Raw genomic sequence first — 62,920 nt, 5'->3', positions numbered from 1 at the left:
GCGCAATTGGCTGCCGCGTTCGCCCACAAATATACAGTCAATTCACTTTACAGTGTGTTCTGTGAAGCGCTTTGGGACGTCCTCCCGACGTGAAAAGCGCTATATCAAATGCAAGGATTATTATTATTATTATTAAGTTGTTGTTGTTGTTATCGCTCCTTACAGACTACATGTGACACTCAGACAGTTACAGTCTGCAGTGCGGGATTGACACCTGCTGGCGTGTTACAGTGATGCAGTCTGAGATTAATTTTGCAACTCGATGCTGTTCATGCCAGTTGTCCACCGGGTGGCAATGAGAGTCAGTATACGCTGCCAAGTCCTTAATTTACCTCACGCCATTGACCTGATTTCAACCTTTCACCACTGAGACTTTCTCGGTTAAGTGGTTATTTCCACTTCCTTGAGAAATCTGAGCCCATTTTCACGTCACCTTCGCCTTGAGCTTTGTCAACCGCCTTCAAGTAAGATTGTAAAATCCAAGGGAAGAGAGTGTTGTGGCCAGAGCAGGGAATACTCGATTGTCAACTGCAAATAACACCAGACGGCACCTACTTGAGCACTGATATGCATCTGTGATTCCAAGGCTGAATTCCTGACCACAGTCATGCTGATTCGGAGAGAAACTAAACGGAGACGGCTCGCTTCCCACAGTGACGGCATGAAAATGGGACAGAAAGTCCCTCTTCCAGCCTTTACCTAGTGCCTTTCCAACCTGTAAATGATAATAATAATCCTTGTATTTGATATAGCGCTTTTCACGTCTTCAAGATGTCTCAAAGCGCTTCACAGAATATACTGTAAAGTGAATTGACTGTATATTTGTGGGTGAAACGATGTTCAGGAGATCACATTTCTCCAGCTAGCGGATGCCTCTCAGCTCTTCATTCATTCTATCCATGAATAGAATAGTGATCCACTCTCTATCTGTGTTTACGGAGGGAATAACAGGTCAGACATACGGTGGAGCAGGAAGATCTGTGGAGGACAAGGATCGTGGAGGACAAGGATCTTGGATTGTATCGGTCCTGGATCGCATGGTAGAGGCAAAGAGATAATGGATGTGATCCGCACACATGTGGAAGTGGAGCTCGAATCCTGCAGATGATGTGACCTTCAATATTGCCTTCTCTTTAATTCACAGATATTCCTTTATTATTAACTTATGTTTAATTTATATATTATATACACATACATTACCTGCAATTTACATAAGATATATCCCTCCCTGGCCGCCCTCCACTTCAAAGCCCACCTTTAGACCCATCTTTTCGAACATTCTTTTGCCTTCAGAAGAGATAGTTCACACTTCAGACTTTTTGAGGTAAATCACAAACTCAGAAGCAGGGTGTTGTGCCCTAACTCGACTTCTGAATAGTCTTTGATAAAGTTGCACGCAAAAGACTCATTTACAAACTGTAGTCACCGAGTACCAAAGATGAGATGCTACAATATGAGCAAATTTATTTGCCATGCGCTTGGCACTTTGTGTCTTTTGTTGGTCCCTTTGCCAAGTTGACTGGTCAGGGCAGTCACTAACCTGACTCTCTTCAGCTGCTGTGTGTGTGCTGGGCTCTTTGCTGGACTGACCCCGTTCAAAAGCCTTCCTTTCAGCTTTCTGTTAAATTTACCAAACCAGTCTCCTTCCAATCATTATGCCAGGAGACTATGGGAAGTTATCTAAAATTGAATCCTAACCCTATTGAAAGAAATTCAAATTACAAAACATCCTTTCCCTACAAAACATCCTCTTCCCCCCAAAACACTCAACACTAACTGTTTCACAGGGTGTCAGTCTGGCTCAGTTGGTCTCCTCTAGACTGAGTCCAAGCCTCACATCAGGACTTTGAATGCACAGTCTAGGTGGAAACTCCAACATAGTGCTGGGGGAGCCCAACATTGTTGGAGATGCCGTCCTTCAGCTGAGACAATGAACTGAGGGCCATTCTGCTTGCTCAGATGGATGTTAAAGATGCAATGGCACTGTTTGAAAAGAGAAGGGAATTTCTTTCAGTTTCCAGAAAGGAGAGGGTGACCATTGGGCTGAATGCAAGATTGTACTGAAAGAGGTTAAAAAGATTCTGGGAGGCAAGAGAGAACTGGAAAGGGGCACAGCAACAACAACCATCTGCATTTATATAGCACCCTTCATGTGGAGTAACATCCCGGAGCGCTTGATAGTGCCAGAGTCTGACTCTGAGCCAGAGGAAGCGAGAGATAGGAGGTGACCGTGAACACAATCGAAAAGGAAGGTCTTTAGGTGGGATTTGAAAGTGGGGAAGGAGGGGACAAGATGGAGGGATTGAGTCAGAGAGTTCCAGAGTTTCAGAGCATATTGGCTGAATGCACGGCCACCAATGGTGGGACAGAGGGGACGAGGGACAAACAGGAGCGAAGGCAGTGGGTGGTGGAGTGGGGGTAAGCAGGTTAGATAGATAGGGAGGTGCAAGGGCATGAAGCTATTTGAAAACGAGTGTGAGGATCTTGAAATTGATCCGTTCGCTAATTGGGAGCCAGTGGAGCCTGGCAAGGACTGGTGTGATGGGGGGTATGGAATTTTGTACAGGTGAGTATCCAGGTGGTGGAGTTTTTAATCAGTTGAATTTTGTGTATGGTGAAGCTGGAGAGACCAGCGAGGAGGGCATTGAAATAGTCCAGCTGGGAGGTGACAAAAGGCGTGGACGAGGGTTTCGCCTGCGTTAGTTGTGAAGTATGGACAGACATAGGGAATGTGACAGAGGTTGCAAAAAAGCAGTCCTGGTCAGGGAGCCAGTGGAACTGGACAAGAATGGGGTAAGAGGGTCGTGGAGCCTGTTGTGGGAGAGGATACGGGTCGCAGAGATCTGGATGATCTAGAGCCTGTGGAGGGAGGAGTTGGGGAGGCCGACAAGCAGGGAGTTTACATAGTTGAGCCTGGATGTATGAGGGTCTCGGCGGCCTACTGTGGCGGAGCCAGGCAAGGTTGCAGAGTTGGGGAAAGGCGAGCAGATCACGGAATGGATGTAGGGGGATGAGGACAGTTGGTGGTAGATCAGGACGCTAAGGATGACAGTGGTTTTGAGGGGGAGTGGGACGGAGCATGAGGAGAGACTGGTTGATTATGTCAGCCGGCAGTGGAAGGGGATTTGGGCAACCAGAAGATCCTCAAGCCACAGCAAATGTAAAACACAATCCAGCTAAAAAAAATCTTTCAATATTACAGTAAGAGGGAAGTCAGGAAAAACTTGAAAACAAAACAAAAAAACTTGTCCGCAGGACACGCAGGAACTGTCTGTATGAATTACAAATCTAAGCTGTGCAAACAATGCAACATTTGCCACTCAATCCCCACCCCCACCTCTCCAATTGCCTGCTGTCATGTCAGGAGGACATCCCAAGATGCTGGACAATCAAGGGTTTGCACCAGAACTGCCAACCACTACAACTTATAACAAAACCATAATCACAGCCAACAGCCTACATTGCTAACCAAAATTTGGCCTCATATATGCATTCTGTTGCCAGGAAATCTGAGTTTTCTGTGAATATTGTTTTATCAACTCCGGGTATGGAAAGGTACAAGAGAGAGTTAAGCGAGAATAAAAACATATTACCTTCAGTTGTCATCTGTCACCGTAAGGTTTCCACTAGAACTCAATAATCTTAACGAGAATGGTCTCAGTTGGTTGAATATCTTGATTTGCAGTGTATAGCCAAACATATTTGACTGGCATATTTGACCACTTAACTCAATTGAACCCTTCTATACCCGAGGTGCGTCAAGCATCTTTGTCCGACAAGATAGCGGCCTTAAGGGTAAAAAAGGTACAAGTTTGTAAAGAAAAAAAACTTGCACATTTTTGATATTTTCCTTCCATTTTGCAAACATCTGTTAAGTTATGATTTTCAACTGTATGAAGGGATTGTCCATCTGAAATTCTCTCTGTAAACATTGGAGAACTATTTCCCTTTCCATTTTGACCTACAGAGAAGAAACAAATGGATTCACGATCCATTCTCATCTCTTGAAATTGAAATATCCTCATTGTTGGTGAAGACAAGCTTCTAGAACTGTGAAGTGATGAGGGTCTGAAGTTAGTTTCACCACATGTTCTTACCTACACCCTGGATTAATGTCCCGGAGTGAAATGGATATGGGTGCTCGCCTCGCAAGCTAAAGGACACAGGTTCAATTCCCGAGCAGGATGAAACCTTAGGTAAGTTTTCTTGGGAAGCTAGGCAATTTTCCTAGCAGTAAGTAGGAATCCGGTTATTAGTCGATCGTCAGATCGCTTTCCAGGGGTACTAATTTCTCCAAAGAAAAATAATAATAATTTGGTCACTCAAACCATAACTGGTTTGTGCGACAATGCTGTGTGAAGTTGGTTGCCACATTTCACAAAATACACAATGAATTCACTTTACAATATATTCTGTGAAGTGCTTTAAGATTTCTCAACGATGTGATAACGCACTATATCAAAATCAAGTATTATTATTATTACATTATTATAAGTCAGTGGGCAGAATTCAATGAATTCATCACTTAAACCTTTACTTCCCTTCTCTCCATCATGTCTGCAAAACTGGAGTTTCAGCAATGACATATCACAAACATAAAACATTTGCAACAGGTTGAATGTTGGAAAGAGTGTGTCCTTGTCAAATATCCTTCCAAGCTTTGGAAAAAAATAATAGTCCTTGTATTCAATATTGCGCCTTATCATGGCTTTGTGATGTTTCAAAGCGCTTCACGGAATATACTGTAAAGTGAGATGACTATATTTTGTGGGCGAATCGCAGCAGCCAATTGCGCGCAGAAGTGTCCCACAAACAATCGTGGATTGAGTGACCATATTATTATTATTGTTTTTTGAAGGGATTATTATCCCGGAAAAGAGATCTGGAAATCGACTAGCAATCAGGTTCCTACTTACCTTCAGGTAAACAGAGGCATGTGGAGAAGGAAACTTGCCTAATGTTCCGCCCTGCCTGGTATCGAACCCAGATTCACTTGCGAGGCAGGTGCTCTAACCACTTAGCTAGAGCACTCCATTTCCCCAAAATGTGTCTGCATAAGGTAGGCCAGCCATCTTGTCAAAAGTCTAGAGAGATTCTAAAAAGTCTAAAAAATTGATTAAACGCTGCACTAGAGTTCAATGTTGTTTAAAGAAGTCTCGGAGCGCATACCAGAAAAGGACAGCAACAGTCCAATTCCTCAAGGTCTCACACCAGTAAGTTGCTTTATCCCCCTCTCTAACGTTGCTGGTTAGTGCCCTCACTTGAGGATGCGCCAGACATAGGAGGAAAAATATGAGCAATGGTAAACGAGTTAAAGAAAAGTTAAAGATTCTCGGTCTGAATCATGTACTGAAGCTGAATTGTGATTCCATCTTTAACTCTCAATTTCCGGGTAATCCCCCTACTCCGCTGGTTCATTCCCCTCTTTTGAACACCTTACCCTCTGCCATCCCTTCAATCTGTCACAAAAAATTCTCCCAATTTATCGCCCCCCCAAAATCCTCCCCCACTTTCATCTCTGATATCTCCACCCTTCTAGCTTCCCTCTGCCTCTGCTCCGATCGCCTCATCATCCTAGGCGACTTCAACCTCCACTTCACCCCCTCTTGCTCCACCTTCTCATACTTCTCCTTGCTCCTCTCCTCTCTCAACCTCTTCCTCCACATCCACTCTGCTACCCACGTTCACGGTCACCTATTCGACTTGGTGATCACCCGGAGCCTCAGCATCTCGGATGTCAGCATCACCAACAAGGCCATCTCTGACCACCATTTAATCTCCCTCAACTCCTATATCCCTCTCCCCATTGCCTCCAAACCTATCACAATCTACTACCGCTTGTGGAAGAAGATCTCCTCGCAATCCCTCTTCACTGCCCTGGAGTCCTCTGAACTCTTCCCCCTCTGGCCAACCTCCTGCACCAACCCATCCTCTGCGTTTACTCTCCTCCACAGCACCCTCTCCACCACCTCGACACCCTTGCCCCCCTCACCTCCCGAACTGCCTCCTATTCCTGATCCTCACCCTGGTTCACCAGCCACCTCCAGTCGCTCAAGGGCCAGGTGCGGGCTGCTGAATGCACTTGGCTCAAATCTGGCCTACAACAAAACAACAACAACAAGATTGCATTTATAGAGCGCCTTTCAAGTCGAGAGGACATCCCAAGGCGCTGGACAGTTGGGTCAGGACCTGAGCAGGGGGGAAATGGTCAGGGTGAGGGGAGGGAAGGGAGGGATCGAGGAGGGGGTAGAGAGTTGAGAGGGGAGCTGAAGGCATGGTTGAAGAGAAAGGTCTTGAGACCGGCCTTGAAGGAGGAAAGGGAGGAGGCAAGGCGAAGGCACTGGGGGATGGAGTTCCAGAGCCTAGGGGCTGAGAGGCTGAAGGCCCGGCCACCGATGGTAGAGCGGTTAGGGCGGGGGATGTGGAGCAGACCGGAGCCAGAGGAGGCGAGCGAGGGTGGGAGTGATGTGGTCCCGAAGCCTGGTGCGGGACAGTACACGAGCTGCAGAGTTCTGAATGACCTGCAGCTTGTGGAGGGAGGTGCCGGGAAGGCCGGTGAAGAGAGAGTTCCCATAGTCCAGCCTTTAGGTGATAAAGGTGGCCTAATGGTCCACCGGCACATCTGGCTGGACACATGAAAATCTACCGCTCCGCTCTCGCCTCGGCCTAATTGTCCTTAATACTCCAGGTTAATCCTGGAGCCGAAGGGAAACCCCAGGCTCCTGTTCTCTACCACCAACCAGCTCCTCCGCTCTCCCCGCCACGCCTTGCAGGTTCTTTCCTCCAACTCCCACTGCGAGGAAATGCTGGACTTCCCCGAGTCCAAAATCGAGGGAATCCGCTCACCTGCCACGGCCGTCCCAACTTCCACCCCCTTCCTACCCCCTATCCCCCCACACTCCAAGCACTATCCATCCCTCCTTACACACCTTTGAACCTGTCATCCCTCCTCTGTCATAACCACCATACTCTCTATGAAGCTCACCACCTGCTCCCTGGACACCATCCCCACCCCTCTCCTTAAATCCCAGCTCCACCTACTTGCCCCACTACTCGCTGACATCATCAACCTCTCCCTGTAATCTAGCACTATTCCTAGCCCCCTCAAAACAGCCACCATCATCCCCACCTTGAAGAAACCTTCCCTTGACCCATCACAGCTATCCAGCTACCGGCCCATCTCTCACCACCCTTTTCTATCTAAGGTCCTTGAGAGAGCCGTCGCCTCCCAGCTTCGCTCTTTCCTCTCCTCGCACTCCCTCCATGAGCCCCTCTAATCGGGTTTCCATGCTGCCCACAGCACAGAAACTGCTCTGGACAAGGACACAAACAACATCCTGACTATGTGCGACCAGGGCTCCCACTGCGTCCTCATTCATCTCGACCTCTCCGCTGCCTTTGATACTGTGGGCCACTCAATCCTCCTCCACCGCCTCTCCTCCTACCTCAACCTTCAAGGTTCTGTCCTTAACTGGTTCCGATCCTACCTTTTACACCGCCTCCACTTCGTCTCTGCAAGCGGCTTCTCCTCCAGCCCCTGCACCATCTCATGCGGCTTTCCTCAGGGCTCTGTCCTCGGTCCCCTCCTCTTCACCTTCTACATGCTCCCCCTTGGTGACATCATCCACAGACATGGGGTAAATTTCCACATGTATGCGGATGACACCCAACTATCTCTCTGCCTCAACCCTGAACTCCAGGACTACTGGCGTTCTGACCGACTGCCTGTCCGACATCAAGTCCTGGATGAGTGACAACTTTCTCCAACTCAACATAAGCAAGACCGAGGCCCTCCTGATTGGCTCGCGCCAGCACCTCCGCACCTCAGGCGCTGGCAGCATCAGCCTCCAGGGCTGCACACTCAATCTCACAAAGCCAGTCAGGAACCTGGGTGTCTTGCATGACCCTGAACTGTCCTTTCTCCCCTTCATCCGCGCCATGACCGGCACTGCCTACCACCACCTCTACAACATTGCCAGACTCCGCCACTGCCTCACCTCTCTGCCGAAACCCTCACCCACACATTCGTCACATCAAGGCTCAATTATGGAAATTCCCTCCTCATCGGCCTTCCCAACTCTTCCCTTCACAAGCTGCAGATCATCCAAAACTCTGCAACTCGTGTACTCTCGCGCACCAGACTCCGTGACCCCACGGCTCCCACCCTCGCCCATCCATGGCCTTACCCCCTCCTACCTCTCTGACCTGCTGACTCCCTACCAACCTGCCCACTCCCTCCGTTCAGCGGGCTCTGGCCTGCTCCATGTCTCCTGCCCGACCCGCCCTACCATCGGTGGCCGGATTCAGCCTCTCTGCCTCCACACTCTGGAACTCCATCCGCAGTTCCTTCGTCTCGCTTCCTCCCTTGCTTCCTTCAAGACCCTCCTCTTCGATCGCCCTCCCACCTCTCTGCCTTCCCTCATCCCTACCCCACCCCTCCCCCATGCTCGGGTCCTGACCACTGACTGTCCAGCATCTTGGGACGTTCTCCCAATGTGAAAGGCACTCCATAAATGTAATTTTAGAGGCTTAGTGAGGTTAATCGGGGAGAATACTGAGGTCATACAAATGAGGCAGAGATGAGATGAGAAGGGAAATTAACTGAGATGGGGCATTGAAAGAGGTAGAGGAACCCAGGTCAGAAAACAGCTTACATGTCGACAATATTTTACCACATACCTCACTCTTCCATGTTATATTCTCTTCCATGTTATATAGTTGGGTGGAGGAGCCTCATCTACATGCTCCCTCTCGGCAATGTCATCCGCAGACTTGGGATTAACTTCCACATGTGTGCGAGTGACACCCAGATCTACTTCTCCTCCTCTAGCTGCAACATTGTTGATGTTCTGTCGGCTTGTTTCCTACAGCTGAATGTCAGCAAGACCGAAGCCATACTCTTTGGCTCCCGTCAACATCTTCTCTCCTGCGAGTTTGAACTTCTCAACCTCCTCGGGCTCTCCCTCAAACTCTTCGAACCTGTGTGCAACTTAGGCGTCTAGTTGATCCCCAGCTTTCCTTTCTACTACACATCCGTTCCTTAATCAGGAACACTTTTTCCCACCTCCACCACATTGCCCACCTCCGTCCATACCTCACACCCAAAGTAGCCGAAACCCTTGTCCACTCCTTCGTCACTTCCTGGCTGAATTATTCCAAAGACCTCTTCGCCAGTCTACCCAGCTCCACCATACACAAAACCCAATTAATTAAAAACTCTGCCACCCAGATACTCACCCCACCAAACTCCATATCCCCATCACACCAGTCCTTGTCAGGCTCCACTGGCTCCCAATCACCAACGGACTGACTTCAAGATCCTCTCACTTGTTTTCAAATCACTTAATTGGCTCATACCTTCCTGCTTATCCAACCTGCTTACCCCTCACTCCACCTCCGTTCAGCCTCCCAATTGTCCCCAGTAACCCCGCTCTACCATCAGTGGCCTTGTCTTCAACCACTACACCCCGAAACTCTGGAACTCTCTCTCTCTCAACCCCTCCACCTTGCCCCCTCCCTCCCCACCTTCAAACCCCGCATAAAGACCTTCCTTTTTGATCGTGCTTACAGTCACCTCCACCCCCTCCCCTCTCCCCTTGGCTCTTTGTCAGACTCTGCCACTGTGAAGCACGCCGGGACACTACCCTGCATGAAGGGCGCTATATAAATGCAAGTCGCTGTTGTTGGGTGGGTGGAGGATACGAGTCTTGGGGCAAAACTCCTTTCAGAAACTCTTTTTGAAAGTGCGTTTGGTCAACTTCCTCACCCGCCCCATTCCTTTCTCCCCACTCAGCTCGGTCTTCCACGTAGCCCGCGAGAAGCGCTCGGGGCGTTAACCTGCGGTGATAGGCACTTCGCTGGGGCAAGTTGTTGATGTGGAGACATTAAGACTGTGAAGGAATTTGGATCCCACAGCAAAAAAAAGATGGTCAGTCATCAGCAAAAGTAGGCGGAGTCCGTGTGGGGAAATCCTATCTCCTGATTGGCTGGAGGAGGCCTGACAGCTGGTGATTGGCGGGGATTCCCTCTCTGGGGGCGTCACTTTCTTGGACCGAACTTCAGAGAGAGTTTAGCATTAAAGTTGGGGAGAAGTGGGGGGAGAGAGAGGGGGGAGAGAGAGGGGGGAAAAGGCTCTGAACAACCCACAGGGGACAGAAGGCACAGGGTCCGGGGTGGGGGGGGGTGTGGGTTGTGGGGGAGGAAGAGAATGACTGGGAAGCTGACGCCACTCACAATACGTTGCAGCTCCACTCGAGAGAAAAAAGATTGAAAGGTAACCAGGCAGAGACCAAGGGGGTCAGCAGTGGTGCCTGAGAGAGGAGAGGGCAGGGCAGGGCAGGGCAGGGTAGGGCAGGGTAGGGCAGGGCAGGGCAGGGCAGGGTAGGGCAGGGCAGGGCAGGCAGGGCAAGGCAGGGCAGGGCAGGGTAGGGTAGGGCAGGGCAGGGCAGGGCAGGGTAGAGCAGGGTAGGGTAGGGTAGGGTAGGGCAGAGCAGAGCAGGGCAGGGCAGGGTAGGGCAGAGCAGGGTAGGGTAGGGTAGGGCAGGGTAGAGCAGGGCAGGGCAGGGTAGGGTAGGGTAGGGTAGGGTAGGGCAGGGTAGGGTAGGGTAGGGTAGGGCAGAGCAGGGCAGGGTAGGGTAGGGCAGGGTAGAGTAGGGCAGGGTAGGGTAGGGCAGGGTAGAGCAGGGCAGGGCAGGGTAGGGTAGGGTAGGGCAGGGTAGGGTAGGGTAGGGCAGAGCAGGGCAGGGTAGGGTAGGGCAGGGTAGAGTAGGGCAGGGCAGAGCAGGGTAGGGCAGGGTAGAGCAGGGCAGGGCAGAGCAGGGCAGGGCAGGGTAGGGTAGGGCAGGGTAGGGTAGGGTAGGGCAGAGCAGGGCAGGGTAGGGTAGGGCAGGGTAGAGTAGGGCAGGGCAGAGCAGAGCAGGGTAGGGCAGGGTAGAGCAGGGCAGGGCAGAGCAGGGCAGGGTAGGGTAGGGCAGGGTAGAGCAGGGCAGGGCAGAGCAGGGCAGAGCAGGGTAGGGCAGGGTAGAGCAGGGCAGGGCAGAGCAGGGCAGGGTAGGGTAGGGCAGGGTAGGGAGAGCAGGGCAGGGCAGAGCAGGGCAGGGCAGAGCAGAGCAGGGCAGGGCAGAGCAGGGCAGGGCAGAGCAGGGCAGGGCAGAGCAGGGCAGGGTAGGGTAGGGTAGGGCAGGGCAGGGCAGGGTAGGGCAGGGCAGGGCAGGGCAGGGCAGGGTAGGGTAGGGCAGGGCAGGGTAGGGTAGGGCAGGGCAGCCGCTGGACTGAGACTGAAACGGACCCTGTTAACCTGCGCTGAACAAATCAACGCACTGGAACACCCGACCCTGTGCTGGACAACACAACACAACACAGCGCATCGCAACGCAACGCATCGCGCACCGGATTTATTGGAGACTCGAATCAGACCCTCTCACAGCGTTCGGTCTCAGGCTCCAGACACTCGAGGAAACCCGAGGAGAGTTGGGTGTCGAGGGTCAAACATCCCTGACCTGAGGCTCCATTCAACTAACAAACCTAAAGCCACAAGGAAAGACCTTCCAGATTAAGAGGGTCTCCCCATCTCTCTCTCTCTCTCTCTCTACCTCTCTCTCTCTCACTCTCTCTTTCTCAAGAACTGGACTCCAGATCTCCTGCGCTCCTCCAGGGGTTTTTACTCCCATGAGAAGGCGCACCACCACCGGACTCCGTGAAGGTTTCTCAGCAAACGGGACGCGAGAAGTACAACATGGGATCGTTGAGGAACATCTGGAGAGCTCGGAAGTTGCTGCTGGTCATCCTGATCCCTCTGCTGTTGCTTCCCTTACCTCTGCTCTACCCGGACAACGTAAGTGCAGAAGGCAGAAAGCTTTCTCCTCAGTGGTTAGAAAGCTTTCTCTCAGTAGTTAATTGTGTTTTAATAACCCTGAACCGCTCTTCCACCCAGCAGTTATTGCCCTTCAAAATACTTTACCGAGTTGCCCATCAGGAGACTGGAGTGAAGCAGTGATACAACAATAACAGCTTGGATTTATATAGCACCCTCCACGCCGGACGGCGTCTCAGAGCGCTTCACAGTAATGGATCCCAGGGCCGAGCCCAGGGTGAGGGGGAGGAAGGTGAACCAAAGGTGCGATCGAAAAGAAAGGTGATGGGTGGGAAACTCACCATTGAATAGCATAGGTAGTCCAGGTATTTCATCAGATGCCTCAGAGAAATGAGGGAACCCAGAGTAAACTGATAATAATAATAATAATAATAATAATAATAATCCTTGTATTTGATATAGCATCTTGTCACTTTCTTGAGCCATCTCAAAGCGCTTCACCAATTATATTGTATATATTGTGTGGTTAATCAGGGAGAATAATGAGGTTATACAAATGAGGAGAGTTGAGATGAAACAGGGAAATGAACCGAGATGGGGTATGAAAAGAGGTAGAGGAAGGCAGGTCAGAACACAGCTTACAAGTATAAGAATCTCCCGCATACATCACTCTTCCACGTTCCACAGATCAATGTGAAAGGTGCTATATCATTTTTTATTGTATTTATAATCAGAATCTCATCTTGGTGCCAACTGACCATTACTTCTTGATCATCTTGTTGCCTCTCCTTCTCTTTCACCTTGTCTTGTGCCATGAGTCTTGATCCTTTTCAAGTTGCTCAAATTAAAAGTACAGTGAGTACCTTCTATAATTGGGAAGAAATGGAACTGAATTTTATCTGAGTTGGGATTAAGTATCAGTGAAACCTGATCCTGTCCTCTCCTGACATGAATACATCTGTCATTTTCAAGAAAGGATTACTATATCTTCATCAGGATTTTTTTTTTCGGTCAGCCAGGTATCAGCCATTGCCGTGTTTAAGATTATCCAAACCAAACTGAGAGTTCCATGCATTCCCAACTATTGTAAATTCCAGCTAAAACCACATATCTTTTCATTAAACTGCCTGGCTGGCAAGTTTTCCCACTGCTTGCCCAGCTCGGATCACCCTACCTGTTAGGACAAGGCTTACAAAGTTAACAGGTACTGAATTGGGAAAAAAAATCCCTGCCCCCAGTGACTGTCTACCCAGCCAAGTCTCGCTGATGAACTTTCCAAGTCTTGCTGAGTCATCACCAGCACCCTGGAGTACTGTAGGCCCTCCTGGCTCAGCATCAGGACTACTGAGAACACCCATGATAATCAGGATGGAGATATTCCTTCGTTGTGGGTGGAGATATTCCTTCCTGCCCCAGGAACTTTGTTCAGTTGTCACACACTCATTTCCACCTCATCCAAGATCAGAAAGCTCAGCAAAGGCTAGGTTCTACCTTGTAACTTACTGAAAGACTATACAAATGTAATTTGTTGTTGTTGTTGATCTGCCTCATTTTCTACTGCCGCTAATGGTGCATTTATCCACACATGCAATAGGTATAAGCCTCAACCATGCTTGTGAAATCTTTTGCCTTGCTGAATCCAACTTCTACTCCTGGTGGTTTCAAAAGCAGCCATATCTGCTATCACCACCCACAACCAAACTCCAAAAAATTGATGATATTGAGTTTCCTGGATGAGATGGATCCAATCTCCCCAATGGCCTCCTCCTAATCCTCAAAAGATGGTCTGGTTTTAGTAGAAAAGGGTGCTATTGCAGTTTCTGGTGCATTATTGGATTGATTTTGCAATAATGTAATAATATAACATTTGATATAGATGATGTCAACACATGATCAATATGTCTCAAAGCACTTCACAAGATTTACTGTAAAGTAAATTTACTGTAAATTTATTGTGCACATGTAGGCAAACGAGGCAGCCAAAATGCGCAAGCAATGACCCACAAATATCCCCAAAGTGAATGGCATATTTTACCTGGGGGATTATTGGCCGGGACAGCAGAAGCAACTCCCCTCTCTTTTCAAATAGAGTTCCTGGGATCTTTACAACAGATGGGACCTCAATTTAAGGCAATGGATGCAATGAAATGAATGATGTTGATGTTCAGACATTGCAAAATGGGGCACATTGAGGCACAGAACATCATTTTGAAATGTAAAATAAAAAATAATTAGATTTGAGATACAGTAAAACTGATATAGTCTGTTCAGCATAAATCATATAATCACCTAAGTCGTAATCTACCCAAGTCCCATTCAAGAGTTTATATTCTATGCAAGTTTGGCATAACTCATACTTTGCATAAATAATAATAATAATCCTTGCATTTGATATAGCGCTTTTTGTGGGCGAACGCGGCAACAAATTGCACACAGCAGTGTCCCACAAACGGTCATGGATTGAGTGACCAAATTGTTGTTATTTTTTTGAAGGAATTATTAATCCCGCAAAGAGATCTGCCAACTAACAATCAGGTTCCTATGTACGGTCCCAACTGATATGACTTATTTGGTATGATATATGGTTTACTATATTTCCAGTGGGAGAGTGACAGTGTTCTGGAAAATCTGGTTTCTCTGGTAAATGAATGAGTCCAAGCAGCTTGAACGTGGTCTGTACTATACTTGGTTCCTGATTTTCAGAACACAGTGCTAGGAAACCAAAGATTGAGTAGTTTTATCATTCGGTCTGATGTCAAACACTCACCTTACACTGTTATAATGGGACTTTAAACAAGGAGTATTATCTTTAGGTCTCCTCTTAAATCAAATGGTTACCAATGTAATCATGATTAACTTTGATATCATTAAGTTACAAAGACACAGATGGTACTAAAGAAAGTGCTGATGGAGGAATAAACAGCATCAACAGCAGTGAAACAGACATCTGATCTAATTGTGCAATGTTGATCGGGGTCACTTCTCAGTGTGCTTCATATACTCAGCCTGTCTGAGGATTACATTCAGAAAAACAGAGATAACATGAGATAGGTTTCTTCTGCTGAGAGAATCTACGTCTATTAAAAAAGTAAATGAGTAAAGACCAAGTAAAGGATTTGGCAGTAATCTGAGTCAGGTGTACTCTTGAGTCTCTTATAATGCTTCGTGTTCAAAACCGTATCAATGGGAATTCCTACAATTTGTAGAAAAGATTTACCAGCAGACAACGTCCTGGTGTCCCAGTAATAACCGAGATGACAGTACATGTGAAACTGGACAGGCGAGGTGTGACGTGTGACAAAGAGAGTGGAGTAATAAACAACAAAAACTTACATTTAAATAGCACCCTCCATGCCGGGCAGCACCTCCAAGCTCTTAATAATGGCAGACCCCAAGGCCGAGCCAGGTGAAGGGGGAAGGTGACCGTAGGCGCGATCAAAGAGGAAGGTCTTCAGGCATGACCTGAAGATGGGGAAGGAGGGGGCGAAGTGAAGGGGTTGAGGTAGGGAGTTCCGAAGTTTCGGGGCATAGTGGTTGAAAGCCGCCGATGGTGGATTGAACGATTCGGAGGACACGGAGGAGGCTGGACCCAGTAGAGCGGAGGCAGCAGGTACTGCTGTGGAGAGAGAAGAGATTAGAACGATGGGGGGGTGCCAAGGAATGGAGGGAGTTAAAAACTAGAGTGAGGATCTTGAAGTTGATCCGCTCTGTGAGAGGGAGCCAATGGAGTTTGGCAAGCTCTGGAGTAATCGGGGTACAAAGTTTGGTGCGGGTGAGAGTAAGGCTGGCGGAGTTTTGAATGAACTGAATTTTTTGAGTATTGGAGGAGGGGAGACTGACGAGGACGGCATTAGGGTAGTCCAGCCGAGAGGTGAAAAAGGCGTAGACGAGGGTTTCGGCAGCTTTGAGGGTGAGGTATTGTCGGAGGTGGGCAGTGAAGGTGGAAGGAAGTGGTTCTGGTCCGGGAACAGATGTGGGGGAGGAAGAAGAACTGGGGATCGAATCTGATGCCTAAGTTGCGCATGGGTTCAGAGAGTTTTAAGGACAGGTTGGGTAGGTTGAGGAAGTCGGAACCATGGCGGTACGTGTGAAGATGCTTGAGCCACAGCTGGTGGTGAACCGTGAGGCTGGTTTTCTGCCACCTAGAGCAGCTGGGTTTGGGACTTTAGAGAGCGGAGATGGCTGTTGTACCAGGGGGCGTAAGTGATTCATGAGAATACATTGGACCAGAAAAGACCATTATGAATCGTCTGAGAGAGTACCATTTTTCCAAAATGCCATTTCATTACTCCACTGTTATCATCTACCTATCAATTCCCACTGTTATCACATACCTATCTGAATTCCCTCTTGAAATGCTCGCACTATCTGCTGCCTTGGGCAATCTGTATCACATATTCAAAACCTTCTGTATAAAGCGTTTAAATTTAAGTATCTGCTCATTTACGCCTTTTCTTCTTGAGAATATAAATCTTCAGATTGACTTCTTGATCCTATCAAACATATTATTGGAGTTGAACTTATTATATCCTTTCTGATCCAGAAAACCTCAATCAGATCATCCTTTGATCTTCTCATCTCGTCAAAACATCCATAGTTTCTTCATCCCCCCTCGAAGCTCAGACGCCTAGTTCCATATATCAGTTTGGGTGTGGATTCGCTATAACTTTTCCAATGACAGGAGGACCCTGCTATAATAAAGACACATAATATCCCAACTTCCACAGGGTATCTAACAAGTCCTCTTACCCCCTGTCACAAGACAGCAATATGAGACTATGGAAGAGTTGAAACAAGGTGTCAAATATGCATTCCGCCTCTTCACTCCACCATGTTACGGAAGCTGTCGCACTGAACATGGCAACAGATCATTATCTGCCATGAAAATGATGGTGCTCACACCGATTCTCTGGATGTCTGAGCATCTAAATACAGTTAAACATGTACTGAATACATTTAAGTACTTCTAAATACAATTAACACTGCAGTTAATTTTCCCATATGTTTCAATTGGTGGTCAGTACACTGTAGAAAAAACATATGGGGTAATAGATCTTTTTGGACTCTCTGTACCTTACTTTGATATCCTCACTCTTACTTCCTGCAGTTTATTTTGTCTTGATGCTGTCACCTAGTATTGATGGTGTTAATGAGTGGTGATGGCACCTTTAGAATATTTTGCGCATTCTGCTGTTCAAGAAACATTACTTTTGCAGATTAGCTGCCACGTGTCTGCACAGTAAGACTCTTTATTATATAACTTTTTTTTTCCAGATGGTCATCACATTGTTTGATTGTTATTAATTTTATGTTCCATCGCCATTTGGTTTAGCTCGATGTAAAAAGACCTTCCTGCTGTTGTTATTTCAAAGGTCATTTTTTTCTCTTGACTAGTCTGGTTTATATTCCCTTCATAATTGCAAAGCCTCACCAATATTAGATTAATTGGCTGCTCAATCTATTGTTGGTTACAGGACTTTGCTGTCTCTGATTAACTGTCGTGTTTGCCTGCATACCGTTCACATCATAGCTAATTGCTTCTAATTCATTCCTTTGAGAAGTGTATTTTTCATGAAAGTCACTATTTCAATGCAAGCTATTAATTTTTAACACCCTCTTGAAACTCACTCCACTGATGGCAAAGGTGCTGATATCAACTGTGGTGTCTTTACCTCTTCCCTGCCTAAAATCAACTGACTTAGCACAGACTGAGGATTGAACCTGGGAGCTTTCCGGCTCAGCTTTTTACTGGTTTAAACTCAATAAGCCACTGAGGGAGCTTTTATTAACAACGGGATTGTCGTTACCCAGCTCTCAGGTGCTGCTCCAGTGTTTGCGTAACTCTTAATAAATACTTACTGGATCCTTGTATTTTTTTGAGCATTTGAGACTAAATCAATTGGTTTGGCTGACTTGCAGACATTTGCTTCTTTGATATTCTTCAAAACGTTTGCCTGACTTGTGTTCACGATTCCAGAGCAAAACCGTTAGAACTGGAATTTGATCAGTTTTTGTTCGTGAAAACTGATGGAAATAAATTTAGTATGTATGACCTTGTGATCTTTGTGAGAATGCTACTACTGAACCAAGATGACAGACTAAAGGGATTTTAAGGGATTGTTCACATGCCATCACTGGGTGTAAATCTCCGCTCTGCATTGGAATCAGATCTGACCAGGTACAAGCCCAGCTCAGTTGGTAACACCCTTTTGGGTTTAAGCCCAATATTGGAACTCTGAGCTCATACTCTCATGCAGTGGTTAGAGCACTTGCTTTGCAAGCGAGAGACCTGAGTTCAATTCCAGGCAGGGCGAAACCTTGGGCAAGTTTCCTTACTCCACACCCCTAATAATAATCCCTCCAAAAACTAAAAACAATATAATAAAATTGGTCATTTTCAATCTACGACTGTTTGTGGGACATTGCTGTGCGCAATTGGCTGCCGCGTTCGCCCTCAAATATACAGTCAATTCACGTTACAGTATATTCTGTGAAGCGCTTTGGGACGTCCTCCCGACGTGAAAAGCGCTATATCAAATGCAAGGATTATTATTATTATTATTCTCAGACGAGCCACCCTTCAAATGTTTATCAAGTGCCGGCCTGCCTATCCTGGCTGACCCTTTAGAACCACACTCTGATCCCAGTTTTGAATTCTGTTAAGTCAGCATCTCAGCAGTGTTCTGGGGGGTGGGGGGTGTTGGGGGTTGGTCAATGGGTCCGATTCCTTTGCCAAGTCCTTCAATTTGGACCCCATTAGTGAGATTTTCTGTTTAACTTGTGCTGCACGTTTGACAAAAAAAAAGGGTCTCCTGGAGCAAATAATTTCTGTAAATTATTGAAAGTTCACTTTACTAATGGGATAATTTTGCCATCAAATTACATATAACTCAGCATAAAATACCATGCAGCTGCGATTCCTGAGCAGGCTTTACAAGTGACTTCTCTCCATTCTCCCACCAGAGCCAGTGGGCTGGAGATTGCATCGGTTTAAAGGTTCAACCATCCATTCCCCAGCATGGTGGAGTGTTCTGTTGACTGGAGACTACCCTCTCACCAAACCCCAACCCCCACCACAGCGCCCACCCCCTCCCACGAACATGCTGCCCCTGTCAAACATAATATCTGCTGTAGCACATTGTAGCAAACATGATGTTTATGTGGCACAATTTTCTGTATGCTTGGCTCCTGCCAATGATGCACTCTAGTCCTGGTTAGTTATACATTTGCATTGATAGAAGCAAGTTATAGAGAAACAGAAGCTCTTCGCTTTAGGCTTGGTCTAGCAGAATTCAAGTGACCTCCCTGACGCTGAATCCATTGCAATAATTGAGCTCAGTAATTTCCTAGCTTGCAGAGGAGGCTTTGGGAAGTCCATCTGCAAACAAGGGATGACTATCCCCAGAGTATATCACAGCAGAAGGAGTTTATTTCACTTGCCTTATGTCCATATGGAGATATAGGGAAAATAGACTCATGCATCCTATTGGATTACAAGGAGAATGGATTCCCACCAAAGATTTGGGAAGACTGGTCTTTTACATACTGCCCAAACATCACAGATAATAATAACAATTACATTTGGTATAGCATCTTTCACGTTGGGATGATGTCCCAGAGCGCTTCATGGAATTTACTGTGAAGTGGAGTGACTATGTAATAATAATAATAATCCTTGCATTTGATATAGTGCTTTCCACATCTTCTAGAAGTCTCAAAGTGCTTCACAGAATATATTATAAAGTGAATTTACTGTATATTTGTGGGCGAAATGCATCAGCCAATTTTGCACAGCAGTGTCCCACAAACAGTCGTGGTTGAGTGACCACATTTTTTTTGGAGGGATTATTATCCCTGGAAAAGCGATCTGCCAATCAACTAACAACTGGGTTCCTACTTACTGCTAGGTAAACAGGGGCATGTGGAGCATGGAAACATGCCCAACATTTTACCCTGCCAGGAATCGAACTGAGGTCTCTTGCTTGCAAGGCGAGTGCTCTAACCACTGAGCTACAGGACTCCAAAGTTCTGTACAGAGCAACAGTACTTCAATGTAGGTGAAAAGTGGCAGCCCATTGTGTGCAGCAACGTCCCACGAACTGCCTTGAAATGAATGACCAACGTTTTCATTCACATGAATGGAGCATGGACTTGGGTAGCCCACCAGATAACCAGGGATGTTGAACGAGTGGCTCAATAGGGAGGAAGGGAAAGTCAACCTGGGAGTTTCTTTATCATAAAATGATTGGAGTAAGAGCATCAGAGGCAGTGGTTTTGGGATCACACTGACCTACCCACTGCCTGGGCCAGGAGTTGACCACTAAGAAATGTAGGAACAGGAGGAAGAATAGGAGCATTGATAAGATTCGATGGATTCAAGGATGAATGTGATGTACACCCCAGGTGTTGGCTGATGTGATAAATCATGAACAGCAGTGTCTTCATAATATATTCTATTTATACCATGCGTTAAAGATTAATCGGACAATGACGTAAAACAAGATGGGTTCATGGTACAGTGAAGCAGGAGGCAGTGGGATTGCTGAGCAGGTCATTGTTGTAGGGACATGAACTCTGAATGGTAATTAGACTGTACGATTTCATGGAATCGATGCCCTTACATGTGGTCTCAGTAGCTGGTGGAATCTCACAATTATTATCTCTTGAGGGTTAACAGTTATGAACCTGTGAAGCTTTATTTTTAGTTCCATTCAGTTCACAGAGCTATTCACTAATCACATTACGGGAAACTCCTTAATTCTGGTTTGACCCCAATTACAGCTGATCCCAGTTGGAAGGCCCAGGAACCGTGTTACATTTTCTTGTGTTACAAATTCTTCCTACACAAGTGGGGGCTCCACTTGAATCTATCATGCAATCAGCATTGTGTGCAGAGTGAATTCCTGCTTGGGGGGAGGGGAGATGGGAATGAGGATCCATTGTACTCATTATAGTTGATTTTTCCTTTCTCTTCCCATCCCAGATAGTGACATTAAAGCAATAATAATAATCCTTACATTTCATATAGCGCCTTATCACGTCTTCGAGACGTCTCAAAGCACTTCACCGAATATACTGTAAAGTGAATTAACTGTATATTTTTGTGGGCAAACAAGGCAGCCAATTGGGCACAGCAGCGTCCCACAAACAGTCGTGGATTAAGTGACCAAATTATTATTATTTTCATTTTTCATTTTTGAAGGGATTATTACCCCCGGAAAAGCGTACTAGATTACTATACATAGCATTCTGTTATTCAACACTAGTGCGTGGATGTTCTGTCAGGAAAAGTTGAAGTCCTGATCTATTATAGGTTTATGTGGCCTCATGTTTTTGGGTTGAACCATTGTGCTGAATGCTCAATCAGGTTTGTGACTGTATGCGAGAGACCATGATCTGTGTTCAGCTGTATTCATAATATGATTGTTCACATTTTCTCATATAATATATGTTTTATGAGGTAATGTGCCTAAGGTCAGTGTTTGTTCATTTGTGAGAGACCCAGTCACCAGATTAGTGTTTGCCTATATGTGCGAGGTCCTGGCCCCAAGGCAGTGGTTGCTGTGTGTGATCCTGTCTGATAGGCAGTATGTCCATAAATGCCAGACATCATACACAATCTACCAGTGTAGCACACTCAATGCTGTACACACAATGCCATGGTCCGTGTGTCATAGAGGCAGGTGGTTGGGCATTTACCTAACGAATGCCACCTTGTGGCTCACACAGGGACATTCCGAACACCCTGGCAGTCTTCCTCTCAAGAGCTGAATAAATCAGATTGCAGAGAGGGGGAGAGATGAGAAAGCATGCAATGCATTTAGCTACTCTTTCACTCCCCAGTGTCTTAGTTAGGACATGACTTCTGGACATCTGTGCTCCGTTCCTGGTGTAAAATTCCCATCATGCAACTCAGAGATGCTTTCCATTTCTAAAATCCGATTAGTGTTGTGTTTGATCCAAGATTTCCTCACAGCTGCAATTAGCAAAAACTTCTGGATATTTTTGACAAGGAGATTAGCTCTGTTCTCTGGGCTGTAGCATATCCGGTGTCTGCTAACAGCAGTGTTTAGCTATTCCTTTTGAAGCACAAAACTCTTGTTAACGGTATAAAGCTGGAGTTGGCAGTGAAGAGATTACATTTCAAATACGGTGGCCTTTAGAGACCCTTGACTTCCCTGAACTGCGAGTTTGCAGATGCTCTCTGATGCTCATGCAGTCCTTTCCATTTGTGTCTCACTCAGCTAAGTCTTTAGCTAAAGACAAACTAGACACAATGCATCAAAATGCCCTTGAAGAACTAACTTTTGGTCTTCAACGGTAAAGAGCATCTTACCTGTGAGGATGAAGCACTGGTCAAATCTAATTTAAAGTAAAATTATATCTCATAGTCATCAGTTTATTTTCTTTCTGGTGAACTCCTATATAATATGATTTTTCATATTTTCTAACCAATACCAAAAAGCAGTTTTGGTTAGATACAACACAGTTAAAGCTTCCAGTATTAGATTCAGAGTTAAGTTTCCTCCACTAACTCGTCCAACATTCTCAGGGCAAATACATATGAACATAAGAAATAGGAGCAGTAGGCAATTCAGCCCCTCGAGCCTGCCCCGCCATTTAATAAGATCATGGCTGATCTACTAATCTAATTCAATTTACCTGCCCTATCCCATATCCCTTAATCCCTTTACTTTTTAAAAATCTTATCAATCTCAGTCTTGAATATGTTAAATGACTGAGTATCTACAGCCTTTTGGGGTAGAGAATTCCATAAATTTACTACCCTCTGAGTGAAGAAATGTTTTCTAAACTCAGTTCTAAAGGGCTCACCTTTAATCCTGAGACTATGACCCCTAGTTTTAGATTCTCCAACCAGGGGAAACAGTCTCACACTATCTACCTTGTCAAGACCCTTAAGAATATTATAGGTTTGTATAAGATCACCTCTAATTCTTCTATATTCTAGAGAATATAGGTCTATCTACTCAACCTCTCCTCATAGGTCAACCCCCTCATCCCAGGAACCAACCTAGTGAACCTACATTGCACCCCTTCTAAGGCGAGTATATCCTTTCTTAGATAAGGAGACTAAAACTGCACCAGGTGTGGTCTCACCAAAGCCCTATACAATTGCAGTAAGATTTCCCTACTCTTGTACTCTAACCCCTTTGCAATAAACGCTAACAGGCTATTAGCCTTCCTAATTGCTTGCTACATGCTAACTTTCTGTGATTGGTGAACAAGGACACCTAAATCCCTCTGAATACGAACACTATCTAGTCTCTCCCCCTCTAGAAAATAATCTGCTTTTCTATTTTTCCTACCTAGGTGAATAATTTCACACTTTCCCACATTATATTCCATCTGCCACCTTCTTGCCCACTCATTTACCTGTTTATATCCCTCTGCATCCTCCTTGTGTGGAGAGTAAAGTTCACTCTACAGTGATCCGTCCAATAATCTTGGGTAAGATCAGGTCAAATACAGCAATGGTCAGATGGAGTCAAATTCTCTGTTAGATTCAGAATGAAGTTCCCCTTCATAGTGTTTACATCAAACACTGTAAGGTCAGATATTGCCCAGGTTAGATACAGAGTAAAGCTTCCTCTGCACAAACTCATCAAGCATTCCCAAGGCCAGGTATAGCGCCGGTGAGATCCATTATCAGGTTGCTGGAAGTTCTGAATACCGCTTTTCATTTTTCCAGGCACTCACTGCTCATTATCTGTGTTTTCTCTTTTTGTCTTTCAGCCAGAGGCATCATGTGCCTACGTTGTGATAGTGACTGCTGTATATTGGGTGTCTGAGGCAGTACCACTTGGTGCAGCAGCGATGGTACCAGCATTCCTTTTCCCGCTGTTTGGTGTTCTGAAGGCCAGTGAAGTAAGCAGATAATAAATCTCGATACAACACATACATATGACACTCCATTCGATTTCTGTGCCCGGTACCATGGTGGATATTGCATTGTTGAGTTTCACAGTCAAAGATAGCTATGACCAATGTAGGGTGGATTCCAGTGAGGGGTTCATCCTTGATGTGAACGGGTGGGCATTTTCAACTTGTGTCAATGAAATAGCGATCAGAAGCACACATCTTTGCTGACATTTTTGCTTTCTATGCCAGGAGCGTTAGGACAATTAAAGAATCCCTTTGGCTTCCTGGGTGAGATAGGCTAACTAAACCAGCCTGGCTCAGTTGATAGCGCTCTCATCTCTGAGTCAGAGTTCAACATTGGGACTTTGAGCTCACAGTCAGGCTGAGTCTCCAATGCATTGTTGGGGAATGCTGCATTAGGGGAGGTATTGTCCCCTGGATGAGACGTTAAACTAAGCTGTCTGTCTGGATACTAAAGATCTCATAGCACTACTCTATTCAAAAAGAGAAGGGATATTCTCCCAGCGTCCTAGCCACCAGTCCCCCTGCTAAAATAATGTTGGCCATTCACTTCATTGCTGTTTGTGGGACATTACTGTGCACAAATTGACTGCTGGGTCAACGTCCACATGTACGCAGATGACACCCAACTCTATCTCTCTGCCTCAACTCTCGATTCCAGGACAACTGATGTCCTGACAGACTGTCTGTCAGACATCAAGTCCTGGATGAGAGCTAGCTTTCTACAGCTGAATATCAGCAAAACTGAGGCCCTTCCGATTCGTTTGCATCAGCGTTTCCGCACCTTAGGCACTGGCAGCATCAGCATCCATGGATGCACACTCCACCTCACCAAGCCAGTCAGGAACCTGGGTGTCTTGGTTGACCCTCAACTGTCCTTTCTCCCCCAAATCCGTGCCATGACCCTCTCTGCCTTTCCCCATCTCTGTAACATTGCAGACTCTGCCACTGCTTCACCACTCAGGCCGCCAAAACCTTCATACACCCATTTGTCACCTTGAGGCTCGACTACAGAAATTCCCTCCTTGTCAGTCTCCTCAACTCCTCCCTCCACAAGCTGCAGATCATCCAGAGCTCTGCAGCTCGTGTCCTCTCCCGCACCAGGCTCCATGACCCCATCACCCCCCACCCTCGAATCCTCGTCCTCACTTTCAAGGTCCTTCATATCCTTGCCCCCTCCTACCTCTCTGACCTGCTGACCCCCTATAAACCTGTCCACTCCCTCTGTTCAGCAGGCTCCGGCCTGCTCCATGTCTCCTGCCCGACCCGCCCTACCATCAGTGACCGGGCTTTCAGCCTCTCTGCTCCCACTCTTTGGAACTCCATCTCACAATCCTTTAGCCTTGCTCCCTCCCTTGCCTTCTTCAAGGCACGGCTCAAGACAATCTTTTTCGACCGTGCCCTCCTATCTCTCTATCCTCCCTCATCCCAACCCTACCCCCAGGTCCTGATTCCTGACTGTTCAACGCCTTGGGACTTCCTCCCCATGTGAAAGATGCTTTATGAATGTAATTTTGTGCTTGATAATGTTGTGAAGGAAGCAGTTTGAGAGATCTCCCGATGTGAAAGGCACTACATCAAATAATAATAAGAATCCTTAATAATAATATTTGATATAGCATCTTATCACCTTGTTGAGATGTTTTAAAGCCTTCACAGGATATATTGTAAAGTGGATTGATTGTGTATTTTGTGAGCGAAATGCAGCAGCTGATTATACCACCAATGTCCCACAAACAGCCATGGGGTGAATGACCAATTTTTGGCCAGGATACCAGGAGAAACTCCCTTCTCTTTTCAAGTCTTGCCGGGATTTGTAACGTCCACCTGAACAGGCAGATGGGATCTTGGTTTAATGTCTCATCTGAAGGACAAATGCAAGGACTATTAATATTATGTACACCTGCAATTATCTGTTGGATATAGCTTAGTTGGGCATAGCTTGGGATGTTCTCCCTACGTGAAGGTGCCATATAAAATGTCAATTCGTTGTTTTTTTTGTTGTTGTTAGTGCTGCAGTGGGTGATTTCTTTATCCATTGGGGAAGTCATTGATGAAAAGCCCAATGGCAGATGGCTTCCAATGCAAATAAATGAATGGTAATATACATTGGAAAAGCAAACATGAAATAATAAAAGAACAGTATTTGGAATTGATTATTGATCATCCATTGGAAGTCCTCAGTCACAAGTTGAAGATGTTAAGTAGAGTAATGTAAATGCATCAAAAGAGTATTTGAGTAACATGTGGAATGTTTTTTCTTGCCTTGAGGCTGTACTTCCAATATCTTAGGATCTAATTTATGGTATTTTTTAACGGGATTCTTTAGTCGGGACTACGGGTTACATAAACGGGGACTCCTTCCTGTGGAAAATAAGTGATATAATGATAGCTGGTATGGAGAACAGGTAAATGGCACAGTGAATGCAGCAATTGGTGCTTCTGTTGAGTAATGTGCCTTATGTCAAAAATTAACTGTGTTTTGAGCTTTTGGCTTCTCACCCGGATAGGATTAAGTAGGTTCACTGAGCAATATTCTGTGTGTGTGTATGTGTGTTTGTGGCTGTGACAAGGATTAGCAAACAATCAGTTGTTTGTAACCTAAGCTTTTCATAGAGAAATGAATGATACCATTCAGGTACCTCATGAACCTAGACTATTAGCGATGTTTGGCCGACTGAGTGATTATACTGAGAATTTTGTTACGTTGGAGTGAGTTTCCACACTGAGAGACTGTGATTTGGAGTTGCCGTACACTCCGAAAGTGAAGTGATGTTCAAACGGTTTTACCTGCTTGAAACTGCAGAGCACTTGCCTCGCAAACGATATGACCTGGGTTCGATTCCCAGCAGAGCAAAACTTTGGGCAAGTTTTCTTACTCCACACGCCTCTGTTTACCTAGCAGTAAGTAGGAACCCAGCTGTTAGTTGATTGACTGATTACTTTTATTCACTCTATCCACAATTATTTATGGGACACTGCTGTGCGCAAATAGTTGCTGCATTCTACCGACAAGATATACAATCATTCCACTGTACAGTATATTCTGTGAAGGGCTTTGAGAAGTCTCAAAGACGTGATAAGGCACTATATCAAATGCAAGGAATATTATTATTATTTTATTGGAATCCACTTGCCTCTCACACATTCTAACTTCAATCTTAATTGCTCTAAGATGTTATTCTATGTAAAGAGCGCTTTATAAATGCAAGTTGTTGTGCTCTACACAATAAGTGCATTGTGTAATTTTGATTAAAATAAAGTTAAATAATATCCATTTTAAATTGTTTTCTGAGCAAACTATTTTGAGTCCTTTGAAATCGTAGAATACTGGGGTATATGAGGGCATATGAGAGCATTGGTGTATTGGGATGTCCTTCCGATGTGAATTACAAAATGAAATTTTGTTGTTGTTGTTGTACATAAAAGGACATATTACGAGGAGCGCTGAAAAATGAGAGTATGTTACAGTGAGGAATGCAGAGTATATGGGAACATGTTACAGTGAGAAACATGGGGTATATGAGAGCATGTTACAGTTAGGAGTGTGAGGTATATGAGAGCATGTTACAGTAAGGAACCCATGGTATATGCACTGCGTTCAGAGAATTATAGAAATTTACAGCATGCAAGGAAGCCATTTTGCCCATCAAGTCTACACTGGCTCTCAGAACAAAGTGTTCTTTCAATCCCACTGCCCTGCCCAACCCCCACACCCCTTCAGCTCTTTGAGTGAACAAATTTCAACTCAGCTTTCCGTTCGCTTATGTTGTGACTATTATAACTATGGCCCTAGACTGCCCTATTAGTGGAAAATAACCTATTTCTATTTATCTTGTCAAAATCGCAATTTAATATTCATTTACAAAAATGGAGAATCAGACTTTGTGACCCAAAGTCTGAAGTGTCCAACAGCTCATAAGCAGCTTGGCTCAGATTTATGTCTCGATACTCAATCCTGTAGGACTGATTTATTTTACATAGGCACTGATGTTGTCAGAATTTACTATAGTTAGCATAGAGGAATTGAGGAGAAAGCAGAATTTCACCCAGCATAGAGCCATATATTCTGAGGCCTGTTCCTCACAAATCCTTTCACGCAAAGTTTTTTTCCCCATGCCCCTATTCAGTGAAACCCTTCAGTGTAAATTTCTAGTTGGACAAGCTTTCCAGATCGTGCTTTTGGTGACAAGCTACATAGTTTTAGCTGGTGAAACTGCAGCAGTACCCAAAAGCACATTCTGTGATCCCCAAGCCTTGGTCTTGCCAACCTGCACTTAATACTCTCTGGAATTAAGTAAGCAGGGTGTCTCGCTCCAGGGAAAGAGTGCACATTCCATTCTAGACACGGAAGTTTCCATGTAATTAGGCACTTGACTGGCACTACCACACTGTACTCAGATTCTATACCAATCTTTCACTCACTCCAGCTTTCCACTGGTAAGAACGTGAGAATGTGAATCTTTAAAAGGAGCTTCATTAACCTGCCCCAGGTCAGTCCAGGATATCAGTGCTGCATTTAATGTGATGGATTTCAACTTCGATTGATGAGTACTGAGAGGTTCACTTATGGACTAGAGAGAAGACAACTCAGAGGGGCCTTATAAAGGTTAAACAGTGAGCCCCAGGGCCGGAGGATATCAGTAACACATTAGCAAGTCTCAAGTGAGACTCAAGTATTGGAGTCCCGTAGCATAATGATTAAAGCACTCGCCTTGCAAGGAAGAGAACCTGGGTTCGATTCCTGGGTGGGGTAAAACTTTAGGCAAGTTTCCTTACTCCCCAAGCCTCTGTTACCTAGCCGCAAGTAGGAACCGGTTATTAGTCGATTGATGGATCGCTTTCCAGGGGTAATAATCCCTTCAAGAAGAAAATCTGGTCACTTAATCCAACGCTGTGGTATATTGCTGTGTGCAATTGGCTGCCATGTCTCACCCACAAAATACACAGTTAATTCACGTTAGAGTATATTCTGTGAAGCGTTTTGAGACGCCACAATTTCAATGGCTGGTCTACTCTGAAATGGATGGTATCAGCTGTGGGAAACCAGTAGAGCTGCAATAATTAATCTTACATCACTGGGCTTGGGAAGGGAAAATATCAGCTCACATTTATATTGCTATCCAGTGACACCAGATGGGGTGTATGGATTTGGGCAGGGAATTCTCCCCACAGTTGAATCGATTCCCGACACTCAGTGCCTAGACTCACATGGAATGACCACTTGAGTGAGGTTCTAGCCCAAGTGGAGCTAAACCCCAGCAAGAGTCAGCACCTTTGGGAGAAAATTGGGAACAAACAAAAGGACTGGAGTTATGTATTGCTATATTAACTTGTCCTATGTAGTACCGAAAACACAATAATAATTCTTGCATTTGATATAGCGCCTTATCATGTAGTTGAGACAACAACAACTTGCACTCCTTATAGCACTCCTCATGCAGGGTAGCATCCCAGAGCCCTTGGCAATGGCGGAGCATGAAGTCGAGTTGGGGAGAGGTGACGGTATGCACAGTCGAAAAGGAAGCGACTTGAAGATGGGGAAGGAAAGGACAAGGTGGAGGGATAGAAGAAGAGTGTTCCAGAGTATTGGGGTGTATTGGCTGAAAGTGCTCCTGCCAATGTTGGAACGGAGGGCACGAGGGACTTACAGAACGCAGGAGCCAGTCGAATGGAGGCAGCAGGTTGTAGGGGGTAAGCAGGTCGGTGAGGGAGGGAGATGCCAGGCTATGAAAGGATTTGAAAACAAGTGAGAAGATCTTGAAATTGATTCTTTTGGTGATAGGAAGCCAGTGGACCCTGACTAGACCTGGTATAATGGGGGTGCAGAGTTTATTACAGGTGAGTATCTGGGCAGCGGAGTTTGGGATCAGCTGGATCTTGTGCATGGTGGAGCTGGGAAGATCGGCGTTGAGGGCACTTAAAAAGTTGAGTTGGGAGATGGCTCAAAGTACTTCACAGAATATATTGTAACATGAATTAACTGTGTATTTTGTGGGCCAAATAAATACAATAAGTATTATACTGTTCTGAAGGTTTTCCCTCATTTTATTAAGCTAGAGTTGAGGTTGTCATTGAAAGTGATTGTGAACCTGTACTTCAGGAATATTGTAATTATTTTTCCCACGCTTGTTATCAAGTCCCGTAGCAAATTGGTTGGAGAACTCGCCTTGCAAGTGAGAGAACCTGGGTTTGATTCCCGGGCAGGACGAAACGTTAGGCAAGTTTCCTTACTCCACATGCCTCTGTTTACCTATCAATAAGTAGGAACCCCATTGTAAGTCGATTGGCGGATTGCTTTACAGGGGTAATAATCTCTTCCAAATTTTTAAAAATAATAATTCAATCCACTCAATCCATGACTGTTTGTGGGACACCGCTGTGCACAATTGCCTGCTGCGTTTCGCCCACAAAATATACAGTCAATACACTTTACAATATATTCTGTGAAGCACTTTGAGAAGTCTCGAAGACGTGATGAAGTGTTATATCAAATGCAAGGATTATTACTATTAACACAATTCATCAAATACTAGGATGCATTTCAAGGGCAGTTAACTGTAAATTGAAACAGATTATTTCATAATTTACTGATAAGGAGGAGGACGCTAAGAATAGTGGGTGAAATGTTGGGCTTCCTATCTTTAGGAGGAATCCATTGGTGAGGGTTTCAGAGCAGAGTGACAGAGATGGTTCTGTGAATCAGCCCAGCCCTGAAAGATACTAGTATAAGATTAGCGATCCTCAAGTGAGACTGGATCTTAGTTTTCTCTAAGCAGTCGTGAAAATGTGGAGCCAGAAAATACTGTCTGAATGAACTCCTTTATAAAATAGTTGATAAATATCTGCTTAGGAATGAGGCTGAAGGCTACAAGGATAAGGACAGACACAATATCATATCCTCTGGAACACACTGGTTGCTGTTGGCTGATTACAGCAGCTATCAGTTTTCCTGGGAGTTCCGGGAAGCAACAAAGTGATCAAAGTGCTGTGCTAGGCAGGAAGCCAAGAATTTGTACATTCACCCTTAGCAACACTTCCCCAGGGTAACTGAGCAAGACTGAGCAAACCTGTTGTCCATCTGTTTGAAAGTCTGTGGAGAACCCAGGGATAACGGGTCAGATGGCACCTACATCTCTGCACATGCCACTGAGTGTTTCCCACTTGTGCTCGGTATTCCCTCTTCCATCCCCCCGCTGGCTTCCAGTCACTCAGCTCTCTGGTCGTTGCACAGAGAGCACGTTACCCTGTCCATTGTGTGCTCAGCATATTGAAAAATCAAACTGGTGGAAATTGCACTTATACAGTGGAGAGCCTCAACCAGGCAGATGGTACATTTTACAGTGATTCAGATTCAGCACAGTTCCCCAAACTTCCCACTCAGACACTGCTCTGTATGTGGAGAGGACACAGTTACTGCCCTTTGTAAGGGAGGTGGCTGGAGGGACAATGGAGACATCTCTGGGTGAGGGATGGAGTTCAATATGGAACATGTGACCCTCCCTCCACGTACTGCCATTCTACCCAACTTAATCTCCTAAGTAACCAACCACGGTTAACCCTTTTAGGAGATACCCTGCCAAATGTTTCCTTGACTGCTGAATAGAATTGAGCAAAATGATCTCTTTAACTCAGATATTCTGTGTTGTACAGATGGCACTGGCACTGTCCCAGAGCATTTAATAATTTCTTATAACCATCAACCTCACACCTGATCGACCTAATCAGGAAGGGGTTAATTGACTTCACGTTCGGTGGGTCTGCTCCTTATCTTCACTGCTCTGGGGAAAACAAAATCCTTCTAAATTCTAATCTTGAGGTTTGCTAATGTTATACTGCTGTCCTCCAGTTCAGCGCTCACATTTGCATTTTTTGGGATAACATGTGCATTATCAATAGCGTTCAGCATTTTAAAGACCAGGATCCTGTGAGCTATCAAAAACTCTTGCTCTAATGAAATTGGCTGTATGAGGTTTTTAGGGAAAGGATTGTAGTCAGAGTAAACTAACATTGAAACTAATGTGTAGTTTTAATTTCACAACAGAGGCACTCCTCGAAACGGAGAGCTCAAGTCCTGGAATCAACCCTCTTACTCTTTTCTTAACCCATTCCATGACATCCTTATCATTTTGAAGACAGGGTATCCAAAATTGAACACAGTATTCTAAATGTTGTCTTATCACAATGTTATAAAAGGTTAGGATAAGCTGTTTCAATTTGCAGGCATATGACCTTGAGATGTATCCTAGAATTTGATTACTGGGTTGATAACCACTTCACATTGCCTGGATGCAAGTGATGAATGATCAGTCATCACATACAAATTCTTTTTCCTCCTTCCACTTCAATAATGGCCATCCCTTCCTTGTGTAGACATGTTTCCTGCATATAGTGGAACTTTAAATCCTCCATCCTCGCCCAAGTCCACTTCCCATCACACAGAGGATACAGTTCAAGATCCTGGCCCTCACCTTCAAAGCCCTCCATGGTTTTGCTGCCCCCTACCTCTGTGACCTCCTAACGCCCTATCATCCTACTCGCTTCCTCCATTCAGCGAGCTCCGACCTGCTTCACGTCCCCCGCCTAGCCTTTTGCCACTCTGCTCCCACCCTCTGGAACTCTATCCCACAGCCCCTTCCCTTACCTCCTTCAAGACCCATCTCAAGACCCTTCTCTTCGAACGTGCTTTTGATCACCCTGCTTCCCTCCTGCTCTCCACCCTCCCCAATCCTGACCACCAGCTCGTGTCTGAAACTCTGACTGTCCAGTGCCTTGGGACGTCCTCCCGACGTGAAAGGCACTATACAAATGTAATGTTATTGTTGTCGTTTATCAAATACCTTTCAAAAATCTAAGTAGGTTCTATCTGCTGAATTGTGCTGATCTATTAAATGAGTTACCTCTTCCAAGAATTGCAATTGATTTATCAGGCATAACCTATGGCTTCTAAATCCATGCTGACTCTTCTTTATGTCTTAAAATCCTTTTAGATGATCATTAATAACATTCCTTGTGCCAAATTACCCCTGAGAGTTTTTCCTACAGGAGAGTTTTGGCTAAATGGATTTCTTTGTCTGTGTACCATTTACCTCCTCAGATACCGTTCCTTACTTGTACCCTCTATATAATTATTAGCCCGAGCCTTGTATTTTTCCTGCCTCATTTCCCTGAGGATTTCAGGATGTCTGCCATCTAATCTCAGCAGTTTGAGGTTGTTCGGGTACAACAGGCACATGACAATTTTTACACTGAGAATGGGCATTAAGACTGCCTCAGGTGCTACGATTGCTAGTCCTCACCTTCTAGCATGGATTTAATACTTAAATCTTTACGCCGGAGACTGGCATATCAGCAGGGATGCAGAGGATCATCTCATTGGGTAACCTTCAGAATTCCATGAATTCTTTTGCTAAAATCTTGCAAATTCCGCCGTCCCCAAGTGAACCCACTTTCTGCCACATTGAGAAATACATTTTTATAGCATCTCATTCACATTGAAACCTCACAAAATACTTTGCAGTAGTTAGTTCAAGTGCACTGCTACCTTTGTGAGTGTGTGTATGAGTGTGTGTGTGAATGTGGGGGGATCTGTTTTGTGCACATCAAGATCACACTCGCACAACCTTAGACAAATGTAGACTATGAGCTGAAATCCCAATATGGGGTTGGGGGTGGGGGGGGGGAGTTAGAGGATGAACACACCCCTGGTGATCCAGAGAAGGGAGTGCTACAAATGGAGCCAACCAATGGAGATGACTGAAAGCCTTTAAGTTGGAATTCTGCTTTTCATTCCTCAAGTTTCCTCATGGCATGTGCTCTACTTTGTGTGTCCATGGTTCCTAAGAGCTTTGGACTGAACCTGAAATTCTTCCCCAGTCTTCACACTGCTGTCAGTCTGGATCTTTTTATTATCAGATGCCGAATGGGATTTGTAAACTTCAGCCAATGACAGAGCTTTATGGATGAAGTGACCTACTTTGAGGATTTGGGAATTTAAAGTTTTGTTATGATTAGGAAAACATTTTAATTAAATTTCAGACTCTTGAATGCCAGGCGGCTAGTTTGAAGCCTGGCAAAGAACTAATCTCTTGGTGTCAGAATGCTGTCAAAGGAATTAGATGCCCCCCATTTTCATTATGATACTGCGTTTTACATCCTTCAGTAAGGTTGCTGGGGCAGTGACGGCTACTTAACAATCATACAACAACAAAACAACAACAACTTGCATTTATATAGCGCCCTCCATACAGGGTAGCATGAAGGGCACTATATAAGCATCTGAACATTTCTAGAATGTAATGGTAAAAAGATAAATAGATTTTTGTAAGTTCTTGTCTGCTTGTATCACTTGAGTCTGTCTGTATGACAACAGTGAAGCAAATTGGTTGTGGAGCACCACATTCCTATGCGATATACAGGAGTAAACCAGAGTGAACCTCCTTCTCTTTCTCTTCCCTCCTTTATTGGGGGACATACGCCTCCACCTTGCACTTGGTGTGTCCCACAACGGCTCCACTGAGATGAGAAACTTGGATGTGTGGTGAAGTCTAGATACATAAATGAGTGCTACCAAATAAAAGCACCAGGTCAGTGGTTAGTAGGTTCGTGACCAATAGCGTAGTGACCAATGAGTTAGTGACTATTGCGTTGTAACCACGGCTTCAGTGGCTAATGATTTAGGGATCGATGATTGAATGACAAATTTTTTAGTTGTCAACATTTTAGTGACCAATGACACTGATTTTGTGATCAGTCCTTTGTTTGACCATTGTACCTCCAGACAAAATTGCCAACTGGCTAAAGTTTACTCACCTTAATCATTGGAACAATCCTCCAGTGAAAAGTGCTACCTTGTCTGAGAATAGTTAACTCCGTGTCACAGTGGGACATGGTTACAACTTTCATCAACTCACTCCTTGGGGAGCAAATATTTGATTTGTTTGATGGTGAGATTCCTCTCTTTGTTATTTTCTTCCCTTCCCCTCTTTCGGGTTTCCAAGCTATATTCATAATAATAATATTTGTGGACAAAATACTTGCAGACCCCTTCCCCCTATAAATGTTGCCCTAGCAGGGTTTGCACCAGTGTCAGAGATTTGTATTGGATGTCAGTCTTGTACCAATAATAGGAATCTATATTGGGGTCAGACATGGGGTACTCTTTTTTCAGCCATTCCCTTTGTACTTGTGAGTTATGGTTTGCAGCCTTTCTGGTACAGTGGATTTGAGAATTCAGCACTCAGTGGAGGAATCATTGTCATGAAAGTGTGGTCCTGTCACACCACAGTGCACACTGCCAGTGCTCCCACATCTCCTGCCACCTAAGATGCTAATATTTTCGAGAAAAGGGTGAAATAAAATCGCTCAAGGGATAAACAGAAGTCAATCTGTAACTTCATTCCGATGATTAGAGCTGTTTTGCAGTGCGTCAGAGACGGGGGCTAAAGTTCCCTCTTTAAAATCACATCACTTATCAATGTAATGGGTTATTTATCACCCCATCTCCTCCATACTTACAAACACACACACATATGCTGAACTTTTAATACTGAAGTGCTGAACCCTTATCTCTGAGCAAACAGTGTCGACTGCAGACTGAGCAGTCTCTTGTTTATTGGAGCTCAGTTGGGTAAGGAGGAAAGTGACCAGGATGCTAAGACCCGGTCACATTATGGCAATTTAGCTTTAGTCTCTGAACTGATATTTTAGTACAGTAAAGTCTGCAGAAGGGGACTTGCTCTGTCCAGGTATACTCAACAAACTAACTGAACTACAATCTTTGTCTGTCCGTTTTACATTTCAATAACATGCTTCCATAAAAAGTATAACGTGTCAGAACCAGGCTCACTGCTGAAATCCAAATGAATCCTTTACGTATCCCCATTAAACAATAAAACAGTTACACATTATTGCGCATAGTTCCCTAAAAGATATTCAGGGAAAGCCATCAACCCAGGTGGAGTGACACAAATGTGAACTGTATCACAGTTAGGTAGGAGGTGTAATTTCTTTACTGGGAAATCTAGATTTCAATCCCAATAATTCGCCAATGGTTAACAATCTCATATTAATTTCATGGTAGTTTATTGGACATTTTTGTGCGTAAATTGCTGCGGCATTGTTTACCCTCAAAATATACCGTCACTACACTTTATAGTATATCGTAGGCAGCGTTTTGAGACGTCCTTGTGACATGAAAGGCACTATATCAAATGTAACTATAATGTAAAAGGTTATTCATTTTCGATGAAGGACTGATGTCTACTGATGTTGAAAAGAGTAAGAGAACAGAATAGATAAATCAAATAGTTTAGATAAGATAACACCAAACTGGGATATTGATAGAAGGAAGGGAAGATTGAATGGATTGCGAGTTTCAAAGTAGGTCCTGAGGAAAATAATTGACAATAAGCAGGAGTGCCATGAGTTTTCATTACAGTACAATGAGATGCAGGGAGGAGAGGATGCAAAAGCGTACATTTGCATACTCATTCTTTGCTTAGAGCCAAGACACCAACTATCAACAGTAACGAACTTAACCTTCCTGCTTCTATTTCTATCTGGAAATGTCAAAAAAGACAATCCAAAACAGCTCCTTCTGCTCAACCCACACAATCTACTCTCAGAATTTGTCACATTGTGATTTGGAGATTAGGAGAATAATTCAATTAAACCTTTATTGGTTGGGTGGAGCCCTCTCATGTGTCAGCCTGAACTCAACTATGTTTACTTTTCCTCACCACAAACTTACAAAGAATTATTAGGAGGGAATGAACAAGTATTGGAGTTTCTGAGATGTGGCAAGTAGGGGCTGACTAATTATTTGGATGTTAAATACATCTCTTTGAAGTTGCTGATTATTGTCTCTGTTTTTTGAGAGGCAGACATCGGAAATCTAAACGTCTGTCCACTGGAATCACTGGCCATTGTGGAAGCCATTGCTCAACACTGTCTGGATGAGGAGCATGAGGTGGGAGAGGGGCAATGATTGGGAGAGGGGGATGGGCTGGGGATTGGTCATGGGCTGGAGAGTGGCTGGGCTGGGTGAAGGCTCTGGGTGGTTCTGGTGTGAGAGGCATTGGTGTGGTGTAGAGGGGAAGTTGGTGACTCAATGTATAAGGAAATTCTCAGTGTGACGTAGGTATAATTCACTCTGAGCACTCTGCTGTACTCTACTGTGTTTTAAGAGATGTTTTGTTTTGAAGTTGATGCCGTCTCTCTGATTGTCTACAGGTGGCCTCGGAGTACTTCAAGGACACAACGCTTCTGCTGATCGGGGTTATCTGCCTGGCCGCTTCCATTGAGAAGTGGAACCTACACAAGAGGATCGCCCTCCGCATGGTGATGATAGCGGGCGCCAAGCCGGGCATGTGGGTATCCACTGTACGTCAGCGAGGGCCTGGGCACATCAAACAGGGCAGAGTGAGAGCTATTGGAGCGGAGTCCTGTAGCTCAGTGGTGAGAGCACTCGCCTCGCAAGCGAGAGACCTGGGTTCGATTCCCGGCAGGGCGAAACGTTGGGCAAGTTTCCTTACTCCACACTCCTTTGTTTACCTAGCAGTAAGTAGGAACCCGGTTTTTAGTCAATTAGTGGATCGCTTTTCCTTCAAAAAAATATATAATAAATTGGTCACTTCAATCCACGACTGTTTGTGGGACACTGCTGTGCACAATTGGCTGCCACGTTTTGCTCACAAAATACACAGTCACTCCACTTTACAGTATATTCTGTGAAGCACTTTGAGATGTCTCGAAGAAGTGATGAGGCGCTATATCAAGTGCAAGGAGTAATATTATTATTATTATGGCATTTACCCTGTCTGTCTCTCACAGGTTGGTGTTAGGGTTCATGTGCTGCACCGTGTTCCTGTCCATGTGGCTCAGTAACACCTCCACCACAGCCATGGTGATGCCCATCGCTGAGGCCGTCCTGCAGCAACTCATCAACACCAGCTTGGAGTCTGATGTGGAGCTGGCGGTGATCACAGACACAGACAGTGCGGAAGATACCTACAGCAGCTCAAGCTCCCAAAAGTATGGTAGGTAGATACCAGCAGGCACACAACACACAAACGTATACACACAGACAACACACACAGTACACACGATACACACACATACGCCTATACACACAATATACACACACCTACACACATACACATATACACACACACACAATATATACACACAATAAACACACTCCTGCACCTATACACACAGGCAACATACACACCTCCACGCACATACAATACACATACATATCTACATGGACACACACATACACAAACACCTATAAACCCACACCTATACAACACACACAGGTATATGTATGCACACACCCATACACAAATACACACATACACGTACATACATAGAGTGTTGACAATTTAGCAATACAGTTGACAATATGTTCTATCAGAAAGGAATCTCAGTGTCCTTTGGACTCTGTGTGTTCTAAGGCCCACCAGATACTTATTCCTGAATTCTACTGTTCCGTCCCATTTCTCCCACAGTATTCTCAGTGGAGACACCGATCACAATAGTGTCATCTGTAAAGCTGAGAGCATACTCTTGGATTTTGGTGTTTGACTGTCGAGCGATGGAGGAGAGGATCAGAGAGATAAGGAGTAAAGGTGTGAAGGGATATATAAGTGAGGATGAGGACCTGGGGCGATCCATTGGGAAACAGGGAACTGGTGGAGCCTGGCGAGGACTGGGGTGATTGCTGAGTGGAGTTTCGTATGGGTGAGAATGCAGAGGTTACTCAATGGTTCAGTGAGTTTGAGAAAGAGGCCGGGGAGATTGAAGAGATCAGAATTGGAAGTGGGGAGACGGTGGTGGGAGCCAAAGAGGATAGTTTCCATCTTATCCATATTGAGTTGTAGCTAGACTCTCCTCAGGCCTTGAAGACCAGAAAAATCCATATTTCGCTTCCATTAACTCTCTCTAAAGTATTTAGGCCCTTTTATAAACCACCCACTTTTCCAAACGTAGCCTCAACAGAAACCTATGCTAGGTTAGAATAATAATAATACTTTGATTTGATAGAGCTCCTTATCTCGTTTGTTGAGGTCTCAAAGCTTTCACAGGATCTTACTGTGAGTGTAGTGACTGCATATTAGTAGATAAATATTTTTAACCTATAATCAAATTTTCTGAATGTAGCCTCATATTTGATTATCTTGGCTGACAGCAATTTTACATTAACATGGATACTACCAGTCAACAATCACATGAATCTTTTAATTTCCTCCCGTACCCCCCCAAAAATGAGCAGCTCTGCAATGTGTCGGTGTTTTATTCTGTTTGTTGCCTCTCTGTTTCCTTCCAGTAGAAGAGGAGAATGAAAAGAAACAGCTTGAGTTCATCTTACTCAATGAAAAGTAAGTTTCACTGCGATGGATTGGGGGGAATGTATAAAATTACATTGAATAAAATCTGGAATTGGAGGAGAAGCTAAAGTCGGATGTAATTGGCTAGAGGGAAGAATGTGGAAAGCACAGTGTGGGTGTAAGTGGCATAAGAAATGTGTAATTGTCAAATTTCTAAAACAACTGATGCAATCTACAATTCGTTCAGTGTTTTAGAGGTTCTTTATTCCAAGTGTATGGACTTTCCTAATCCATGATAGGCCCACAGTACTAGCATGAACAGCCATGTACACTGCACACCTACTTCTAAATCAAGGAGGGTTGGGAAAGAGAGTGCGAACCAGCCACGTTCTAATATTAATCCCAGATAGGTCCATTGGAACCAATCACTCTACATACTTATGCTAGTCGCATTAATTGTCTGTGTAAAAAATCTTCATGGTTAAGTGGTGAGAAAGTCCTGCTTAAAAAAAAGCTCTAGCACATGCCTGTATACAACAGAATAACTGTGCTGTCCAGAGCTGACGAGGTGTTGTTGTAGCCAGACTGTGAATTAGCTCAGAGTTATTTGGCCCATAAATCAAGTGGAATTATTTCAATTTTTTTTAATTTTCCAGTGGAGCAAAGAACAACCAACTTGATCTGCAGATGCTGAGTCAGCCCAAGGATCAGGTTAGTAATACCAGCACTGATCCCGGGTTGGCTGTTGACAGGCTATGTACCTTACAAATTTATGACCTCGCTGTTCTCTCCCTCCAGTGGCTTTATGATGTTTGACAGCGACTTAACTGCAGACGATAGTGAACGAGATTAAGGCAGTAATTTGCAGTGTGTTATACCCCAGTGTGTGATTTGGAACTGTCTGAGACTTGTTGAAATAACAAGGTGATCAACAGTTTGATTGCTTTTTTAGCACCTTTCTGTGAAGCATGATGATTGCTTTATATATAGAGAGAGAGAGAGAAGGAAAGAAGTATGTGGGATCTAGCTTTGACACTTGGCATTAAACTCTTCAATTAGACTGCTGTCTGCAACTTATTCTATCATTCATCATTCTAGATCTAAATCTCCAACTGATCCCCTTAATTCCAGTCTGCAAGTCACCCCCCACCTTGATCCATTATTCTAAGTTATCGATTTGTAGACATTCACAAGGCTTATTGTAAAGCTTCATCTGAAAGATTCCTAGTTAAACCCAAAATCTTGGGCAGGCACAAAGCATGAGACTGTGAAAGGAGTTAGTGTGGGTGTACAGTTAGGGTGACAATATGTCCGGGGACAGTCCCCAGATGAGGTATTGTGTCCCTGGGGCCAAATCTGCCCTGTCTTGAGTTCAGCAACAAGCTGAGGAAGAAAAACAAAATTCTAAAACAGATCTACTCATCAGAGAAATATAGCCATTAATCCACCAATTTTCTTTAGTACTGCCAGCATCAGGAGTTGTGGTGAGTTCAATTTTTTTAATATATATCCCTGGATTTTGTTTACAAAATATGGTCACCCTATAGCATAGGAAATGTGTAATTGTTGAAATTCTAAAACATTCAATGCAACTTTCAGCTTGTTCAGTGTTTTAGAGCTTCAGTGATTACACATTTCTTTATTCCAAGTGTACGGACTTTCCTAATCCAGGATAGCCCCACAGTGCCAGCCATGAACACGGCACACTTAATTCTAAACCAAGGATGGTCTGGTAAGAGAGAGCAATCCAGCCACAAACCTCAAGTATTAATGTTAATCCCAGGTAGGTCTTTAAACCCCATAGGAACCAATCACTCTACATATTTATGCTAATCACATTACTTGTCTGTGTGAAAACCATTAAGTGATGAGAAAGTCCTGAAGATGTTTAAAGGCTCCAGTGTACTCCGCAGCTCGGTTAAGTGTTGGTACAGGGTCAAGACTAGCTAACTTTACTGTTTTTAATGGATATCACTGACCCGAATATCAATAGCAATTATAAACTTGTCACATTGTTTGTGTCCTTAAATAAAAAAATTTGCACTTGACATCGCAAGCACCTTTCATATCGACAGAACATCTCAAACTATTTCACAGAATTTACTGTAAAGTGTAGTGACTGTGTGATTTGTAGTTGAACTAGAGAGAGCGGATATTATCTTGGTTTTGTTTATGCCACCACAGTACCATCGAGACGAGCGCAGTAGGGGTTCACACTTCTCCCCCAATCTCAGCCATGTCACAGTGAAATACCAAGTGTATTACAGGGGTTTTGCCATTAAGAGGGGGGGGAAAAGCAGAAGGAAGACCAGCCTTTTGGGCTGGGGATGGTACACAGTGAAAGGAGATGGACAAGGGTAAGAAAATACCATATTTAATTAGTTAGCTGTAACAGGCCATTTTCTGTTTACAGGATGTTAATGCTCTGACCTCACTGGTTGTTCCCAATGGGCAAGTCAAACCTAATGTGCTCCTTCCCCAGGTACGTGCTTGTTTAAAAATGGCCACAATACAGCCTCATCTCCCCTCGGTACAGCTTGGCAGGATTTGCTGACCTTGTAGGTTCTATCTGAGTTGTGTTTATGTGACCAAGTCATGTCAGCTTCCAAGTTGAGTTCAGAAATTCTCACACAACAAATTTCCAGTTAAACTAAAAAGAGTGAAGGAGTGCTATGATATGGGGCCCCGGGTTCACATTTACATGTCTTCCTTCTCCTTTGGCAGTACCCACTTTCCTTTGGCAGTCATAGAGTGGTTCAGGACAGACAAGCTAGGAGGGCCAAGTATGACTGTTTTGGATCTGGTGACCCCATTAGGCTTCATAATCTGCTCTAATTACAACTACACAAACTCATAGTACCATATCATAGCACTGTATCATAGCACCGAAACATAGTACCGTAACTTAGCGCCATAACATAGCGCCGTAACTTAGCGCTATATCATAGCACCGTATCATAGCGCCGTAACTTAGCGTTGTAACTGAGCGCTATAACAGATCCCAAAGGTCGAGGCCTTGCTGTAATGCGATGTTTGTTCAGCATCTGCATCTAGTTGCTGGTGTTGACTCAGTAAATACAGCACTGAGCTGTGTCTGGCTGAGCCTCTGCAGCAAACATAGGGGAGAAGGTCAGGACTTCACCAGGTAGTCAGGTACAATCTTGGCCATTCAGATAGGGGTGGGGGAATGTAGAGAGGAATGCACAGCCTTCAGAACAAACCAACTTCAGTAAATGCAGACTAGACAATCCAAGAAACATTTGCCCATCTAACAAAATTCCCTTCATTTCTACTCCATTTTATCATCTTTGTGCTTTGAGGCATTTATTTTGTGTACAAGGTGCAAACGACTTCAATGCTAGTTGTTGTTGAAATACAGCAGTTGCTGCCCAACTTACTGACTTTGCATGGGGTGGGGGGGGGAGTGGGATTAATTTGGACAGTTCTTTCAAGAGCCTGCACTGGCACGATGGGCCGAATGGGCTCCTTCTGTGCTGTATAATTCTATGATTCTATAAGACTGGCATAGAAGAAGAAAGACAACTTCATGTCAAGTGAACCTGGGGTCCTATATGATAATGTTCCTTCAATCTTTTTAGTTCAACTGGAAATTTTTTGTGTGAGAATTTCTGAACTCGACGTGCAACTGGCATGACTTGGCCACAAAAGCAAAACTCAGACCTTGAACGAAAGGTGGGGCAGTTGTGAATGAGTGTGCTGTTGCTAAGCCTCTTCAGCTGCAGTGACATTGGCCAAGGTCTTGGAACAAGTCACAAAAGAAGTGCAGATGATGAAGGCTTTTGTTTGAATTTGATCTCATCTTTTAGGATACACATCCTATCATCCTGGTCACCCAACTCCCCCTCCTCTGCCCACTACTGGCTGATGTCATCATCCAGTCCCTCTCATCTGGATCAGTCCCTGCCCCCCTCAAAACTGCTGTCATCACCCCCCTTCCTCAAAAAACCTCCCCTAGATCCCTCAAATCCCAGCCACTACCGCCCTATTTCAAACCTGCCCTTCCTCGCAAAAGTCCTATAACGTGTTGTTGCAAATCAACTCTGTGCAAACTTCTCTTCCCACTCCCTCTTCGAACCCCTCCAGTCTGGTTTCCGACCTGCCCACAGTAAAGAAACTACGCTTGTGAAAGTCACAAACGACATCCTCTCTCTTTGACCAGGGCTCCCTCTGCCTTCTTGTCCTCCTGGACCTCTCCGCCGTGTTCGACACAGTCGATCACGCCATCCTCCTCCACCGCCTTTCCTCCATCATCCTCAGTGGACCGCACTCACCTGGTTCGAGTCCTACCTCACGAACGGCCAGCAGTACATCTGCACAATCGGCTTCTCCTCCCACTCTCACCCAGTTACCTGCGGGGTACCCCAAGGATCCATCCTTGGCCCCCTCTTCTTTCTGATCTACATGCTCCCTCTTGGGGATGTCATCTGCAGACATGGGGTAAACTTCCACATGTATGCGGACGACACCCAACTCTATTTTTCCACTTCACTTTGCAACCCTCAGTCCCCTGAGGAGCTGGATGAGCGCAAATTTTCTTCAGTTTCCTGAACATTGACAAGACAAAAGCCATACTTTGGCTCTTATCAACGTCTAAAATCTCACGGCTCTCACCTCTCCACTTACCCAACCTCCCACTAAAACTCTCCGAACCCATACACAACCTAGGCGTCAGGTTCGATCCCCAATTATCCTTTCTCCCACATCTGGTCCCTCACCAGCACCGCTTTCTTCCACCTCCGACGCATCGCCCGTCTCCGCAAATACCTCTCTCCGAAAGCCACTGAAACCCTGGTCCATGCCTTTGTCATCTCTCGGCTGGACTATTCAAATACCCTCCTCCAGGTCTCCCCTCCACTACCATCCATAAAATCCAGGTCATACAAAACTCTGCCGCCCGCATTCTCACCCGCACCAAACTCCGCTCCCCGATTACACCAGTCCTTGCCAGACTGCACTGGCTGCCTGTCCCAGAGAGGATTGACTTCAAGATCCTCACCCTTGTCTTCAAATCCCTCCACTCCTCTGCACCCCCCCTACCTCTCTGATCTCCTCTCTCCTCTCTCCTCAAAATAGTACCCATTGTCTTCATTCCACCGGGTCTGGCCTCCTTCTTGTCCCCGAGTCCTCCTTTTCACCCTCGGCTGCCGTGCCTTCAGCCACTATGCCCCGAGGGTCTGGAACTCCCTTCCTCACTCCCTTTGCCTCGCCCCCTCTCTTCCTATTTTCAGGTCTCGGCTGAAGACCTTTCTTTTGGACCGCGCCTTTGGTCACCTTCCTCCCCTTCCCCCTGGTTCGGCCCCGGGATCCGTTACTGTGAAGCGCTCTGAGACGCCGTCTGGCATGGATCAGTGAGTCACTGAATGGGACTCACTGATCCAGGCTTTCTCTTCATTGTCCTCTTGCTTTCTTTCTTTCCAGGGCCAAACCGAACTACCTCACTGTCCGACCAAGCTCAGTAAGGAGTACAGCAACAAATATAAAACCAAGCATGACCACATGATCTGCAAGTGCCTGTCGCTCAGTATCACATATGCAGCAACCATTGGGGGCCTCATGACCATCACTGGCACCTCTACCAACCTCATCTTTGCTGAGCAGTTTAACAGGTCAGGTCATTCACTCTCAGGCAGTGCATTCCTTCCTCTACACACTATTAGATCTAGGACTTGAAAGCTGGAATTTGTTCACATTCTTGCACACACGACTAGCCCAATGATTTGATGACGGGAAATTCATTCACATTATCGTTCATATTGCCATAGGTTGAATTTTGCTGATTTTGTAAAGAAAATTGCAAAAACTAAAATACAGCAAATGCTCAGCAGGTCGATGTACATTGGATCGGTTGACATTTTGCATGCGACTCTTCACCAGAACAACAGAACTCAGTTGACAGGTCTTTGTGTTTTTCACCATAATCATGTGCCAAATTCTGCTTCCCCATTTCCAGGACTCGGCTTGTAATGTGATATTTATCGCAGTTATTGTTCTGTCAATTATCCAACACTACAGGGATCGATTTGTTAAAGCAGGGGATTGACTGCTGCTGTTTGTTGCCTTTAAACAATTAGATATGTGTGTTAGCCTGGCTCAGTGGGAGCACTCTCGCCTCTGAGGCAGAAGATTCAAGCCTGTGGATTCAAGCCCCATATCAGGACTTGAAATCACTCCGATGCAATGCTGGGGTGCGTTGCATTGTTGGAGGTGCCGTCCTTCAAATGAGATGTTAGACTGGTCCCACCTACCTGTTCAGGTGGACAATAAAGATCCCATGGCACTATTCGAAAAGAGGAGAGAGTTTCTCCCAGTGACCTGGACAACAACCACCCAAATAAAAAGGTCATTCATGGCGGGGCTGTTTGTTGGACTCTGCTGTGTGCAAAACTGCCTGCCACAGTTACCTACAAAATACACAGTCAATCCACTTCACTGTATATACTGTGAAGCGCTTTGATACATCTTGACAAGATGATATCAAATGCAAGTTTATTCATTTGTTCCACGTAGCACTGTTGGGGCTGATGTGGTTGTAAGGCTGTCTTTAGGGGACGGCACCACCCAGTGGTGTTCATCAGACCTGCATTTAATTATTTTGTGCAATTGATGTGATTGTGAGGCTGAGACTTTATGAGAGGAGGCCATACAGTGGTGATAATCAGCCTTTAATTAACTTTTTCAGTGCAATGGTTTATTTGCAAAGCTGAAATTTTAGGAGAGGATGCATTTGGTGGGGCTAAATAGGTATTAATTAAAGTATTTAGTGCATCAATGTGGTTGAAAGGCTGATTTTAGGAGAGGTCGCTATCTTGTGGTGATCAGACCTGCATTCAATTATTTATTTGCAGTATTGGGCTCAGACTGTTGTTACCATGGTGCACTGTCGTAAACTAAGCGGCATCGATGCTGCTGATATACTTTAACACACAACCATGTAATGAGCTCTGGTGAAAGTGACATTGTGGTGAATATGCATCCTGAGCCTGCTGTGCCCACAATATGCCTGAAGAGCAGGGCTGACAATCTTTAGAGCTGACAACCCTTTGGGATGACAAACCTCAGAGCTGACAATCCTGTTTCACCCACTATATTCCTGCCGCCGGAACCCACTAAAACAAATATAAGCATCAACATACACCTGTACCCGACCATCACATACATGATTAGCACATCCACTTACATGATTGGCACACAAGGCGAAACTCCATCCAATAGACGTCTGGTTCGGAATCCAACCCTCAATATATTCTTTCTTGTGTAACAGGAACATTCTCCATTGCAAATCTCGCTGTAAAAGGGGCAGATATACAAGTGTTCAGAGCAACCTCGAAAAATCAACTCCTGTGCCACTCCCCATTTGGTGGATGATTTACGGCTCCTGCCTATGATGCCAATAGTTCTTGTCTGACTTCTGCCTTCTTCTCTCACTTGACAGCCGCTACCCTGACGCACGCTCCATCAACTTTGGAACCTGGTTTGTCTTTAGTTTTCCCATCGCCATCATCATGCTGGTGCTGACATGGGTCTGGATGCATTGGCTTTTCTTGGGTTGCAAGTAAGTATGGAGTTGGAGGCAGACAATGCATAACTCCTGTGCTAAAAATTCCATAGGATGGTAACGTTTCATCATGTCTCTTACTGCTGGACCATGCACATGACAACATGTATATCAACAACAACTTGCATTCACATAGCATCCTTCATGACGTCTCAGAGTACTTTAAACATCAATCACAGATTAAAAATAATAGGAATTTATACCATTCTACCATTTCTGCACTCTAGTCTTTGACTGGGGGTTATAATATCCTGATGTCTGTAACAACTCTGCCTTGTATAATGTTCTGCAGCTTTAACACCTTGCTGCCTGTAAGACAGCTCCTCCTATGATGCCCACTCTCTGTAATGTATTGTTCAGTATAATAATGATAATCCTTGCATTTGATATAACACCTTATCATTTTGTTGAGATAGCTCAAAGTACTTCACAGAATATACTGTAAAGTGAATTGACTGGGAGAAACGCTGCAGCTAATTGCGCACAGCAGTATCGTGGATTGAGTGACCAAATGTTTTATTTTTTAAGGGATTATTACCCCCAGAGAGCAAACCAACAATCGACTAACAACCAGGTTCCTACTTACTCCTAGGTAAACAGAGGCATGCGGAGTGAGGAAATTTGCCTAAGGTTTTGCCGTGCCCTGGAATGGAACCGGGTCCTCTCGCTTGCGAGGCGAGTGCGCTAACCAATACACGACAGGTCTCCATAACCCATTCTTTGCAAGCATGCTATAATCCATTGCTCATGATACTCTCTAAAACTGTGCTCACCACTCGCAAAACACACCATTATCTTATCCTATTTTCTATTGTTTCATTGCCGTCAGTGCTATTTTTCATTCATTAGTTCCATTTGGTATTTGACAAAATCCAACCCCTCTGAGCACCTTTCCTTTGCATATAATTGTAGTCATCCATTAAATTGATGTTCAACTTTGATATGTGCACTCCAGTGGGGGGTGGACATGTTTTGGGCCCATCAGATCTAATGAGATTTACAAACTCGGTTCTGATAATGTTCCAACCCAATGATTTAACTTATAGTGTAAAAACTTGCTCTTGGGTTAGAAGTAGCAGAGGGACAAAGCTTAAATTAGAACAGCGGCTGGGGTCTTGAATTAAAGTGAGGTAGAATTATGAATTATAAAAGGAAACGATACAGTCCTGTTTTGCCACATTAAGGAGGAACTGGAACAAAGGTCTTTAAAATGATGAGGGCTTTTGGTCGAGTCAGTAGTGAGAAATCATTTCCATTGGTTGGTGAGTCATTGACAAGAGGGCATCAATTTAAGATATCTAGCAAATGAACAAATGGGGAGATTAGGAGATTTTTTTCACACAGAGTTGTTAGGATATGGAATGCCCTACTGGAAGTGATTGCTAAGACAGAACTCATATCAGCTTTCAAAAGAGAATTAAGTAAATTACCGGAAAGGAAAGGGCAGGTAAGTAGCCTGAAAGGAATGTTCCTCAAAAAGGCCAGCACAGATATGATGGGTCAATGAGCTGCAAATTTCTATGGTTCTATTAAGTGGTTCTATTAATTTGGTTTCTCCATCTGGTCAGTTTTCAGGAAACTTGTTCTCTGAGCAAGAAAAGGAAGACAAAGCGTGAGGAGATGTCCGAGAGAAGAATTCAGGAGGAGTACGAGAAATTGGGACCTTTCAGGTAATGTCTTAAATTTCAGTGTGGGGACTGTCTCACCCGGTCATTTCCCTCCTTGATCCACGATTGCCGGACTCTGGCTTCCACTTTGTGTGAGAATGAGTCCAAAGCTCCCACTGCACGAGTGTCACAGGAATTGTCCAGTCTATTTGCCTGTTTTTGGAGTTTGCCAGAATTTGTTCACAACATGATTGAATCTGACTACTGCTCTTGTTTGTTAGGTACCCTGAAATGGTGACGGGAATATTCTTTGTGCTGATGACTTTACTGTGGTTTACTCGGGAACCAGGCTTTGTGCCTGGGTGGACGTCACTCTTTGAGAAGTAAGTTGAAGATTGTACAATTTCCAGTCAACTCCCTGAACTCTAATCCACGAACCATACATTAGGTGAAATGCTTTGAGACGTCTCAATGATGTGATAAGGCGCTATATGAAATGCAAGGATTATTATTACACATTTAATATAAGAACATGGTCCCTTTCTTCTTTTAAATGATCCGATAGCAGGGACAACCCCCCAAGTTGGCTCTAATTATGGGCTCTATCTTTTGCACTCACTCTAATCCAAGATGACAACAACAACAACAAAATTCCATTTATAGAGCGCCTTTCACATCGGGAGGACGTCCCAAGGCGCTGGATAGTTGGGTCAGGAGCCGAACAGGGGGGAAATGGTCAGGGTGACGGGAGGGAAGGGAGGGATCGAGGAGGGGGTAGAGAGTCGAGGGGAGAGCTGAAGGCACGGTCAAAGAGAAAGGTCTTGAGACTGCCCTTGAAGGAGGAAAGGGAGGAAGCAAGGCGAAGGCAATGGGGGATGGAGTTCCAGAGCCTAGGGGCTGAGAGGCTGAAGGCCCGGCCACCGATGGTAGGGCGGTTGGGGCAGGGGATGTGGAGTAAACCGGAGCCAGAGGAACGGAGGGTATGGGCAGGTAGATAGGGGGATAGTAGGTCGGAGAGGTAGGAGGGAGCAAGGCCGTGAATGGCCTTGTAGGTGAGGATGAGGATCTTGAATTCAAAGACTTCACCCCTCTCCAACCCTATGTTTCAAAGCTCCATTCCCTCTCTCAAATCCAAGCCTTGACCGTCCCCCTCACTCAAATTCACTCCTCTGCTCACTCTGATCCATTTTCCCCTCATTCTGATCCAAGTTGTTCTGATCTGATGCAAGTTTCCTCCCTTCTCCCTCACTTTAATTCAAGACCTGTAGCTCAGTGGTTAGAGCACTCGCTTTGCAAGTGAGAGACCTGAGTTCAATTCCAGGCAGGGCGAAACCTTGGGCAAGTTTCCTTACTCCACACGCCTAATAATAATCCCTCCAAAAACCAAAAACAACAATTAAATTGGTCATTTTCAATCTACGACTGTTTGTGGGACATTGCTGTGCGCAATTGGCTGCTGCGTTCGCCCACAAATATACAGTCAATTCACTTTACAGTGTGTTCTGTGAAGCGCTTTGGGACATCCTCCCAACGTGAAAAGCGCTATATCAAATGCAAGGATTATTATTATTATTATTATTATTAAGACCCCAACCGCTGTTCTGATTCAAGCTTTGTTGCTTTGTCCCTCTGCTACTTCTAACCCAAGAGCAAGTTTTTGCACTATAAGTTAAATAATTGGGTTGGGAGCATTATCAGAACCGAGTATGTAAGCAAACATGGGAGCATTCATTGAGAGAATCAAGAGTGTAAAATAAGATCTAATGAGATTTGCTAATATATCTGGTCTATCATGGTGTTTTTATGTCACTAAAGAGTTTGCTGTGGTTGAAGAATTTCAGTTATTTTTATCTCACTGTCCTGTTTGACTGTTCTCTGAATATTATTCTCTTTATTTTTTTAGAAAAGGCTATAGGACAGATGCCACTGTCTCCATCTTCTTGGGTTTTCTCCTCTTCTTGATCCCTGCTAAAAAGCCATCTTTACCTTGTTTTGGAAAGACAAACAATGGTAAGTACCAAGTGAAAGGCTAAATTTTCTGGTGACGGTCCCAAACAGTCAGAGTGATCCTTATAAAATTTCACATCACCAGCTCCAATTCATTCTTTCCCAGGACCTCACAATTGTGGAACTCCTGACCTCCCAACATCAACTTCCTTCTTTTTTTTCCCTTCCTCATGCAAACATTTAAACTTGGTGCAATTTAAACTGCCTTTTTTCAACATTCGTGATGGTTTGCACTATGAACATCATCATAAGCACTGATCATTTCCAACTGGCAAAGTGTCCTCTGACAGCATGGCAGGCATTGTAGTACCTAATGGGATGCACTTTTGTGCTGCGGATCTATGCTGTGACCCTGTTGTGACCACGAAGACCATTTGAGTCTGATTCATGTTGCAGCAGTCATCTGAAGGGTACACATCCACAGGATCACATACCTTAGCCTCAGAGATCAGTCACTGGAGTCATTGCCTTGTTGAAAGCCTTTTCCACATACCTTATATATCTGTATCTTCAAATGAACAAGCACAGTGTTAGATATAGTTCTCTGTTTTTTGTGCACAGAAGAGGAAAGTGATAAGGAATCAAAGAGTCTGGAAAACTCTAAGGCCTGTGAGATCTCCAACCCATTGTCCCCACTGATAAACTGGAAGGACTTTCAGAAGCACATGCCCTGGGAGATTGTCATCTTGGTGGGAGGTGGCTACACTCTGGCTTCAGGCTGCAAGGTAAAACTAGACGTGTGTGTTTATGTGTGTATGCAAAGGCATTATGTGCATTTGTAGGTGTGTCTACATGCACATATGTGTGTATCTAGACATGTGAGCAGCTATATCCTCATCAATGCCATTCTTATCCTATGTTTATGAACTGGTTTGGGTGTACAGGTATTCTTTTGGAAGGTGATGTCTTTGTATATATCTCTCATATGAGCTGATTGTTAACAAAGGTGCGTGAACAACCAGGTCAAGTGCTGCTGAAGATCAATGGATTAGTACAGATATAGTAAACTTGCCTCTCACGTCCATGGTTGAGGGTCATACATTGAAATATAATTGGAAAGATTGTGAGCAGATACAATCCACAATAATGGAAGTAACCAAAGTCAGGAGGAGACAGAAAATGAAAGGAAGCCTTCTTCTGCAGGTTGACTGTGGAGGATGGTGATCAGAAGATGTAACCTCCTTTACCAAAACAGTTGTATGGATGAAGCAAAATGTTTGAGAGATGAACTGTATAACAGTGACACTATGACCAGAGTAACCCTCAAATACTCGCAGTACACACGTGTCACTTGGGAAGTCCTCTCGAAGTGAAAGGCACTATATAAATGTAATCTTGTTGTTGTTGTCACTGATGAACATGACACCATCGTACAACAACAACAAAATTACATTTATAGAGCACCTTTCATGTCGGAAGGATTTTGCTTCCCAAAGCGCTGAACAGCCAGGCGTCGGAGCCCGAGCATGGGGGAGGGGCGGTGTAGGGGTGTGAGAAGGCAAAGAGGTGGGAGGGCGACCAAAGACACGATCAAAGAGAAGGGTCTTAAGACCGGCCTCGAAGGAGACAAGGGAGGACGCGAGGTGAAGGGACCATTGGATGGAGTTCCAGAGTATGGGGGCAGAGAGACTGAAAGCCTGGCCAAGGATGGTAGGGTGGGTCGGGCGGGAGACATGGAGCAGACTGAAGCCTGTTGAACAGAGGGAGCAGGCAGGTTAGTAGGGAGTCAGCAGGTCAGAGAGGGGATAAGACCATGGATGGCTTGAAAGTGAGGATGAGGATCTTGAACTCGATCCTCTGAGGGATGGGGAGCCAGTGGAGTCGGACGAGGGTGGGAGTGATGGTGTCACGGAGCCTGATGCGCGAGAGTACATGAGCTGCAGAGTTTTGGATGAGCTGCAGCTTGTGAAGGGAAGAGTTGGGAAAGTCGATAAGGAGGGAGTTTCCGTAATTGATCCTTGATGTAACAAATGCGTGGGTGAGGGTTTCGGCAGCCTGAGGGGTGAGGCAGTGGCAGAGTCTGGCAATGTTGCAGAAGTGGTGGTAGGCAGTGCCGGTCATGGCGCGGATGTGGGGGAGCAAGGACAGTTCAGGGTCAAACAAGACACCCAGGTTTCTGGCTGGCTTAGTGAGGTTGAGTGTGAAGCAGTGGAGACTGATGCTGCCAGCGCCCAAGGTGCAGAGGCACTGGCGTGAGCCAATCAGGAGGGCCTCGGTCTTGCTTATGTTGAGTTGGAGAAAGTTGTCCCTCATCCAGGACTTGATGTCGGACAGGCGGTCAGGATGCCAGTAGTCCTGGAGTTGAGGGTGGAGGCAGAGAGATAGAGTTGGGTGTTATCCGCATACATGTGGAAATTTACCCCATTTCTGTGGATGATGTCACCAATGGGGAGCATTTAGAGGGTGAAGAGGAGGGGACCAAGGACAGAGCCTTGAGGAACACCGCACAAGACAGTGCGGGGGCTGAAGGAGAAGCCGTTTGCTGCGACGAAGTGGAGACGGTGTGAAAGGTAGGACCTGAACCAGTTAAGGACAGAAACTTGAAGGTTGAGGTGGGAGGAGAGGCGGTGGAGGAGGATTGAATGGTCCACGGTGGAGAGGTCGAGGAGGACGAGGAGGCAGAGGGAGCCCTGGTTGCACATGGTCAGGATGTCATTTGTGACCTTGACCAGAGCAGTTTCCTTGCTGTGGGTAGCACGGAAACCCGATTGGAGGGGCTCATGGAGGGAATGGGAGGAGAGAAAAAAGTGAAGCTGAGAGACAAAGGCTCTCTCAAGGACCTTGGATAGGAAAGGGAGGGTTGAGATGGGCCGGTAGCTGGATAGGTAGGATGGGTTAAGGGAAGGTTTCTTCAAGATGGGGGTGATAATGGCTGTTTTGAGGGGGGAAGCAACAGTGCCAGGTGACAGGAAAAGATTGATGATGTCAGCGAGTAGTAGAGCAAGGAGGTGGTGCTGGGATTTAAGGAGAGGGTTGGGGATGGAGTCCAGGCAGCAGGTGGTGGGCTTCATGGAAGATATGGTGGTGAAGACAGAGGAGGGTGCTGTGGAGAAGAGTAAGCGCAGAGAGCGGGTTGGTGCAAGAAGTGGGCCAGAGGGGGAGGAGTTCAGAGGACTCCACGGCAGCAGAGAAGGACTGCGGGGAGATCTTCTTCCATGGGCGGTAGAAGATGGTGGTAGGTTTGGAGAGGCTACTGGGAGTTGAGGGAGATTAAATGGTGGTCAGAGATGACCTTGACAGTGATGGTGACATCTAAGATGCCGGGTGATCACCAGGTCAAGCGGGTGGCTGTATGTGTGGGTAGCAGAGTGGATGTGGAGGGTGAGCTTGAGAGAGGAGGGGAAAGAGGAGAAGGCTGATGAGGTAGAGCAGGAGGGGGTGAAGTGTAGGTTGAAGTCGCCTAGGATGATGCGGAGGTTAGAGCAGAGGCAGAGGGAAGCTAGGAGGGTGGAGATATCAGAGATGAAAGTGGGGGAGTATTTTGGGGGCAGTAAACTAGGAGGATTTTTAGAGAGAGAGGTGGGAGGGATGGCAGAGGGTAAGGTGTTCAAAAGAGGGGAATGAGCCAGTGGAGTAGGGGGATAGGGCAAGTGACGCCCTGGATATGAGGGCCACCCTGCCACCACAGTGGTTGGGGTGTGGGGCATGGTGATAGGTGTAGCCGGGTGTAGTGGCCTCAGTGAGAGGGAAGATGTCACTTGGGGTGATCCAGGTTTCAGTGAGGGCCATAATGTCAATATTCTCATCCAGGATGATATCGTTGACAGTCAGGGTGTTGTTGGAGATGGAGCGGACGTTTTGAAGGCCAATGCAGAGTGGACAATTGACAGGGAGATGTGTGGGATGGGAGGGGGTGGTGGGTTGGTTGGCAGGGGCGGTGGGGATGCGGATGAGGGAGGAGAGGCTAGCCCCCGGGATCTGGGTCCAGGGTGGCTTGTGAAGGTAGTGGGGAATGGGGCAGTCGGTGTGGCTGCTGCTGGAAGGATTCCTGGGCTGGAGCAGAGGGCGGCAGTATATGTTATCATAAATATAAGAACATAAGATTTTGCTAGATGAAAGAAGACCAAGATCCATCCAGTTTGCCTTCCACCATCCTGGCAGTTGTTTGACATATCATTTCCCAAACTATATACTGTATCTCAAGACATTATTCTCTAGCAGAAATCTATGTAATTTGTTCTTGAAACAAATGACTATTTCTGCTTCCACTATCTTCCTAGGGAGCCTGTTCCATAAGTTTACTACTCGCTCACTGAAGTAGTGTTTCCACAGATTTGTTCTGAATTTAGCCCCCTTCAATATAATAACAATAACAATCCTCTGGTTCTACTGTTCAGTACAAGTTAAAACAGCTTATCATGATCTACATTATCTAGACCCTTATGAGTCTTAAAGACTGTAATCATATCACCCCTCAACCTTCTCTTCTCCAGCGTGAACATGCCTACTTTATCTAATCGCTTTTCACAGTCCAGGTCCTCTATGCCTTCAATCATTTTGGTTGCCCTCCTCTGTATCCTCTCAATCATTGCAGTATCCTTTTCGTATTGCGATGACCAGAATGCAGTATTCCAAATGCGGTCTCATCAATGATTTATAAACTGGCAGGATTACTCCAATTTTCAGCTCAATATTGCCCTTTTAATACAACCCAGCATTTGGTTTGCCTTACTCACTGCTACCGAGCATAGCTTCAACTTATGATCAATCAGGATCCCCAGGTTCTTTTCATTTTCCATACAGTTTATTTTTTTTCCCATTTAAATAATAGTCCCTTCCTGGATTTTTTGTCCCATGTGAAGCACTTTGCATTACTCTACATTGAATTTCATCTGCCATCGATCTCCCCAATTCCCAAGTATGTTCAAGTCCTCCTGTAACCTATCAAGTTCATCTTTGCAGTCTACCACCTTCATTGTTTTGTGTCATCCGCAAATTTAGCCACTGTACATCATGTACATGAACGTACATCAATTCTATACACCGTACATGAACGTACATCAACTGTATGCTTAACGACAACTTGCATTTAAATAGCAAACTTCCTGTGGGCTAATGTCCCAGAGCGCTTAACAGTGGCGGAGTCTCACAACGAGCCAGGGGGTGAGGGAGGGGGAACGTGACCATAAGCCCAATCAAAAAGGAAGGTCCACAGGCAGGATTTGAAAGGAGGGGGTGATAGCCTTGTTTCCCCTTCTTTCTGAAGGGCTTACACATTTAACGCTGAAGAATAGGTGCAGTATATTCAAAACATAGTGTAATGGAATCAAGATTTATGACAAAATATATACAATTGTAAGGGTTACATCAGGATTCTCTGTCTGTTCTGCTTCCTTCAGACTTCCTTCTTGACTTTTCTGCTCCCATCATCTCCCAACGATTACTGGAAAAACCTTATCCTTGTATCCTAAAACTATCCTAAACTTGTTTTCTACAGAAATCTGAGAACCTCATAGTCTGATCCTACAAGGCGGCAAGTTATCCATGTCGGCTTTTTGCCAAGGATCTCTTTATCTTTTCCTTGAGCCTCTGTAACTAAGTCTCTACAGTATCTCTTTCACGCATTCCTCTGGGTACCTTTCTATGAATGTTATGGTCAACAAATAGTTTATTTATTCAGCATGGGCTTTTCTCTGTATTCTACTGTGTTTAACTGTTACAGTCCTGATACATCTGACAGGGGGAAAGGAGGGATTGAGGAAGAGAGTTCCAGAGTTTCGGGGCATAGTGGCTGAAGGCACAGCCAACGATGCATTTATAGAGAGCCACAGTCACTACACTTTACAGTATATGCTATGAAGCGCTTTGATTGCAATCAAATACAATCAAATGCTATATCAAATGCAAAGATTATCATTTTTGCAGTCTAGTCTAAGNTTTTTTTCATACCAACAAGTTTCTTCACTAGATGTTATTCTTTCCCAGGTATCTGGCCTCTCAGACTGGATTGGAAGTCAGATGGAGCCAATGACCAGCCTCCCCCCGTGGGCTGTCACACTCATTGCCTGCCTCCTGGTGTCGGTTGTCACTGAGTTTGCTAGCAATCCTGCCACGATCACAGTTTTCCTGCCCATTCTCTCCACTTTGGTAAGGAGCTCCTGTAGTCATGGAGGCAGTGGTCATTTATGGTGTGATACTCTACACTCTCACAACTTTTCTAATTGTTTGCTTGCAAAATACAGTCATTACACTTTATAAGAAATGCTGTAAAGCACTTTGAGATGTTTCAATTGAATGCACAGATTATTTTAGTTTGTGCAATGCTGATGCTGAGAATTTTGTTTGAGTGACATAATAATAATAATGTATTGATGTATTGATGCAATGTCTCCTCCCTTTCACCTCTGAGACACAATTCATATGGGTCCAAATTGCTGGTGTGAAATTTTCTTGTTGCCAAAATGAAGGGTGATACCAGATGCTAGGAGCAGCTAATCCTGAAATAACTTCACTGAATGGAAGTGCAAGTGGCCTTTTAAGTATTACCTGAAAAAAATAAGCTCCCTACAATACAACAAATTAGCATTGAATTTTCCACCTGATTCAGAGCAGCCATTAGGATGGTTGATGTGAGGAATATGAATCTCAGACTTGTGCATCAGCGGACAGACTGGGGTGAAGACCCATTTTAGAACTGTGCAGTTTTGCCTTATTATCTAACCTGTGCTGTACTTGACCTCAGAGTGGGTGATGAGGGTAATTTAAAAGGACCTTTTAATCTCTGTCTAACCCGTACTAGGGTAAGCTTGTTGCTGACGTTTAGTGAAAAATGTGGAAAATCTTTATAAAAAGCACTACAAATGATAGCACTGCTGCCTATGATGATTCTTATACTGTACCATTTCTTATCATATTGAGTTTTCTGAGATCACCCTTGCAATCACTCTCCTAGTTTCACCATCTCCATTATATTATACACTATATATATCTGTGTATGTGTGTGTATATATATATATACACAGAAAACTCTCGATAACTCGATCCCGGCTTAACTTGTCACTTCCACTTAAGTCATCATGCTGTCAATATCCCAGCCGCATTTATTTATCTATTTATACATAGGCCTAACTCGCCACTCTGGATATCTTGTCACTATGCCCTTTTCCCTTGAAACGATGGTTCTGCCTGTAAAAACACAGTTAATTCACTTTACAGTATATTCTGTGAATTGCTTTGAGGCATCTTGTAGACATGATATGGCGCTGTATCAAATGCAAGGATTATTAGTATTATCAAGAGTTTACTATGTGCATATATATGTGTATATATATATAAATATAAGGACGTGTACATATAAACAATTTGAACCATTGATTAAGAATCAAGCCAGCTACTTGCTCAAGGTTAATTATTATGTGTATGAATTGTATTCCTCATTCAGATTCCAGGCTGTAACCTGCTTAAGAGTATTCTATAGATAAACTTTGTGAACAACTCAATTAGATCCAACTTGTATCTCATCCCAAGGCATCTGGTACTCTGTGCTTAAATTATATGAATCTCTTGATTGGATTCCAGGCTGTAACTCACTCCTGGATATCAGTTACTCTGATTCAGGCTGGCCCAGTTGGTAACACTCTCTCCTCGAAGGCAGAAGGTTGTGCGTTCACATCGGGTCTTGGAATAGTCTAAGATGACACTCCCATACAGTGCTTCAGGTTGTATTGCATTGCTGGAGGTGCCATCCTTTGGATGAGACATTAAACTGAGGCCCCATCTGCCTGTTCAGGTGGATGTTAAAGATCCCATTTGAAAAGAGAACGGAGTTTCTCCCAGTGTTCTGGTCAAAAATTCCCTTGAAATACATTAGACATTGCTGTGTGCAAATTGGCTGTCGCATTCTCCTACAAAGCTGTCACTACACTTTACAGTATACACTTTACAGTATATTTAGAAGTGACAAGTTAAGATGGGGTCGAGTTATCAAGAGTTATGAAGTGTTTTGGGGCATCAATATGAAAGGCACTATCCCAAATATATTACTTCTGAATGCCTGCCATTATTTAGGTGTTTCTGTGTACTCTCTGGCTGCTTATTCTGCCTGTATTCTGAAGTCTCCTCTCTGTTTTTCTTGCAGTCAGAAACTCTGCAGATTAACCCCTTGTACACATTGATACCAGCCACAATGTGTGTGTCCTTTGGAGTGATGTTGCCTGTTGGTAACCCACCAAATGCTATCGTCTTCAGTTATGGACACTGTCAGATTCAGGATATGGTAAGCTCTTGTATACTGCATGAAGAACCAGGTGTGGGTGGAATTATAGAACTGGAGAGAGGGAGCCACCATCCTCTAGAGTCTGTCTTGTACTGACTGTTGTGAGTGGATGCAATATGTGCAGTTTTCAGATTTTAATTTTATGGGAGATTTAACTAACCAGTTCATGATAAGCCTAAATCAAGACAGAGAGATCTACACTGTGATAAAGTTTCCCATTCAGACTTGATGAGTCGCATGACCTGACCAATAATCTTTACATAATCATGAATAACAATTGCTTTGATACAGGAGTGTGCACACTTCACTTTGAATGTTGCACCTCATTGGCACACATCTCATTAAGGCATTATACAAATTTAAGTTGTTGTTACAGTAGTATATATATCAATAATGCACATCTCGCTATAGTGACATACCTTGCAATACATCAAAATTACACCTGTCACTGCCATACACCAACAATGTAAATAAGATTGTAATATGCCGAATTGTGGAAAGTGGATACGCCACAGGTTAGTAATATTCCACTGAGCAAAGCTAAATGTTTATCTTTGGGATAGCTGAAAGCACGAAGGGCTCAGTGCCCTTCATCATAGTGTAAACATACATTTAGTTTCTTGAGTATCTCGACACTCCCGACAGTGCTCCTGGTAGTATTTTCCCAGGGCCTCTGTGACTCCTAATCTCCCAATGTTGTGTTTCAGGTGAAAGCTGGCTTTGGGGTGAATGTCATCGGGGTGCTTGCCGTGATGCTGGCCATAAACACCTGGGGATTCCCTCTTTTCCAACTGGAAGGATTCCCAGACTGGGTTCTGGTCAAGAATGTCACTGAAAGTTTTTAACAAAGGGGCAGAGCAAGAAACATACTAGGAATGCGTAACAACCAAAAAAAACAAGGAAGCAGCTAAAAAAAGATTTGATCCGTGATCATCTATGAAGCCTGGTGCTGAGAATCCAGCGAGAATCACTGCTGAGATTGTGCAGAGTGAGGAACTCAGTCAGCTCCCTGCCATCTCCTCATTCAACTCTTTGAGGACTGTCGCAGAACATTCTCCCACCTTTTACAGGCTTCAATTTTTGTTTAGTTTTTTTTGTATTTTTAATGTTTTCCGCTTTCTCCCTCTTCTGAAGGTGATGACTTGTGGTGGTGGGTGAGGGTACATTTCTGTGGCAGCCCTTCTGGTACCTCACACAAGTGGTTATTCTTCATGTGTAAGCCAAGACCATTGGTATTGACAAATCATTCTGCTCTGTGTGTGTGTGTGGTGGGGTGGGGAGAGGGATTGGTGATCAGAATCACTGACTAGATGTTCACACTTATAGGTTTTTCAGGAGGTCCAGGGATTGCGATTAGGACCAGGAACCTTGACTGACATGGACATTGAGTTGGTATCTCTAACACGCCACTCTCCCCCCATGCCCACCCCCACCCACCCTGGTCTGAGATCATCCATCTCAGCACAGTCCAAACTTGGGAGCTTCATTCTATGGTTGGTGCATTTACTCACTGAGCCATCAGAGTTTGAAGTCCCATTTTATTTTTTCCCCAATTATAAACCAGGAGGATCTTATCGTGCAGTTAAAAGTATAAACACAGTATGCTCTGAGAGCTGAAGCTGTCACCAAGCGTATAGGGTACAGGAAGAGAGATTGTTATGGTTTGGGGCTACACTTTTGTAATCACTCATATATATGTGTGCGGTCCTTTGTACAAGGTATCCACAAAGTACTCTTACCCCTCTGTTAAAAAACAGTAATATGAGACCAGAGGAGTTAAAGCAAGCTGTCATAGTAATGCATTTCACCTCCTCACTCCATCATGTTACAGAAGATATCGCACTGAACATGGTGATGGATCATTATCTGCCATGAAAATGATGGCTCTCATACCGATCCTATGGATGCCTGAATTCAGTTAAACACTTGTTAAACACTGAATACAATTGAGTACTTCTAAATACAATTATTATCATTCTTCCAAATGTTTCTGTTATTGGTCGATGCTGTAGAAAAAAAACATGGGGGTAACAGGTCTTAGTGGACATCCTATAAACATGTATTGTTTCAGCTGCCAATGCACACATGGGATATTTTGCTCCTGGCCTGATTTTCTTGCTGGTGCCACAAAGGTAAAATTAAAAAGCTTTAGATTTTTCCAAGCTGAAATTTAGAACAACATCACAGAGCACTTGTCCCTGAGATCAGTCAACGGTCAGATGGTGCAGACAGTACTATTTTATGAAGGTATTGGTCATCACCTCATAGATTAGCTGTCTGAGGAGAGTTGCTCTCTGAAACAAATTGGTTCACTCCTCAGCAGAAACAGCACCTGTTACACTGTGAGCTTAATTTAAAAAATCGTGTTTATCTGCTTAGGCTGAATAAAATAAACTCACAAGAAGGTGAACCCATTGGAAATATCTAAAGATCTGAACCTTGAGAGAAGAAACATATCAAAAGTTTAGCTTATTGCTTAACGTACCCCCCACCGCCAACTCCCTGCCAATTTTTATGCAGCATATATGCACACTCTTTCCACTGCACTGCATGCTGAAGACGTTTTGCTTCCACAAAACATGGGAGTTGGGTGGGGTGTGTGGAGTTGAGTCCCTATGTGAGATAAACATGCGCTGGGTGTCAGCGCCAGCGGATTTCTGCTTAAGGAAGTTTCTAATAGAACAAAGCTCTGATTTCCTGACTGAACAATGTGGAGTCAATGCCTAAGCAACAACCACCCAAAGTCTCCTGAGAAACTGGTAACAAACACTGAGTTGGCCTGTGAGTGACAGGGCACTCTAATAGTATTTGATGCAAAAGTGGAAGACTGCCCATTCTCAATGAACTTTGCAAATGATTGTCTTTGTATTTTAGGGGTGAAAATAATAAATTATGTCTAATTGTGAGGTTTGTTGTGCAGAGAGGCTGAGCTGGAGACCAGTTGCTTGGTCAGCTATGAATTTCCAGGCTTCTGGATTGATCTTCATTGAAAGACACCATTTATTGATTGGAGAATACTTAAACCAGTTTATAGCCATTTGATGTAAGGTATGTGAATTAAATGTCTTGGGACATCCTTTGCAACATGCCAGTGCCGAAGAGGATAGAAGGGCCATTATGAATTCTTGATATTATTTTATTGAATGAAAGAAGCAAATCAAGGATAATCACTGAAGATGAATATTTATGATAATTTGGGGATTTCAGTATGATGAATAAATATCAAGTGTCACAAGTGTCAGCTTTGCCTATTTCATGTCTGGAGTTATTGGTTAACTAGGAGTGAATGAGGATATGTGAACCAGAGCTGCAGGACATCATAATGATCTGTGCTAGTGGCATTCACGTCTGAATTTAATTCTACACATTTTCTTTCCTGTTATTATTTGTCATATATACCCTGCCCTCATTAAAGCCACGAACAACTTGCATTTATATAATCGGCATCCAGCCGAGTGGGTCATTTTATCGAGCCTGAGACCATTTCCAACTTCCGCTCCCTCCCTCCCTGGTAAACATCCTCCCAGGGCTGCAACAGGAGCCGGCGGTTGGGAGGACGCACTACGGAGAGTAGAAATAATACTGGCCGTTACTGTAGTCTATCAGGAAGGCAAGCGGGTCTCTTACCAACCGCATCCTTAGCAAATTAGTTCCTGCTTCTGCAGATAGTGACCACTTGGCTGATTGCCGGAGAGAGGGACTGAGGTGGGAGGGGGGGAAAGTGGAGGAGAGCGAGAGATATGGAGAGAGAGGGAGTATGTGTGTGAGAAAAAGAGAGACTGTGGGGTGGGGTGCGGGGTTGGTAGAGTGATTGAAGGAGAGCATGAGGGAGCGGAAGAGAAAGAGTGAGAGAGCAAAGAAAGAAGTTAGGGCAGCGTTTCATGGTTCACTATCAGGACAGAAGATCTGAGTCTCTCTTTGGCTACCGCAGGTGGAAACCCGAGGACGGACACAGAGATACGTGCTGCGCAGTTTGCTCACAGAAAGCTCCCTTTCCCCAGTGAAAAGTTCATTTACGTTCTTCATTGCACTTCCTGACCCTACCCCTGCGACCTACCAACCCAGCTGTTGCCTTTGCCCAGCAAATACCAGGTTGCTTCATGCCCCCCACCCCATCTGCCCCACCATTGCCATTTTGCCCCGCTCTCTCCATTCCTGGAGACTCCCTCTCCTCTTCCAAGGCAAGTCAAGACCTATTTGACCACACTTTCGGTCATCTTCCCTTCCCCGCCCATCCCACCTCTCTCGGCTCCCACCCCAAGCTCAGGTGCCCAGCCCACAAGGTCTAGATGTCCTTCCAACATGAAAAAGGTGGTAATAATAATATTAATAATAATCCTTGCATTTGACGTCGGGAGGACGTCCCAAAGTGAATTGACTGTATATTTGTGGGCGAACGCGGCAGCCAATTGTGCACAGCAATGTCCCACAAACCGTCGTAGATTGAAAATGACCAATTTATTATTGGTT

At 44.8% G+C, this 62,920-nt stretch overlaps 1 protein-coding gene and 1 non-coding gene across 3 annotated transcripts; both read left to right on the top strand.

Moving 5' to 3' along the window:
* The first annotated feature begins 11,242 nt into the window (after positions 1–11,242).
* Positions 11,243–61,691, top strand: LOC103181824 (solute carrier family 13 member 4). 2 transcript variants are annotated; one of them, XM_007898537.2, is made up of 16 exons: positions 11,243–11,833; positions 23,567–23,698; positions 36,947–37,083; positions 37,547–37,752; positions 39,048–39,096; positions 39,702–39,756; positions 41,459–41,527; positions 44,485–44,672; positions 46,499–46,618; positions 48,190–48,291; positions 48,510–48,611; positions 50,132–50,238; positions 50,797–50,960; positions 56,161–56,322; positions 58,313–58,450; positions 59,158–61,691. In XM_007898537.2, exons 1-16 carry the CDS (start codon positions 11,735–11,737, stop codon positions 59,293–59,295), a joined length of 1,968 nt encoding a protein of 655 aa, XP_007896728.1. In that variant the 5' UTR covers positions 11,243–11,734; the 3' UTR covers positions 59,296–61,691. The 2 variants fall into 2 exon arrangements, with proteins under 2 accessions (XP_007896728.1, XP_042191727.1); XM_042335793.1 differs by having other exon boundaries at positions 39,045–39,096.
* Positions 37,155–37,226, top strand: trnaa-cgc. The gene has a single exon. It is a non-coding gene; the product is annotated as a tRNA-Ala (tRNA).
* Positions 61,692–62,920: the final 1,229 nt, after the last annotated feature.

This window comes from Callorhinchus milii, unplaced genomic scaffold (assembly GCF_018977255.1).
Source record: "Callorhinchus milii isolate IMCB2004 unplaced genomic scaffold, IMCB_Cmil_1.0 Scaffold5, whole genome shotgun sequence".
NCBI classification, from domain to species: domain Eukaryota; kingdom Metazoa; phylum Chordata; class Chondrichthyes; order Chimaeriformes; family Callorhinchidae; genus Callorhinchus; species Callorhinchus milii.
The sequence above is the reverse complement of the archived record's forward strand: the minus strand, read 5'-3'. Positions and strand labels throughout refer to the sequence as shown.

Bases quoted from the DNA above. Each gene is read 5' to 3' on its own strand.
- LOC103181824 (XM_042335793.1), top strand. From the start codon at position 11,735: ATGGGATCGTTGAGGAACATCTGGAGAGCTCGGAAGTTGCTGCTGGTC. The intron at 23,699-36,946 runs GTAAGCAGATAA...GATTGTCTACAG, and splicing joins GTGTTCTGAAGGCCAGTGAA to GTGGCCTCGGAGTACTTCAA. The intron at 48,612-50,131 runs GTAAGTTGAAGA...TTATTTTTTTAG, and splicing joins TGGACGTCACTCTTTGAGAA to AAAAGGCTATAGGACAGATG.